Source organism: Rhinoraja longicauda, chromosome 13, assembly GCF_053455715.1.
Source record: "Rhinoraja longicauda isolate Sanriku21f chromosome 13, sRhiLon1.1, whole genome shotgun sequence".
Lineage (NCBI taxonomy): Eukaryota > Metazoa > Chordata > Chondrichthyes > Rajiformes > Arhynchobatidae > Rhinoraja > Rhinoraja longicauda.
Genome location: NC_135965.1, coordinates 5,826,743 through 5,887,486, shown reverse-complemented (window position 1 = coordinate 5,887,486; position 60,744 = coordinate 5,826,743). Strand labels below are relative to the sequence as shown.

The window sequence follows — 60,744 nt, the reverse complement described above, 5'->3', positions numbered from 1 at the left end:
CTCGTGTCAGAGCAAAGAGGAAAGTCTTTTTACTTTTAGCCGAGAGGTCAGAAAACAGGGCACAGATTAAAGTGAATATCCCAAATAAATTAATATATACTTAAAGATTGATGGAACACTTACTATGAAGTGGGATTAGGGTGAGTAGTTGTTTTTCAGACTGCACAGACACAATGGGGCAAATGGCTTTCTCTGTGTCATAAACCTTCTATGTTTATTTTTAATCAGTTTTCAGGATCCAGGCATTGCTGACAAGAACGGCTTCCATTGTTCATCCCTTATCGCCCACGAGCAGAGCAGGTGCCAGCGAGTGGCCTTCTTCAACCACTGCAGTTCTTCTGGTGAAGGTGTTGTTGAGTAGAGAGATCCAGGGTTTACACCAAAGGTTCTAGAGGAGCAAGATGCACCACTCGACCCTAAAAACCGTAGTACGTCATGGCGCCATTTTAGTAGGCAGAAACTTGCAGAAACATTTTAAAAGAAAAATAACAAAAATCTGCGAATTGATAGATGAGATATATTCTGCATTTTTATGGTATCATCACACATACTGTTCCCCCAAAACACTGATTACACTACGAGAGGCAGAGCGAACGGCGGGTTTTGCCTACTAAAATTGGAAGATGTTTCGCTCCTTTGCGTACTACACTTCAATATAGGCGATTTCAACAGAGTGGTTCATCTTGCTCCTCTAGTATCTTTGGTTTAGACCGAGAGGATATTGAAGAATAACAATGTATTTTCAAATCAGTTAGTTGTGAACCTGCAGGTGGTAATATTCTCATGCAACCCCTGCCTTTTCCTTAGTGGTGGAGGTTGTGGGTTTGAAAGGTGCTGTGAGATAGGCCTGAACAAGTCTCTGTGGTGCATCCTGCAGATGGTACACTCTGCAGATACTGTATACTGGTGGTGAGAGATGTATGTTTCCATGGAGCCAACCAAACAAGCTGTTTTGTTCCCAGATGGAGCCCAGCTTCCTGAGAGGTGGACTCATTTGGGCCCCTGCGGCAATTCCGACATGCTCCTGACTTCTGCCTTGGAGAAGGGTGGAGCAGCTTAGGGATTTCAGCAGTTCACAAGTTTTCAGAGTAGAATTAGGCCATTCGGCCCATCGAGTCCACTCCGCCATTCAATCATGGCTGATCTCTGCCTCCTAATCCTATTGTTCTGCCCTCTCCCCATCACCCTTGACACACATTCTAATTAAGAATCTGTCTATCTCTGCCTTAAAAATATCCACTGCCGGCCTCCATAGCCCTCTGTGGCAATGAGTTCCACAGATTAACTACCTTCTGACTAAAGAAGTCCCTTCTCATCTCCTTTCTAAAAGACCGCCCTTTAATTCTGAGGCTATGACCTCTGGTCCTAGACTCTCCCACCAGTGGAAACATCTTTTCCACATCCACTCTATCCATGCCTTTCATTATTCTGTAAGTTTCAATGAGGTCCCCTCTTCTAACCTTCTAAACTCCAGCGAGTACAGGCCCAGTGCTGTCAAACGCTGATTCATTCACTGCAAGAGTCTCAGTCCCTGACCTTCTCTCATAGCCGCAGTATTTATGTGCAAAAACAAACTGCTGGAGGAACTCAGCTGGACAGCCAGCATCTGTGGAGGAAAATGAATGGAAGGCCTTTCTGAAGATGGACACAAAGTGCTGGAGCAACTCAGCGGATCAGGCAGCATCTCTGGAGAAAAAGGATGGGTAACGTTTTGGGTCGGAACCCTTCTTTAGACTTACTCCAGCATTTTGCGTCTATCTTCAGTATAAACCAGTATCTGCAGTTCCTTTCTACACAGAAGACATTTCCGTGTAGAGAACACATCCAAGATGGACCATCTATTCAGAGCTTTGGCTGAGCATGGCCATTGTCCTTGTCCCTGGCACTCACAGCTTAGCTCCACGAATATTGAGGAAGGGGATATTTTTGCGTATTTAGTTGTTCAACACCATTCAAAACAAGATGTGATGCAAGGTCAATGAATCGTACAGCAGGTCCGTCAGACCACCAGGTCTGTGCTGACCATAAAGCATTCTTCTATATTCACTTTTCACTCATCTGATTGTGGAATTCATTGCCACAGAAGGCTATGGAGACCAAGTCATTGGATATATTTCATGTGCAGATTGACAGATTCTTTATTAGTACGGGTGTCCGAGGTTATGGGGAGAAGGCAGGAGAATGAGGTTGGGAGGGAGAGACAGATCAGCCACGATTGAATGGCAGAGCAGACTCAATGGGGTGAATGGCCTAATTCTGTTCCTGTAACATGAACTTTTACTTCCCCATTGACAACCCCCCCACCTCAGTAACAGATTCCACCATGTCTAACCAGATGCAATTTACAGCGGCCAATTGATCAATCACCCACACGTCTTTGGGATATGGATGGGAACAAGTGCACATGGAAGAAACTCAAACCAAAGCAATCACAGGGAGAACTTGCAAGCTCCACGCAGATAGCAGCACAGGCCAGGATTTAACCTGGGTTGCTGGAACAGTGAATCATCAGCACAACGGGCTCTGTACTGTTCCACCCTAGGATTACAGACCTTTGATCAGAATGCACTGAATGTGTAATGTTAAGCTTGTTTCCTTAATAACAAGCATACTTCCATTTACAAACATAATGCATGAAGCCATACTCTGTATATAGGTGTACATATGTACATATATCTTTCCATAATTAAGAGTCTGCAAACTCATGAACAACTACCGAGGGATCACCCTACTTTCTGTGCCCAGTAAAATTCTCAACCGGGTCATCCTCAACCGTCTTCAGGAAGCTGTAGACGAGAGGCTACGGGGCCAGCAAGCAGGATTCAGGAAGGATCGCTCATGCACAGACCACATAGCAACACTATGCATCATCATTGAACAGTCTATTGCATGGAACACATCCCTGTACATCAACTTCATTGACTTTGAGAAAGCGTTTGACAGCTTAGACAGGACAACGCTATGGCGTCTAATGGTCCACTATGGAATTCCCACCAAGATCATAAGCTTAATCAAGAACTCGTATGATGGAACCTCATGCAAACTTATGCATGCAGGCCAGCTCTCCCAGAGCTTTGGTGTCAAGACGGGGGTCGAGCAGGGATGTCTACTGTCACCATTCCTGTCCCTCCTGGCAATTGACTCGATCATGATGGAAACAACTGAAGGGAAAAGAAATGTAATCCAGTGGACAATGTGGGAACAGCTAGATGACCTTGACTTTGCAGACGACATAGCTCTCCTTTCACACACACAGATACAAATGCAGGAGAAGACGGACAGACTCTTACAAGCTGCAACAAAACTTGGTCTTACACCCAATACAGCAAAGACACAGGTGATGAAGATCCACTCCAAAACCAGCAACCATGTCCTCATGCACAGCACTGCCCTGGAGGAGGTAGAAACATTCACATACCTAGGCAGTGTGGTGGACACCACCGGAGGGGCAGATGCAGACATAAAAAACAGAATCAATAAGGCTAGGGTGTTGTTTAACATGCTCAGGAAGATCTGGAGCTCAAAATACATCTCAATCAACACCAAAATACACATCTTTAATTCAAATATGAAGCAGGTAATGCTGTATGGATCAGAGACATGGAAAACAACAAAACACACAACAAACAGGCTGCAAACATTCATTAACACCTGCCTCAGGAGAATACTAAACATCTGGAGGAGAGACAAAGTAAGCAATGCGGACCTGTGGAAAAGAACAAGCCAGGATCCCATTGACTTACAAATTCAAAGGAGAAAATGGAGTTGGATTGGACACACGCTCAGAAAACCTGCCACAAACATCACCCGGCAAGCCATGAAATGGAACCCCGAAGGAAAAGGGAAAATAGGTCGCCCCAGGAACAGCTGGAGAAGAGGGGTCCAGGCAGAAATGTCTGGGAGGGGGCTCAACTGGGGAGATCTCGAAAGAACCGCCAACAACCGAGTGAGGTGGAGGGCTTTGTCAATGGCCTATGCTCCCTAGAGGAGCCAAGGGCTTAAGAAGAAGAAGAGGATCAGGTCCAATGATTACGTTGTTGATTAGTTGTGGTGCATTGCATGTGGTTTTTACCACTTAGCATGAGTTGTGGCTTCTTTTTAATAATGGGTCTTGAATTTTCATAATCATAAGATCATAAGACAAATGAACAGAATTAGGCCATTCGACCCACCGAATCTGTTCCACCATTCAATTGTGGCTGATCTATTTTTCACTCTCAACCTCTTTCTCCTGTCTTCACCCTTTAACACTCTTTACTAATCAAGAGCCTATCAATCTCCACTTTTAAAATAACCAAAGACGTGTCTTCCACTGCCATCTGTGGCAATGAATGTCACCACCCTCTGGCTAAAGGAATCCCTCCTAATCTCCAATCTAAAGGATCATCCTTTTATTCTGAGCCTGTGCCCTCTGGTTCCAGACTCACCAACTACTGGAAATAGCCTCTCCATGTCCACACTCTCCAAGCCTTTCAAGAATCAGTAGGTTTCACTATTTTTGAGGTTGGAGATATTTCAGCCAGCCCAAGTCGCAATGCCGAATTTCCTCCCAAGAAGAATGCTGGTAAAAACATGGAGGAATTTCTTGAGTCAGTGGGTGGTGAATCTGTGGAATTCATTGCCACAGCAGACCGTGGAGGCCAAGTCAATGGATATTTTTAAGGCAAAGATAGATAGATTATTAGTACGGGTGTCAGGGGTTATGGAGAGAAGGCAAGAGAATGGGGCTGAGAGGTAGAGATAGATCAGCCAAGATTGAATGGTGGAATAGACTTGATGGGCCGAATGGCCTAATTCTGCTCCCATCATTTATGAACTTATGAGGCAATAATAAATCAATACCAAAACCATCTTCTCAGTGAATTTATAATAAGCAGTTGTTATCAAGAATTTATCCAGTCCTCCTTAGCAACCTTTATGGTTCCTTTCACCACATTTGTGCAAGTGATCTGTACCTCATACACGTCACTAGTTTTACAAAAATATTTCCTGCTGCGATTCCTAGTTTTGTTTATGATAAAAATAGAAAGAGTTAAAGAAACTATCAGGTAGAGAGAGAAATAAAGTTAGTGACGTGGGTTGATGACAGAATTCCCCATGGTTACGAACCCGAGAAGATTGTTCCTGTAGACTAGCCAATCACTGGGTCCTTTAAACCAAAGAAAGACCCCAATTTCTGGAGTAACTCAGCAGGTCAGGCAAGATCTCTGGAGAGAAGGAATGGGTGGCGTATCAGGTCAAGACCCTTCTTCAGATTACACACAGGGTTCTTCAATCTGAATTTAAGAGCAACCTCAACCTTTAATATTACATTTGTGCTAAGTATGCTCTGTCCTTTCCATTGAATAAGCCTCCCTCTCTAGAAGAAATTCAGCTCATTTTGCCTTGTAAATGTAAATTTCCTGCATGATCTCTCCAAGCAGTTAGATGTATCCATCTCAGGCTAGGCCCCAATGAATAGACAGACCCTCCTTTGACATTTCTGGGGAAATAAATTGTGAAGTTGCTCTCTGCATGTTTTTACTTCTATTGTTTGCCTAGATCATGTCAATCTATCAGCTAAAGGGGTTGGTTCTGTAATGCACATAAAACCAGCGTAACTATTTGTAGAAGAAGGAACTGCAGATGCTGGTTTAAACCGAAGGCAGACACAAAATGCTGGGGTATGATGAGTTGCTCCAGTTTTTTGCATCTATTGGGTTTTCTTATTGTACTGAGGTGCAAACCAGTCAGTGGAAAGACAATACATGATTACAATCGAACAATTAATCATTTTCAATTAATACTCTTGGAAATACTGTGGGAACATTCTGGCGTGGCAGAGCACATTTGCAACCTTGTGCAATTCGACGTTGTGAAGGAGCTTGCTGTTCTAATTGCTTGAGCAGATACACAAAGTCAGGGAGCTTCTCATTCCGGAGACAGACGCTAAAAAAGGCTGCAGTAACTCAGTAGTTGGTGCTGGATGAGCGAGTCAACAAGCTACACCAGGTGGCACAGCTGAGACCTGTGAGCACCCACTCGACAGATCAGCCGAGAACAGGTCAGACAAGTGTGTCGAATGTAAGCAAATCCCTGCCTCTCTGGCCCCTCTCTGCCCCCACGGTAATTCATGATGTGAAGCAGACCGGGGATCCCCTGGTGTATTACAGACTCCCTCCCCGCTTCATGTTGCAAACATGTATTCAAGAGAGAGTTAGATTTAGCTCTTAGGAATCAAGGGATGTGGGGAGAAAGCAGGAACAGTGAAAAGCTTTTTGGATGATCAGCCATGATCATATTGAATGGCGGTGCTGGCTCGAAGGGCCAAATGGCCTACTCCTGCACCTAGTTTCTGTTTTGGTTTCTGTAACTCAGCGGGACAGGCAGCATCTCTGGAGAGAAGGAATGGGTGACCTTTCAGATCGAGACCTTTCTTCAGACTGAGAGTCGGGGGAAAGGGAAACGAGAGACAAAGACGGTGATGTAGAGAGAGATTACCTCTTTGTTCCTAGGCACACAATACCAGGTTAGAACTGGGCTTGATAACTAGAAAGCCATCAGGATTTGCCAGTTTTGTAGAATCGCTGTGATGTTTCAATGATTTGAACACTAAACTGGGCTACGATTGTTTCCGGACACACCTGGTAACTTTGCTATAATCCTGCCTGGTGATTTTGGCAATTTGCCTGAAGAAAATATAGAATCCCAATGATATAGAATCCCAATATCATCAACCATGCACTCAGTACTTTACAATCGTTGATTTATCTTGCCATTCAACACTAGTTGCATTCACATTAATAAACGTGTTTCATGCCCCCTCCCAACTTTCCCTTTGAAACAACCGCCACATGCATCAGAACAAAATACAAAATGTTACCTTATTCCATGTAGCAAGACAAATAACTCAAAGCAGCAAGGCAAGCCTGTTTTAAATGTCTCTATGCTTTATGCTGTTTGAAACAAAAAGGACTCTATTCTATTTCAATGCTCGATGTGTGTTCTTTACGATTATTCACGTTGTAAAGATTATTTATTAACGTGCGTGGGCATGGTGCTTCAGTGTCATCCCAGTTCCTGTTGAACAATAAAACTCCATAAATTACATCAAGTAAGAATGTTCCCATATATTTTATACATTTGGAAGAAAATTTAGTTTCTGAAGATGATGGTAATGGGAGCTGACTTTGTCCATGACTTCTAACAATTAATATTTTCCTCTTTTAAGTTTTGAACAATTGATTATAGAGTTATACAGCACAGAGTTGGGCCTTTCATCCCACTATGTCTACACCAACCTCTTTACCCATCTACTCCAATCCCATTCCTTCACAATAGGATTGTATTCTTCTATTCCTTGTCTATTTAAATGTCTGCTAAATGCCATTTAAATTGGTAATTCTCCCATTTCATCTTGCAGCTTGTTCTAGATAACAACCATGTAAAAAAACTCATCCCTCAGGTTCTGTTTAAAACACCTTCCAGGTGAGACTGAAACAACAAGGTTTCAAGCCCTCCCTCCCAGGTATATTGTTGGCAAATGTATGGGCTATTGAGAACAAAGTGGGTGAATGTAAAACCAGACCTACCTTCTTTGGAGAACTGAGGGACTGCCGTGTATTCTGCCTTATAGAGGCAAGCTCAGCCCTGCCTTGCCCGACTGTGCCATTCAACCTGAAGGCTACCCACGACACCAGATGCTTGGCATGGCATCCTCATCAGGCAAGGTTATGGGTGGTGGGTCTGCTTTATAATTAACTCTGCCTGATGCTCGGATGTGCCAGTCCTGGCAAGTTTCTAGTTTAGTTTAGTTTGGAGATACAGGCCCTTTGGCCCACCAAGTCTGCATCGACCAGCGATCCCTGCTCATTACCACAATCCTACACACACGAGGGACAATTTTATATTTATACCAAGCCAATTAACTCTTTGGAGTGTGGGCGGAACCGAAGATCTCAGAGAAAACCCATGCAGGTCACGGGGAGCACGTACAAACTCCGTACAGACAGCACCCGTGGTCAGGATCGAACCCGGGTCTCTGGCCCTGCGAGGCAGTAGCTCTACCACTACGCCACCGTGCCGCCCCATTCCCCAGAACTGGAATATCTTACAGTGAAGTATCATCCTGACTGCCTGCTGTGGGAATTCACTTCAGCTATCCTGACTGTGGTGTACATCCCACCCCAGGCTGATCCTAACCTTGCACTTGCCAGAACTACACACTGTTCACAATAGCCTAGAAACAAAGCCCTTTGTTTGTAATAGCCGGGGACTTCACTCAGACCAGCCTCGAGAGCGTGCTCCAAAATGCTATCAGCACATCCCTTGCCCAACCAGAAGCCCAAAAACCCTCGACCAAAGCGACCCATAGAAACATAGTAAAATAGGTGCAGGAGGAGGCTATTCGACCATTCAAGCCAGCACTGCCATTCAATATGATCATGGCTGATCATCTAAAATCAGTACCCCATTCCTGCTTTTTCCCAATATCCCTTAATTCTTTCAGCCCTTAGAGCTAAATCTAACTCTCTCTTGAAAACATCCAGTGAATTGGCCTCCACTGCCTTCTGTGGCAGAGAATTCCACAGATTCACAACTCTCTGGGTGAAGATGTTTTTCCTCATCTCAGTCCTAAATGGCCTACTCCTTATTCTTAAACTGTGACCCCTGGTTCTTGACTTCCCCCAACATCGGGAACATTTTTCCTGCATCTAGCCTGTCCAATCCTTTAAGAATTTTATATGTTTCTGTAAGATCCCCTCTCATCCTTCTAAATTCCAGTGAATACAAGCCCCGTCGACCCATTCTTTCATCGTCACGTCACGCGATCCCGGGAAATAACCTGGTGAACCTACACTGCACTCCCTCAATACCAATAATGTCCTTCCTCAAATTAGGAGACCAAAATTGCACACAATACACCCAGTGATGTCTCACCAGGGCCCTGTACAACTGCAGAAGGACCTCTTTGCTCCTAAACTCAAATCCTCTCGGAATGAAGGCCAACATGCCATTGGCTTTCTTCACTGCCTGCTGTACCTGCATGCTTACTTTCAGTGGCTGATGTACAAGCAAAGCCAGGTCTCGTTGCACCTCCCCTTTTCCTGATCTGACACCATTCAGATAATAATCTGCCTCCCTGTTCTTGCCACCAAGGTGAATAACCTCACATTTATCCACATTATACTGCATCTGCCATGCACCTGCCCACTCACCCAACCCATCCAAATCACCCTGCAGCTTCATAGCATCCTCTTCGCAGCTCACACTGCCACCCAGCTTTGTGTCATCCGCAAACTTGGAGATGTTACATTTAATTCCTTCGTCTAAATTGTTAATATATATTGTAAATAACTGGGGTCCCAGCACTGAGCCTTGTGGTACCCCACTAATCACTGCCTGCCATTCTGAAAAGGACCCGTTTATTCTTACTTTTTGCTTCCTGTCTGCCAACCAGTTCTCTATCCATGTCAATACCATGTGCTCTAATTTTGCACACTAATCTCTTGTGTGGGACCTTGTCAAAGGCTTTTTGAAAGTCCAGATACACCATATCCACTGGCTCTCCCTTGTCCATTCTACTTGTTACATCCTCAAAAAATCCCAGAAGATTAGTCCAGCATGATTTCCCCTTCATAAATCCATGCTGACGTTGACCGATCCTGTCACTGCGTTCCAAATGTGCTGCTATAACATCTTTAATAAAGGACTCAAGCATCTTCCCCACCACTGATGTAAGGTTACATGGTCTATAATTCCCCATTTTCTCTCTCCCTCCTTTCTTAAAAAGTGGAGTTACATTAGCTAACCTCCAGTCCACAGGAACTGATCCAGAGTGTATGGAACATTGGAAAATGATCACCAATGCATCCATAATTTCTAGGGCCACCTCCTTGAGTACTCTGGGATGCAGACCATCAGGCACTGGGGATTTATCTGCCTTGAGTCCCAACAGTTTACCGAACACCATTTCCTGACTAAAGTGGATTCCCTTCAGTTCATCCCTCCCTCTAGATCCTCAGTCCCCCAGTATTTCTGGGAGATTGTGTCTTCCTTAGTGAAGACAGAACCAAAGTACTTGTTTAACTGTTCTGCCATTTCCTTGTTTCCCATCATAATTTCACCTGTCTCTGTTTGTAAGGGACCTACATTTGTCTTCACTAATCTTTTCCTTTTTACATATCTAAAGAAGCTTTTAGAGTCAGTTGTTATATTCCACCGGGCGGTGCCATACGATGGCAGTCTCGCCAACAATCTGCCTCATCCTTTTCTTCTTTTGTTGTTTTTAGTCTGTTGTTAAATGTATCTTTAGTTTGCATTATGTGGGGGATGCAAACGAAGATGCGACTTTTTCCGTATCGTATCTCCGTCCGCACTGCGGCCTAACATGGAGGAGCTGGCGGTCCCTTTGCTGGGGATTGACTTCGGGAGCTCCAACCGCGGGGGCCTGCGGACTTAACATCATGGAGCTCATGGACCCTTGGTTAGGGATCGACATCGGGAGCTCCAACTGCAGGAGCTTCGATCGCCCCGACGTGGGAGCTTCGATCGCCGGCTGCGGGAGCTTCAATCTGCGGATGGTACGACTCCCCCGACCGCGGGAGAAAAGGAGGGAAGAAGATAATAGGTTATTGCCTTCCATCACAGTGCGCTGTGGTGGATGGTTATGTTAAATTTTATGTAGTTGCGTGTATTGTTGCTTTTTTGGTATGACTATATGGCAAATCAAATTCTTTGTATGTTTTTACATACTTGGCTAATAAATTAATTACAATAACAATCATATTCCCCGCAAGCTTTCTGTCATCCTCTTTTTTCCCCTCGTAATTAACCCCTTTATCCAAATTTGAGGAAGGATGTTCTTGCTATGGAGGGCGTGCAGCGTAGGTTCACTAGGTTAATTCCCGGAATGGCGGGACTGTCGTATGTTGAAAGGCTGGAGCGATTGGGCTTGTATACACTGGAATTTAGAAGGATGAGGGGGGATCTTATTGAAACATATAAGATAATTAGGGGATTGGACACATTAGAGGCAGATAACATGTTCCCAATGTTGGGGGAGTCCAGAACAAGGGGCCACAGTTTGAGAATAAGGGGTAGGCCATTTAGAACGGAGATGAGGAAGAACTTTTTCAGTCAGAGAGTGGTGAAGGTGTGGAATTCTCTGCCTCAGAGGGCAGTGGAGGCCAGTTCGTTGGATGCTTTCAAGAGAGAGCTGGATAGAGCTCTTAAGGATAGCGGAGTGAGGGGGTATGGGGAGAAGGCAGGAACGGGGTACTGATTGAGAGTGATCAGCCATGATCGCATTGAATGGCGGTGCTGGCTCGAAGGGCTGAATGGCCTACTCCTGCACCTATTGTCTATTGTCTATTGTCCTCTGTTGAATTCTAAATTTCTCTCAGTCCTCCAATTTGCTGCTTCCTCTGGCCATTTTATTTGCCTCTTCCGTGGATTTAACACTATCCTCGATTTCCCTCATTAGCCACGGTTGAGCCGACTTCCCCGTTTTATTTTTTCGCCAGACAGGGATGAAGAATTTTTGGAGTTCATCCATGCGGTCTTTAAATATTTGCCATTGCAACTCCACCGTCAACCCTTTAAGTATAATTTGCCAGTCTATCCTAGCCAATCCCTGTCTCATACCTTCAAAGTCTCCTTTCTTTAAATTCAGGACCCTAGTCTCCGAATTAACCGTGTCACTTTTCATCCGAATGCAGAATTCCACCATATTATGGTGACTGTTGCCCAATGGGCTTTGTACAAGATCACTAACTAATCCTTCCTCATTACACAATACCTAGTCTAGGATGGCCTGCCCTCTAGTCGTTTCTTCTACTTATTGGTTTAAAAAACCATAGATAGACACAAAATGCTGGAGTAACTCAGCGGGTCAGGCAGCATCTCTGGAGAGAAGGAATGGGTGACGTTTCGGGTCGAGACACTTCTTCAGACTGATGTCAGGGGAGGGGGCGGGACAAAGATAGATTGTAGTCGGAGACAGTAAGACTAGTGGGAGAACTGGGAAGGGGGAGGGGCTGGAGAGAGAATGCAAGGGCTATTGGAAGTTGGAGAAGTCAATGTTCATACCTCATAAAACCATCCCGTATACATTCCAGGAAATCCTCCTCCTCAGCACTGCTACCAATTTGGTTGGCCCAATCTATATGTAGATTGAAGTCACCCATGATAACTGCTGTACCTTTTCTACACGCATCCCTAATTTCCTGCTTGATGCTATCCCCAACCTCCCTACTCCTGTTTGGTGGTCTGTATACAACTCCAACAAGCATTTTCTGCCCTTTGCTATTTCGCAGTTCTACCCATACCAATTCTACAGCATCCAAGCTAATGTCTCTCCTTTCTATTGCATTAATCTCCTCTTTAACCAGCAATGCCACCCCACCTCCTTTTCCTTTCTGTCTCTCCTTATTGAATATCGAATACCTCTGCGTGTTGAGCTCCCAGCCTTGGTCACCCTTGAACCATGTCTCCGTAATTCCAACTATATCATATTCCTTAACTACTAACTGCGCATTCAATTCATCCACCTTATTACGAATGTTCCTCGCATTAAGGCACAAACTTTCAGGATTGTTTTTCTTATCTCCCTTCTGCCTTCCTTTCCATCTCTAACTGTTGCACTCCTTTTTTTTTAGATTTTAGAGATACAGCGCGGAAACAGGCCCTTCGGCCCACCGAGTCCGCGCCGCCCAGCGATCCCCGCACATTAACACTATCCTACACACACTAGGGACAATCTTTACATTTACCCAGTCAATTAATCTACATACCTGTACGTCTTTGGAGTGTGGGAGGAAACCGAAGATCTCGGAGAAAACCCACGCTGGTCACGGGGAGAACGTACAAACTCCGTAAGGACGGCACCCGTAGTCAGGATCAAACCTGAGTCTCCGGCGCTGCATTCGCTGTAAGGCAGCAACTCTACCGCTGCGCCACCGTGCCGCCCTTGTAGCCTTGGAGTGGTGACCTGGCTGTAGGTCCTGACCAGGAAACTTTTGTCTTCCCGGATGGGCCGCAGGTCACCCAGCTGCTGCTCCAGTTCCCTAACTCGGTCCTTGAGCTGCACCTGGACACAATTGCCACGGGTGTGGTGGTCAGTGACACCAGCAGTGCCCCTGACTTCCCACGTCCTGCAGCACACGCACTGCAGTAATATTCCTGCCATCACGCCAATAAGTTTCAATGTTTAAATTAAACACATACCCAAATAAATGTAGTCTCAGCGCCGAAGACTGCTGAGCCAAAGACATACACTTTACCTGGCCAAGGTACTTCCCCCCCGACAGGCCGCTCCACCACACCTGCACTTAACTTTATCTAATCAAGACAACTATCCTCAACTAATTGGGATGTCTCAGCCAGTCCACTCCCTCGCTGTTCTGCCTGCTGCTCCTTGGTGCCTTCAAGGTAATCGCCCCGGGCCGTCTCGGCGCTCTTTTTAAACCTCCCGAACTTCACTCACCCCAGGAGAAAGCCTTCCTTCAGCCAATCCACTCCCTCGCTGGTCTGCCTGCTGCTGCCTGCGATCTTCAACGTAATTCACAATGATCACAATGATCAAAAATGTATAACATTATTTAACACCACATTATGCAAAGCACCACGGTTTGCCAAATCTGACACGGATACCCATAGATTGTGGCAAGACTTGTACAATCTACAAAGCAAAGGTGGGCAGTATCGGTGGAAACAATGGGTTCCTCCCTGATGAACTCAATGCACTCTACGCCCACTTTGGACAAAAGGTCAGTGGAGGAATGCCAACCATCCTGACAGATTCAGGGGCACCTACGGCAAAGGTTACATGGCAGATATGGGACCGGCTTTCCTGAGAGTGAATTCGGAGAACCCAACTAGTCCGGATAGAGTCCCCAACCTGTGTGAATCAGCTGGAAGAGGTGTTAGCAAGCATCTTTAACCTCCCACTACTCCATTCTGAGGCCCTCACCTGCTTCGCAGAGACCACTATCATCCCAGTGCCAAAGAAAAGTAATCTGGCGTGCCTTAACGACTCCCAAGCAGTGGCTTTGACATCCACCATCATGAGACACTTCGAGAGACTGGTGATGGCACACATGAACTCCAGCCTCCCAGCCAGCCTTTGCAGTTTGCTGAGCATTGCAACAAGTCCACCGTTCCAGCTACTGTCATGACTAGACACGCAGCCCTGATGGAGCCAGCAAACCCGCCCCGCTGGCCTCCCAGACACTCGCTTCCATCTATGGCCATTACATCAGTCAGGTATTCACAAGCTGAGGAGGACCTGTATGTGGTAGAATTGGTCTATATCCAAAGTACATGGGAGTGCCTAGAAATTCATCCCCAGTGAGTAGCAGTAATGTTGACATATAGAAGCATTGGTGCAATGTACTTCACAACTGAGGAATACACAAAAACAAAATATGGCCCACAGCCACAAACAAAGTCACCACATCCTCACTTGCATCATGGCTGCCTTTCATATTTTAGGTAGCACATACTCCAGTCATAAATAGTGTTGAACGGTGTGAAGGTTCAGGGTGGCAGAAAGTAGTATTGGTATTGGTTCTTTTTGTCATGTGTACTGAGATACAATGCATTCTCAGCCCCTGACTGTACACCTTATACACTCATGACTGTGCAGCCAAATACCAATCCAACTCAATTTACAAGTTCACGCATGACACGACCACAGTGGGCCAGATATCGAATAATGACCAGGCAGAGTGGAAAAAGAAGATTACGAAACAATAGACAATAGACAATAGATAATAGGTGCAGGAGGAGGCCATTCGGCCCATCGAGCCAGCACCGCCATTCAATGTGATCATGGCTGATCATTCTCAATCAGTACCCCGTTCCTGCCTTCTCCCCATACCCCCTTACTCCGCTATCCTTAAGAGCTCTATCCAGCTCTCTCTTGAATGTATTCAGAGAATTGGCCTCCACTGCCTTCTGAGGCAGAGAATTCCACAGATTCACAACTCTCTGACTGAAAAAGTTTTTCCTCGTCTCAGTTCTAAATGGCCTACCCCTTATTCTTAAACTGTGGCCCCTTGTTCTGGACTCCCCCAACATTGTCTTGCTGCAGGAAGCAAAGCAGAACACACACCCTAGTATTCATTGATGGCACCAGTGGTCAAAAGCTTCAAGTTCCTGGGAATAAATATGACCTGGAATATTTGTCCTGGACCAGCCACATTGAAGCTTTGACCAAGAAATCACACCAATGCCTCTACTTCCTTAGAAGGCTTAGGGAGTTTGTCATGTCCCCAACAAACCTCATCAACATCTACAGATGCGCGGTGAAAAGTATTTTATCGGGAATGCATCACCGTATGATTTGGGTTCAGTTCTATCCAAATTGCAGAGTTATGGACGTAGCCCAGATCATGATGCAAGCAAGCCTCCCTTCCATTGACTCCACCTACACTTCACGCTCCCTCGGCAAGACCACCAACATAATCAAGGACCGGTCTCACCCCAGTCACTCCCTCTTCTCCTGTCTCCCATCAACCTACAAACCTGTACGTCTTTGGAGCGCGGGAGGAAACCGGAGATCTCAGAGAAACCCACACGGTCACGGGAGAACACCTAAACGCAATCAGCACTGAAGAAAACAAACGTGGCAAAAAATTAAAAATTCATTCCTCATCCAATTAACTTGACCTACTTTCCAATTCTGTGATTTATTATCTTTAAACAATATTTCCATTATTTGCTGGAGACACAAGAGGCCGCAGATGCTGCAATCTTGAGCAAAAAAACAACTGCTAAAGTTGCTCAGCATATGTGAAGAGAAATGGACAGATGACATTTCAGGCTGTCATCCTTCTTCAAGTCTTGAGGAATGACCCTGAGCAGAAACGTTGTCTCTTCATATTTCTCCACAGATGCAGTCTGCCCCACTGAGTTCCTCCAACAGTTTTGTTTTTTCCATTACTCACTGTTGTAGGAAGGATGTCGACAAAATGGAGAGGGTACAGAGGAGATTTACTAGAATGTTGCCTGGGTTTCAGCACTTAAGCTACAGAGAGAGGTTGAACAGGTTGGGTCTTTATTCTTTGCAGCGTAGAAGGTTGAGGGGGGACTTGATAGAGGTTTTTTAAATTTTGAGAGGGATGGACAGAGTTGACGTGGGTAGGCTTTTCCCTTTGAGAGTGGGGAAGATTCCAACAAGGGGACATAGCTTCAGAATTGAGGGACAAAAGTTTAGGGGTAACATGAGGGGTAACTTCTTTACTCAGAGGGTGGTGGCTGTATGGAATGGGCTTGGAATGGTGGAGGCAGACTCGATTTTATTATTTAAGAGTAAATTGGATAGGTATATGGATAAGAGGGGATTAGAGGGTTATGGTCTGAGTGCAGGTAGATGAGACTAGGTCAGGGAGAGTGGTCGGCGTGGACTGGTAGGGCCGAACGGGCCTGTTTCCGTGCTGTAGTTGTTATATGGTTATATGGTTATATGGTTGTGTTTAATTTCTAAGCTGCTTTGTTTTCCGCACATGATCTACTTTCGAGTAACCACACTTAATCCTTATCATCAAAACCCGATTACTAATTAGCTTGATGGAAACTGAAACTGTTTGATTTAAACTGTGTGCATATCTATGTAAAGGTTCCCACCCCTGATAAGTTAGGGATCCGTGCGAGTCAACACAAAGAATGATTATGCTGCTGTTGATTATTTCACTGCTTCTGTGTAATCGATTCCCTGTGCCAAAACACAACAAAACAATGTGTCAGAATTAAGCCTGGCCTAAATTGCTCAAGAACACCACAATGCCAAATCTGTTTTTCGATATCTTTATTACTTGACCACAGAAACATAGAAAATAGGAGTAGCAGCAGGCCATGCTGCCTGTCCCGCTGAGTTACTCTTGAGTTTTGTGTCTATCCTCCGTGTAAACAAGCATCTGCAGTTCCTTCATTGGCCTTTCAAGCTCGCTCTGCCATTCAATGCAACTCTTTCCTCATATGCATTGATGCCTTATTATCTCAATGGTTATCTCCTCCTTAAATATTTTCGAGAGTAGCAAATTCCATATGTTTGCTATCCTCTCTGTAAAGTAATTCCTCCTCATCTCAGTTTTAAATGTCATGCCCTTTAACTTGAAACTGTGACCCCTGCCTCCAGACACCTCATCAGCAGAGATTTCCATCCAGTCAGTCCCCCCCTGTAAGAATGGTGTATGTATCCATTGAATCCTCTCTTATTCTTCTAAATTCGACTGATTGCAAACCTATTTAATGTGGTTACTCCTCGCACAGAGTCCTGCCATTCATTGAAGCAGTCTTTGCTATGAAGACCAACATATTTTTGCCATCTTAACTGTTTACCTCTCCTGCATGCTTGCTTTCAGTGACTGTTGTGCGAGAACAAGTTTATTTTGTGCATCGACACTTCTCAATCTAACACCATTTAAATAGTACGCTGCCTTTCTGTGCCTTCCCACCGAAATGGATAACTTCTCATTTATCCACAATACACTGCACCTGACACGTTTATGCCTGCTCATTCCATATCATTCGTCATGAAACCTCCTTGCATCCTCCACACAATTCACAAACCCACTAAGTTAACAAATTTCAAGATTGTTCCTTTATCCAAATCACTATGAATATCCACAACCCATTCTCTGACGTCTGTGACCGATATGCAGTTTCCTCTCTGTTAACCAACTTTCCATTGCAAGCTGAAGCATAGTCCTTGCCTGCATTACAATCGTTCATGTTTGGCTCGGTGCATCTTTCCATATCATGTTTATTCTATAGTTGTCTATATGTTATATTCAGCGTTGTTATAACATGGAACTTGAGTGAGAAGATGAATGGGAATAGGAGCAAGGAATCATGTCAACTTACATCTTATCGTGATGTTTGACTTTGAATTTCAAACTCTTTCAAACCTAAAATAAACATTTAGCAACTTAAAATTGGATCTCCTAAAAAAAAGATAATTTTGTGCAATTTTATTCGAAATAAATCCTATTGTTGCTTTCAGGCACTTTTTATCGTGCCAAAATAATTCTTAAAGCTACTTTTCTGTCATTTACAGCACCAATATTTAAAATTAATGTTTTCACCATAGTTATTTTGTGCCTAGTAGAGTGGATAAGGGAGAACCAGTCGATGTGTTATATCTGGACTTTCAGAAGGCCTTCGACAAGGTCCCACATAGGAGATTGGTGTACAAACTTAAAGCACACGGTATTGAGGGTTCAGTTTTGAGGTGGATAGAAAATTGGTTGGCGGACAGGAAGCAAAGAGTAGGAATAAACGGGTCCTTTTCGGAATGGCAGGCAGTGACTAGTGGGGTACCGCAAGGCACAGTGCTGGGACCCCAGTTATTTACAGTGTATATTAATGATTTGGACGAGGGAATTGAATGCAACATCTCTAAGTTTGCGGATGACACGAAGCTGGGTGGCAGTGTTAGCTGCGAGGAGGATGCTAGGAGGCTGCAGAGTGACTTGGATAGATTAGGCGAGTGGGCAAATGCATGGCAGATGCAATATAATGTGGATAAATATGAGGTTATCCACTTTGGCGGCAAGAACAGGAAAGCAGAGTATTACCTGAATGGTGACCGATTGGGAGAAGGGGAGATGCAACGTGACCTGGGTGTCATGGTGCACCAGTCATTGAAAGCAAGCATGCAGGTGCAGCAGGCAGTGAAGAAAGTGAATGGTATGTTGGCATTCATAGCAAGAGGATTTGAGTTTAGGAGCAGGGAGGTTCTGCTGCAGTTGTACAGGGCCTTGGTGAGACCGCACCTGGAGTATTGTGTGCAGTTTTGGTCTCCTAACCTGAGGAAAGACGTTCTTGCCTTAGAGGGAGTACAGAGAAGGTTCACCAGATTAATCCCTGGGATGGCGGGACTTGCATATGAGGAAAGACTGGATAGACTGGGCTTGTACTCGCTGGAATTTAGAAGACTGAGGGGGGATCTTATAGAAACATATAAAATTCTTAAGGGGTTGGAGAGGCTAGATGCGGGAAGATTGTTCCCGATGTTGGGGGAGTCCAGAACCAGAGGTCACAGCTTAAGGATAAGGGGGAAGTCTTTTAGGACCGAGATGAGAAAACATTTCTTCACACAGAGAGTGGTGAGTCTGTGGAATTCTCTGCCACAGAAGGTAGTTGAGGCCAGTTCATTGGCTATATTTAAGAGGGAGTTAGATGTGGCCCTTTTTGCTAAAGGGATCAGGGGGTATGGAGAGAAGGCAGGTACAGGCTACTGAGCTGGATGATCAGCCATGATCATATTGAATGGCGGTGCAGGCTTGAAGGGCCGAATGGCCTACTCCTGCACCTATTTTCTATGTTTTTATGTTTCTATGTGCCATTTAAACATTTTCACTGAGCTCAGACTGTACAAAGGCAAATAGCAATGAAATTATGCTTGGTAAACACACCATAGTAACATTAGCTGCCAAAGCTAATAACGTATGCATCAAATGTCAAAGAAGGAACTCAGAAATGAGATGACCTGTTAAAACAAAATTCAAATACAAAACTGAATAGTTTGTCAAAAATGTTCATTTTTAGTAATCTATTGCCAAATATATTTCAAATCGTGATGTTGATTCCTTCACTTATAAAGGCCACTTTGGTTTCAATATAATTTTCCCATGATATATGGTGGCTTGTGTAATCAAAATATTTTAAAATTACCACTTTACAAGCTTATGGCCACTTTGGAAAACAAGATTTGGAGGGGTTTTTTGGACCGAGGTGATGGCAGCATTATTCCACTGCCTCCCAACATTGCAGGCAGGGTGAATAACTCTTTCAGGATGCCTGGACATTGGGCCAAGCCATGTTAGTCCCAGCCTATTCTCCACATTAGCCTCCCACAGGATGGCAGAAGTCCCGCGATAACCAATGGAAGTGCAACTTCAGGTGAATGGTGTATGGAAATATCTCACTAGTGCCATTAACTGTGAACAAACAGTAATTCTGCCAAATGGAAGCTATAACAATCAAATTGCAGCTGTCCAAAGCTTGAAACAAAAACAGAAAATGCCGCGTACACTCAACGTAGTGGATAAAAGAGTGCGTGAGCCCGAGTTGGACTGAAGCAAAGACTGCTTCACGTTTCCCACTAACGGGCAGGCATAGCTTAGGTCCAGACAAATGTAACAGTCATTCTCAAGCCAATTCCATCAGTGCTTTATCCAGTACATTGGCAACAGTGGTGGTATTCCTTCCTGCACAGATACATTACTTACAAACTTCACCACTTTGCACACAATACACATGTCGAAGCTACAGGTTACACAGAGTTATAGAGTCATAGAGTCATACTGCATGGAAACAGGCCCTTCGGCCCAACGTTCCCATGCTGACCAACATACACCATCTACAAATGCTCACATTTGACCCATAACCCCCGGTACCTATCCTATCCACGTAAGTCTAAATGATTTTTAAACATTAACCTGCTCCAACCGATATACTCCTTGTTGGATAAAATTGCCATGGATTGAGGCAAATATCTGTAGTAGTGGCATAAAAAGTCAGAGCAGTTAGAAGATATCCTGGAGGAGCAATGGACATAAACAAATAAGCACCACTTGCACCATTCTAGAATTAACAAATCATTACATTTGGATGGAAGAAGCATTTGCTTAAACACATGCAAGACATTTCCCACTTCCATACCTTTCATACCTTCCAACAACTTTCACAAAGCCTTCGAATAAGGCAGCGTCCTAACATTCTTAGATAAACACAAAATGCTGGAATAACTCAACGGGTCAGACAGCATCTCTGGAGAGAAGGAATGGGTGACATTTCGGGTCTTCAGACAAGAGGGGTCTCAACCCGAAACGTCACCCATTCCTTCTCTCCAGAGATGCTGCCTGTCCCGCTGAGTTACTCCAGCACTTTGTGTCTATCTTTGCTGTAAGCCAGCATCTGCAGTTCCTTCCTACACATCCTAACATTCTTAATGTCCTAATAAGAAAAAAAATCCACATATTGAAGGATTCTTATGCATGAATCACAAGAGATCAGCAGGAAGGTTCTTTGCAAGTAGTTAAGCTAAATGACAATTTTGCTTTAATTGCAAAGTTGTTGTATATTAGAAATATGGAAGTTTTGTTGGAATTGTACGAGGTGTTGATGAAGCAACACCTGGAGTACTACACACAGTTTTTGTCCCTTTACCTAAGGAGAGATATTGGAGAAACAAGGGACTACAGGTGCTGGTTTACAAAAAAAAAGACACAGAGTGTCAGCAGATTAGGCAGAACACTATCAGTCAGCAGGTTGGGCAGCATTTCTACAGAACATGGAGAGCTGGTGTTTTGAGTCAGGACACTTCTTCTGAAGGATACTGCCGCATTAGAGGCAGTCCAAAAGAGAGTCTCCATGCTAAATTCTGAGGGGATTATCGGTCTGTGTTCTTTGGTGTTGAGAAGAGCGGGGGGTGATCTTACTGAAATATATAAGCATCCAAGGGGACAGGATGTGTTAAATGTTGAATGTTTTCCCTTGCTGGATAGTCTCAAATAAGGGTGCATAGTATCCAGATAAGGGGCCAGTCATGTGTGTACCAATTTCCTTTCGCAGAGGAGAGTGAATCTCTGAAATGTTCTACCCCAAAGAGTTGTGGAGGTGACCTCATTAAAAGTATTTAAAGTTAAAGTGGACACATTTTGGAAAGATCAGAGGATTGAGGGCCATGTGGAACTAGTACAGAGGTGAAGATGAGGCCTGGAGAAGATCACCTATGATCACACTGAAATTTGGACTAAGCCTGAGGACCCAGATGGCTGACCCAGATCCTGTGCCCATTTTTATTGGGAAGATAGACACAAAATGCTGGAGTAACTCAGCGGGTTAGGCAGTATCTCTGGAGAAAAGGAATGGGCGACATTCCAGGTCGAGATCCTTCTTCAGACTGAAGAAACGTCACCCATTCCTTCTCTCCAGAGATGCTGCCTGTCCCGCTGAGTTACTCCAGCATTTTGTGTCTACCTTCGGTGTAAACCAGCATCTGCAGTTCCTTCCGATGCACTCCCTATTTTTCTTGTGCTCTTATGTATTTCACGCAACTAGCCATGTTGTGTGAAATAATCAGTCACCCAAAGTCTTAATGACAAACTTCAGAGTTGAAAGTGAACATTTTTAAATGGTGGTTAAGTTTTTTTCTGTTTGAAACGCCAAAGAATAATTTTGAATGCTGAAATTATGTAAACAAAGTTATAAAATAAACTCCACATCCTTGTCCCCTGGACCAAATAGTACCCATGCATTTAAATGTGGTTGGTTCTGGCACGAGCTCAACAAATGGCCTTCCCAGCTCACGGGATCAACAAGCACAGTACAAAGTCAGTCACAAATAGAAAATGAAGATTGATTAATTTTAATCTTAGTTATGCTAAAGCAGACATCTTTGGACTCTAATATATGTTTACGAGAGAAGCAAATTTGTTTAACAAAAAACAATTAAATTAAAATATAATAAAGTAGTGGCAGACAAACAGTAACTGGAGTTCTATGATATGAGTTAATATATAACTTTTACAGCATGTAGGAGTGGAAAACCAGAGAAAATAATTGTCATGTCTCTCACGATATCAGCAACAAACATATGCAGACAGGGAGCAAATTGATGAATTTCTTGATCATCGACTGAAGTTAAAACTGCAAAAGATTCAATTTCTAGATTGAGATCTGCAATTTTGTGGTAAGTTAAATATTTGTTTCCATTTTTTTTTAAAATATCCATTAATAGAGACTATTTTCTGAAAGATTGCATCGTCTAACATAAGAATAACGTAACTGCAAGAATAAAGTTTATTAATTAATTAATCTTGGCTTTTTGAGTGGAATTTTAATCCCTGCAGCAATAGGCTGAAATGCAAGAAATCGTTGCAACAAAATATTATTAAATATTAAACCGCTGGGAATATAAATGAAATACAAAAAAACTGAAAATGATGGAAATATGGTCAGGGAGAATCTGTCGAGAGAGAAAAACAGTCCTTGTTTCAGGTCAAGATATTTCAACAGAAATTTTCAAGAGGTCATCAACCTGAAATGTTAACCATTTCTTTTTCCACGGCCTGATCTACTGAGTATTTCCAAAACGTTTTGATTTTATAGCTATCTAAAGATTTACAGGACACGGTTAACTAAGACAGAGGTTAAGGGGAGAAGGCAGGAAAATGGGGTTAGGAGGGAGAGATGAATGGCGGAGTAGATTTGATGGGCCGAATGGCCTAATTCTGCTCCTATCACTAATGAACTTATGAACTTATGATAATGTGTACAGCATCGGATAGAGCATTGCCATACAATGGCAATGGAGATGGATAGGGTACCTGTTTGAAACATGTTTTTCATTGACATCAGTATCACAGTTCTGCATGGTCAGGTTCTGACTGAATGACTGCTCAAAATGAGGTGCAGGAAGAGATATGGGAGCAATCGTAGATGATGCCTTTAGTCTGTCAACTTATCTTATGACATGAATATAATTTTGTTGGAGAACTGGGGTGCTAACTTCAGGTTTGTATTTTGGCTTATCCAACATGAGTATCTGTAAAACCTGGTGAGAAAGGAGGTTCTCTAAAGGAAGGAAATGACTTCCTGCAAGAGATCTCGAATTTCACAGGTGTTTCTCCAAACGTCTCGTATAAAGCTGTAACAATCTTCACAACTATTCTTGACGCCACCATTTTCACTCTCCAGTGACTGAACTGGCACCCTTATCTCCACAAAATCAATCAGCTGTCTTTTCAAACCCTTCAAATGGGAAGCAAGTTATTAATGAACTTGAGCAATTAAGACCGACTCCAAACTGGAAAGCTGATGCCCCAGAACATAATCATAAAAGAAACTCGAAAATCTGAGATCTATTGATTAGTTTTAGTTTAACAAGATTATAAGGATGGTCCAATGATTAATATGAATGAATACGTTTATAAAATTGATGCAGGCTAACTGAGAGATTGTTGTTTGGATAGCTGGCCAGAATTCTCCGCGATAACTGCTGCCAGTAAAAGTCTATTTCCACTTCGTCCCTCCATCCAAAACTTTGCTTTGCAAACATTGCAAGTCCTTCACTGCTTATCTCATGAAACTAACTATGGAGTTTGGACTTGATTCCACTGCAGTCCCTGTACCATTCCCCCTGCCCTCATTCAATGTTCCCCTCCATGGTAAGACACCATGGTGAAGAGAGTCAGCGTTAGGAAGCAAAGGTAACAGATAGGGTTTCCCATTGGCATGAGAGAGTCTCAGAAGGCTTGGCTTTCTCTACTGCCCTCTTCCTTCTTATCAACTTGTATGGGCCAATTTCTTAATAGACAATAGACAATAGGTGCAGGAGTAGGCCATTCGGCCCTTCGAGCCAGCACCGCCATTCAATGTGATCATGGCTGATCATTCTCAATCAGTACCATGTTCCTGCCTTCTCCCCGTACCCCCCGACTCTGCTATCCTTAAGAGCTCTATCCAGCTCTCTCTTGAATGCATTCAGAGATTTGGCCTCCAGTGCCTTCTGAGGCAGAGAATTCCACAGATTTACAACTCTCTGACTGAAAACGTTTTTCCTCATCTCCGTTCTAAATGGCCTACCCCTTATTCTTAAACTGTGGCCTGGACTCGCCCAACATTGGGAACATGTTTCCTGCCTCTAACGTGTCCAACCCCTTAATAATCTTATGTGTTTCGATAAGATCCCCTCTCATCCTTCTGACTTATTCAACAAAGTAATTGAACCTTAATCCTATTAATTCTATTAAGTCTTGCCCCTCTCACTTTAAGCCTATGTCCTCTAGTTCATGATTTCCCAACCCTAGCTGTGTGCATTCACCCTCATATTTTATGTACCTCTATAAGATCAACTCTCAACCTCCTGTGATCCAACGAATAATGTCTTGCAGGTCCAATCTCTCACTGGAGATCAGGCCCTTGAATCCTGACAACATCCTCATGAATCATCTCTACACTCTTCCTCACTCGTGTTCATCAATGAGTTCGCAGTTCCCATGTCTTTGCAAGGTTGAATAAATTTGGATCCTAGCTGTATTACCACTACTAATCCGATATTGTCAAATGATAAGACAATTATGTTTTGAACTTTTTCAAAGCCCAACTGGCAGCAGGTGAGACTTTGCAAAAGTCAAGAGACATCAGGCATTGGGAGTGTCGAGCTGGTGTGGGCTGATCATTTGGTTGCCATGACTACTGTTGGGTGTTGGACTGTGATTAATCGTCAGACAATTAATTCAGGAGATTGGTGGTTGGGAGAAGATTTCAAAAATTGTGGGTACATTATTGAGATGTCATTTAACGAGCACCATACAAAGAGACAAGATTTGAAAGGACATCAAGGAGACATGCTTATCTGGGCCTAAAGAAGTTTTTTAAAAAGCCAGCTGCAGTGTGGTGTCCATGTGGGTCATCCAGTCAGGCCATTGCATCCATCATGTTCTTTTGCTTCCTTCTCAACTTCCTCCTCCACCTTTTCCACTTAATTATTTCTACTACCACCTCCTCCCCCTCCTCTTGCTTCTTCCCATTCTTCATGCTCCTCCTCCTTCTGCAATTATGTGTGTCCCCCCTCTCAACAATTGCAAATAATTAATTGAGAATCCCTTTAAATGGCACAGTTGTGAAGGTTCTTACAGATCTGGCCTGATTTCCTGTGCATAGCTCATACTGTACATTATTCATGTATGTCAATGGCACGATGGTAAGGCAGATGAGAAATAAGCATTACACAACCATAAACACTGTAAATACATGTAGTAATGGAACAAGTGTCATTTGTACAAATGTACAAAATCACGAGAAGAATAGATCAGGTAAACACACGGTCTTTTGCCAAGAGTAGGATAATCGAGAACCAGAAGACATGGGCTTAAGGTGCAGGGGGAAAGATATAATGGGAACTGAGGGGTAACTTTTTTACACAAAGGGTGGTAGGTGTAAGGAAAGAGCTAACAGGGGAGGTAGTTGAGGCAGGTACTATCACTACATTTAAGAAACATTTAGACAGGTAGGGAAATGGATAGGGTTGGTTTAGAGGGACATGGGCCAAAAGAAGGCAGTCGGGACTAGTGTCGATGGGGCATGTTGGTCGGCTAGGGGAAGTTGGGCTGAAGGGCATGTTTTTAAGCTATATTTGACTCTATGATTCTATGACTCTATGACTAAGTAATGCATTTGGGGCATTAATAGTCCAGTTACCTGCACCTAAGGGGAAAGGACATGAATTAGAGGGAGAAGGCTAGATTTGCAGCTCCCAGTGCAAAGACACTACACAGTCACATCATTTCACAGGATCAAGGACACCTCTTGGAAAGAACTAAAAGTTAAGAAATTCAGGATCACTGCATCCTTCAGCTGGAGAGACAAGTAGATGAATAGGCAAGGAATAAAGGGATACAGATTATATGCAGACAGATGGCATTAGTTTAGATTGGCATCAGAGCCAGCAGGGAAATGGCGGGCCAAGGGGCCTATTCCTTTTCCATACTGTTTTTAATTCTCAAATACAGCCTTACTTAAAACTTGTTGATTTCTGAGATCAATTCTTCACAAAGAACATTTTTTTTCTCTACCTCCCACCTCATAAGGAGCCAAAAAAGATACAAATATCAGTTTTTTTGGATACATGTCGGAATTCAGATTTAGAAAATAAAGACCAAACATATAAAGAAATAGTTGATTCACCATTAAGGATAGTTATGTTTTTCCTTCTGGAACTACAAGTACATGCAACTTTAAACATAGCAAAGAACAACACAGGAACAGGCCCTTCGGCCCACAATGTCTGTGCCGAACATGATGCCAAACATGATAGATTAATCCGATTGTGCTGAACATGATAGATTAATCCGATCAGTCCGCACATGATCCATATCCCTCCATTCCCTACATATCTGCTTAAATGCAACTATAGTATCTGCCTCCACCACCGCCTATGGCAACACGTCCTAGGCACCCACCACCCTCTGTGTGAAAATCTTCTTTAAACTTTGCCCCATATTACCTTAAAGCTATGCCCTAGAGAATTTGACATTTCCACTCTGGGAAAAAGGTTCTGTCTGTCGAGCACATCTATGCCCCTCTGTGAGGAGTCCCCTCAACCTCCAACATTCCAGAGAAAACATTCCTCGTTTGTCCAACCTCTCCTTGTAACTGGTACTCGCTAATCCAAGCCTCCTCGGCACCTTCGTCAAATCCTTCACTACTTTTCCCCGCAATGAGGCGACCAGAACTGCATGCAATACTCCAAATGCAACTAAACCAGGTTTCACAGAGCAAGAAAATAAAAGACAAATATAATTTAAAGCAGAATTTAAAAACACTTTTGTTTTCTTTTGTTGGTATTTTTCCTTTCAGAATTTCACATTCCAAGTTCTGATTGTACTGCAATCCACAGACTGGCACAATGGCTACAGGTAAGCCAAAGAAGAGTTTAAGATAGCAGATAGATACAAAAAGCCGGAGTAACTCAGTGGGTCAGAAAAGGAATGGATGACGTCTCAGGTCAAAACCCTTCTTCAGACTGAGAGTCAGGGGAAAGGGAAGCGATGATATAGAGAGATATAGAACAAATGAATGAAAGATATGTAAAAAAGTAACGATGATAAGGGAAAACATCGATTGTTAGCTGTGGGCTAGGTGAAAATAAGTAACAGACAATGAGATTCAACAGGATGACTTTGAAACAAGTACAATGCCTTGGATTGGGGAAGGATGGAGAGAGAGGGGATACAAGGGTTACTTGAAGGTAGAGAAATCAATATTCATACCACTGGGTTGTAATTTTAAGATAAATATGTTTGTCACAAAATACTTTTATTTATTAACTGATGAACTTGTTTGGGACCCCATAACCGACCTATACACGTGAAGAAGCATTTCCTGAAATATTGCTGTAAAATGGTATTCCAGGACAATTAAGAAAAATTATCATAACTGCAGAAAGTTCATTAAACAGTTTTCTCTATGTACATAATCAGAATGAAAAATGTGTTTGGCTGTGAATAAAACTTGCTGTAATAACATCAACTATTATTTTAAACTATTAACATAATTAAGGTAAACAAATTGAGACTCATCAGAATGTCAGTGGTGGAGGACAACTCTTTGCACCCAATATCCAAAGTGATCATATCTCTGGACCTGTATCAGTTTCGATGGCCAACAAGACCATCGTTAACTACTATGGAGGTAATTCCTTTAAATATCATCACATGTGCCTGGTGTACAATTGGAATATTTCTATATTTTGGATAAATTATTCACAACACTTTTTTTGTATTTCCAGTTGACAATGCCAAGAAGCTTACAGGTAAGTACCAAAAATATCACATCAGAACCATAATTTATTAATATAGCTTAACTTATTAATTAGAATTGAGTTCCTTTCTGCGATTTTCCAAGTTACTTCCCACTATTGTGTTTTAAATGCTGCTTGATTAGCTCACAGTTACGATGTTTTATTTTACATTCTAAGTGCTATACCAATGCTGTCCTCCAATTGATAACTTTCCCCATTAATCTAGCTCCTTTCTGAACCCATCTATTTCATCTCGATAGGTCTTAGCCTTAGTATCCTGTTTGATTCTGAAGCTCAAAGACCCTGTGATCCATCACGTCAGCATTGACCCTGATATCAATCTATAATAATCCCATCTGTCTACACATAGTCAGTGTCTTCCTATTCCCTGTCTGTCCGTGTTTCTATTTAAATGTCTCTGAAATGTCGCTATTGTATCTGTTTCCACCATCTTTAGGCACCTGCTTAAAAAACGTCTCTCACCCACTTTAGATTTTAGATTCTTAGATTTAGAGATACAGCGCGGAAACAGGCCCTTCGGCCCACCGAGTCCGCGCCGCCCAGCGATCCCCGCACATTAACACTATCCTACACACACTAGGGACAATTTTTACATTTACCCAGTCAATTAACCTACATACCTGTACGTCTTTGGAGTGTGGGAGGAAACCGAAGATCTCGGAGGAAACCCACACAGGTCACTGGGAGAACGTACAAACTCCATACAGACAGCACCCGTAGTCAGGATCGAACCCGAGTCTCCAGCACTGCATTCACTGTAAGGCAGCAACTCTACCACTGCGCCCACTTCTTTTAAACTTTCCTCCTCTCACCTCAAACCTATGAGATCCAGTATTTGATATTTCCACTCTGGGACTATCTACCCTGCCAAGTTGAAGGAACTTCATCAAAACTGGGAAAGAGAGACAAATATCTTTTTATAAGTTGCAGGGCCAGTGATGTGGTGAATGGGTGGATAGCAAAAAATGAATTCTCTCTGAAAGATTGACACCAAGGTTGCTAAGCTGACTGTTATCTGATTGATATGGGATAAGGACATTTAAAGCAAGTAAGTACAAAGGGATTTCAAAGGTGTGAAATGTGAACCTGCAGAATATAGCAGCAGAACGCGTGGTTCTGATCCGAACAGAGACAGCAAGTTCCCAGAAGGTGTTGAACTTAACATTAATTGCAGAGGACTGCAACAAGATTAACTGCTTCTCCCCCAATGATGGGTCTTATTATAACCATGTTGGAGGTCACAATCAGAGAGGAACTAGTGAATAGATTTGATGGGCCAAATGGCCTAATTCTGCTTCTAGAACTTATGAACTTATCGACTTATGAAAAGGGTCTTTGATGTGAAATGTTAACTCTGTTTCCTTTTCCTCAGATGCTGTCTCTCCTGCTGAGTATTTCCAGAAAGTGTTTGCTTTTATTACAAACTTTGCCCATTTTTTTCAGGTTAACTCCATGTCGGCCTGTATGAAAGTGCCTGCCTCAACACTGTCCTCACTGCCTTTGTGCCTTCATTACCCAATAATTAATCTCCTGTGTAATGTTTCCCTCGTTTCTTCCCCACTCATGATCCTTTCTTAACCTGTCGTCAGTGGCACCAGCCTGTGTTCTATACCTTAGGTCCGAAGGTCAGAAGGTCAGAAGTGATAGGAGCGGAATTAGGCCATTTGGCCCATCAAGTCCACTCCGCCATTCAGTCATGGCTGATCTGTCCCTCCCCCCTAACGCCATTCTCCTGCCTTCTCCCCATAACCCCTGACACCCGTGCTAATCAAGAATCTCTGCCTTTAAAATCTCCATTGACTTGGCCTCCACAGCCTTCTGTGGCAAAGAATTCCACAGAATCACCACCCTCTGTCTAAAGAAATTCCTCCTCATCTCCTTCCGTTAATTCTGAGGCTATAACCTCTAGTCCGAGACCCTCCCACTAGTGGAAACATCCCCTGCACATTCAATCTATCCAAGCCTTTCACTATTCGGTAAGTTTCAATGAGGTCCCCCCACTTTCTTCCAAACCTTCTGTCCATTTGCCAGGTATCAACTTGGGTCTTCTTGACTTTGTAAAGTGCCTTATTCTCTCCTTTTTGATAGGAAATGATCTATCTCCACACGGCTTATGATGATTACTGTTTTTTTGTTATTGCAATTTTCATGTTGGGCAGTTTAACCAATTTAAGCCAGAGAGATACAGTGAAATTCATCTGAAAAGACTTTTCTTTTTACCTCATCTATTATCTTCCATTGTAGAAGCTGAATTGGATGTTCTCAGAGAAACCCACAAGAGAAAATCCAGAGATGAGTTACAGCACATGATAGAATATGGTGAAAAGGGGGGGAGCTCTGTCCTGCTGTGTCAGCGTTTTGTTCATGTCAGCCTCCTTGAGGTCTCCAAGGAAGACGAGAAGGGCAATGAAGATTCACAAAGGTTTATTGAGCTTCATCGCATTTTTGAACCACTACCTGACCAGCCCTTGGCCTGCAAAACCATTATTACAAGGGGAATAGCTGGGATTGGAAAATCAGTCCTTGTACAAAAGCTCATCTACGACTGGGCTACAGACGTTGCATTGCCTGACTATGATTTCATCTTCAAGTTTCCGTTCCATGAGCTGAGCTTATTGTCCACGGAGGAAACGAAGATCAGTCTACCTGAGCTTGTCCAACGGTACTACCCTCACATGGAAAGCTGCGGCAGCATTTTGGCAAATGAATCAATCCGACCCATGTTTATCTTCGACGGCCTGTCCGACGGCCAACTAGACATAGACTTTAACAAATCCATGGAGTGTCGGGATGTGAGCACACCTGTCACATTCTCCACTCTGCTCAACAATCTCATCAAAGGGAAACTTGTTCCATCGGCTACCGTTTGGATAACCACCCGGCCTGGAATTCGAAACAAAATTCCTTGCTTGCACATAACCAGGACGACTGAAATCGTAGGCTTCCAGGACCAGGAAAAGGAGAAATACTTCCGCACGCGGTGCAACGAGGATGACCTTGCAGAAAGAATGATACAGGTTGTAAAGAAGCAGAGAAGCTTCTTCGTCATGTGCTCGGTCCCCGCCTTCTGCTCCACTCTGTTTTCTGTCTTGAAAGCCGTGTTGAACTCAGGAGCGGATGAGGTACCCCAGACGCTAACAGAGGTTTACTCCAAATTTCTGGTTCATCTGATTATTTACCAGCAGGAGAAAATGGAGGTTGCAACAGGGAATGTCCGGGCTCAGACCCTGCAAGACAAGCAGGGCTCAATCTTTGCACTAGGGAAGCTGGCTTTTGAAAAGCGCTCCAAAGATGTTAGCCAGACATTCAGTGAGGAAGACTTCACACGCAACAATATTGACCTCACGTTCATCTGTGGCGGCTTTTGCAAAGAGATTAAAATGGACGAAGGGAACTCCACTTATGCCTTTGTCCATTTGGCATTTCAGGAATACTTTGCAGCGTTGTATGTTCTCCTTTCTTTTTATAATCACAAAGAGAATCCCTTTAGAAAAAGGCATAAGTTGCTTGAAAAGCCCAGTTATTCCCAGATATGTAAAGAAGCTTGTAAGAACGCATCTAAAGATAAGAAAGGATGCCAGGATTTTTTTCTTAGGTTCCTTTGTGGACTGGGGACGGGAAAAAATCACAAAATATTAAAGGGCCTTTTGGCGGATGACAAGCCCAAAGACGACTCCGAGAAAATCGTTATATTCTTGAAAAAGATCTTGCAGACAAATATTCCTCCCAAGCAAACCATCAATATTCTCCATTGCCTAAATGATTTAAATGACTCCTCTGCCTTCGAGGACACAAAAGCGGCCTTCAAGACTGGAACCTTTAAGTCGGGCATTCTCTCACCAGCCCAATGCTCAGCGTTAGCTTTTGCTTTGGAAATGTCAGAAGAGAACTACCAAGAATTGGATCTCTCACTGTACAGACTACCATCTATTGGCATACAGAGGCTTCTTCTCATTGCAAACTACTTCACTGGGATCAAGTGAGTATTTGCTTTAGTGCATTTTAGAACCTCATCTTCTAGATTCGGAAGAAATTACTGTACATGGATGATTTGTCATGCTGCGAGTTCAGATTCCAATTCACAGGAATAGCAGTTCGCATTGTGACTTCAATCGTTTCCTATCTGCTTTGATATGCAGTAAGTGTTACAGCATCTGTATAATCAAATAGGAGATAAAAGGAACCGCAGGTGCTGGTTTACACAACAACAAAAAACACAAAGTGCTGGAGTAATTCAGCCGGTCAGGCAACATCTCTGGAGTACATGGATAGGTGATGCTTCAGGCTGGAACCCTTCTGCAGACTGATTGTGGTAGGGGATGGGGGTGCGGGGAGAATCCAGGAAGAGAGGTGGGGGCAGGTCAAAGCCTAGAGAGTGATAGGCAGATACAGGTTAGGTGGGGTTTTGATAGGTACCGTATTATGGTTGGACAAAGGCCAAGGCGAAAGGATGAAAAATGTGAGATAAGGGGAGAATAGGTGCGAATTGTGAAGCCAGATGAAGGAACTTCAGTTGGGCCTGGTAGGGGAGAAATGGGTGCAAATCCAGGTGGGGCACAAGGAAGACATGGAGAAAGAAAAATAAATATGTAATCAAAGGATGTTGTTTGTAAGTTATTTCCCTAAAGTTGGAGAATCCAATGTTCATACTGGTATGTTGTACGTTACCCAAGTGGGATACAAGGTGCTGTTCCTCCAGTTTGCGTGTGGCCTTACTCTGGCAATGGAGGAAGCCCAGGACAGAATGGTCAGTATGGGAATGGGAAAGGGAGATAAAATGGTTATCAACTGGGAGATCCAGCAGCCCCTGACGAACAAGGCACGAGTGTTCGGCGAAACGGTCTCCAACTCCGCACTTGGTCTCACCCAGATCGGGAACACCGAATTGAGGAGGGGAGGTTAGAGGAGGTTCACGTGAACCTCTCTCACCTAGAAAGGACTGGTGGGTCTGGATGGATGTGAGGGAGGAGATATAGAGACAGGTGATACATCTCCCGTGGTTGCTGGGGAAGTACCTGAGAAGGGAGTGGTGCGGGTAGGAAGGAATGAGTGAGTCAAGGAGTTGCAGAGGGAGCGGCCTCTACAGAAGGGGGGAAGGGGTGGGGATGGGAAGACGTGACTGGTGGTGCAATCATGTTGAAGATGGCAGAATTGTCGGAGTGTGATTTGTCGGATGTGGAGGCTTTTGGGATGAAAAGTAAGGAGCAGGGCAACTGTTCCATCTGGATGGAGGGGAAGCAAAAGCAGAACCATGCGATGCAGAGGAGACATGGGTGAGGGATCCATCTCTTACACTTACACCACTTTAACTGAAGGAAGAGGTCATAAAATGGATAGCAAGAGGTCAGCTATTTAGGAACGTGATGAGAATACATTTCTTCAATAGGAGGTGGTAAATCTTTGGAATTATCTACCCAAGAGGGCTGTAAAGTCCCTGTCTCTTTCTCTTTTTCATGATAAAAATCTGTAAAGGCTTTAAAAAAAAAAGTAAATCAGGATCATGGGGTTAGTGTAGGAACATGGCAATGACCTTATACAATGGCAAAACATACACATGGGAGCAAATGGCCAACCCCTGTAACTATTAGTTAAGTTTTTTCTGTTCTCAAAGAGTTTGTGTGGAAAAGGTTTGAGGACTTGCTGCCGTTGCAGAAAGAGCCAAGAATATAGGTAAAGAAAAATGGATGTGCTGATGTAATGGAAACATTCCACGATCATGGAATGGCGTGACTGTTTTTGAATATGGCAACATAAAACAGATGTTGTTCAGTCTAGAGATACAGCGTGGAAATAGGCCCTTCAGCCCACCGAGTCCGCGCCGACCAGCGATCCCCATACATTACACTATCCTACACATACTAGGGACAATTTTTACAATTTTACCAAGACAATTAACCGCCAAACCTGTATGTCTTTGGAGTGTGAGAAGAAACACGAGAAAACCCACGCGGTCTTGGGGCAAACATACAAAACTCCTTACAGACAGCACCCATGGTCAGGATGGAACCCGGGTCTCTGGCACTGCCAGGCAGCAACTCTACCACTGTGCCACCCTTGTATTTACATAGACAATTTTTATTGAGATGCTTTCGGATAAACGGAACACCATTATGGCAACCTGTTTTATTTTACACCATTGCTGATTTTAATTGGAATCTGTTTATATTTAGCTTATCTGGAGCCAATATTCGAGATACGGGTCTGAAAATACTCTCTGAAGTAATGAAAAGGCCGGATTGCAAATTACAACATCTGAAGTAAGGAAGACCGCACTGAATGTGTAATGTTAAGCTTATTTCCTTAATAACAAACATGTTTCCATTTACAAACATAATGCATGAAGCCATACTCTGTATATAGGTGTACATATGTACATATATCTTTCTATAATTAAGAGTCTGCCAACTTATGAACAATGAAACCATAAGTTTCTGGAGTCAATGTTGTGACATGTTTCCTCACATTTCAAGTTAGTGCACTACTCAGATATCTCTCGTGCCTGAATGTTATTTCCCTTGTATTCCTAACCAGTGGTTTTTTTCTACACAAATTGGCGTCAGAACAGATCATTAATGTTAACATTCCTGTCAAGTGAATGAAAAATTAAATCATGACACATAGATACATAGATACATAGACAATGGGTTCAGGTGTAGGCCATTTGGCCCTTCGAGCCAGCACTGCCATTCAACGTGGTCATGGCTAATCATCCACAATCAGTACCCCGTTCCTGCCTTCTCCCCATATCCCTTGTTTCTGCTAGCCCTAAGAGCTTTATCTAACTCTCTCTTGAATGCATCCAGTGAATCGGCCTCCACTACTTTCTGAGGCAGAGAATTCCACAAAGTCACAACTCTCTGGATGAAAAAGTTTTTCCTCATCTCAGTTCTAAATGGCCTACCCCTTATTCTTAAACTCTGGCCCCTGGTTCCGGACTCCCCCAACATCGGGAATATGTTTCCTGCATCTAGCATGTCCAATCCCTTAATAATTGTATATGTTTCTATAAGATCCCCTCTCATCCTTCTAAATTCCAGTGTATACAAGCCCAGTCGCTCCATTCTTTCATCATGTGACAGTCCGCCATCCCGGGAATTAGCTTCGTGAACGTACCCTGCACTCCCTCAATAGCAAGAATATCCTTTCTCAAATTAGGATCTTTATCTTGTTAGAAGTGCCGGTACACCATAACAGAAAAAGATTGTTCCTAAATTATTTCTTGCTTATTTCTATCACACAGGTTAGGTGGAAACAATCTTACTTCTAAAAGTTGTGAGCAACTTGTTGAAGTTTTAAATGTGAACCAGAGCATAATATTCCTGGATTTGAGTGATAACAATATACAAGACAAAGGAGTTAGCTTTTTACATAAAGCACTATCAAAAGACGCCTGCGCACTGAAAATCCTGAGGTAAATTAATGCTTTTAGCCTCTATTTACTGTAAAAATAAGATGCTCACAAAAACCCATGCTGAACTTTACACTAAAATTCAGTATATTTCTCTTAAAATACAAGGTCATGCTTTGAAGTAGTGGTTAAGATCTAAAAAAATAATTGAAATATTTTCATTTTGCATCTATGATAATTTAGCAAAACTCAGAGAAATGTATTTGTTTTATTTATTTATTTATTTTTCCGGTCAATACAATACAATAGATTGACTATACAATTGTGACAATTAAATAGTACGAAATCATTATATCAAAAATAAAACAATATAATCACACATGATATTCTCTGACCGAAAAAAAAGGTGCAGGCAGAAGCCAAAACTTATTGTGCCTTTTAAGTATTACACCTTAATACTTAACAAAGCATTACCCTAACTAGCCAAAATAGCAGTGAAACAAAGCAATAAAACAAAATATAATAAAAAAAACACATCATAAGTCAGAAGCAGATAAACAAAACATAGAAAGAAACACAAATATAGTCAAGAACCATCATTTCTGTCACAAAATGCTGGAGTAACTCAGCAGGTCAGGCAGCATCTCAGGAGCGAAGGAATGGGTGACGTTTCGGGTCGAGACCCTTCTTCGATTTATACCAGCATCTGCAGTTATTTTCTTACTCTATCATTTCTGTCATGTCAATCATTTCTCAGTGCTGATCACATATTTTGTATCTTTCAAATATAATGTTTTTGAACATTTTCTTGAATTTACATATATTATTACACTCTTTTTATTCATTGTTGCAACTATTCCATAAATTGACCCCTTTAACAGTCACACATCTATTTTTCACATTTGTCCTTACCCTCTTTTTTTTCAAACATATAATTTCCCCTGCTCTCCCTCACTGAAAACAGACCTTGGATACAGTCAGGAAGTGTTCTTTCTTTTGCTCTAAACATCATTTGTAGAGTATTAAAGTCTACTAGGTCCATAAATTTTAGGGCATATGATTTCATAAATAATGGGTTGGTTGGGTCATTATAACCAGCCTTATTGACAACCCACCTATTTGCAGAACTGCTGAAAAATTGGAACCCAGTTTGTGATTGCATTAACAAAGGATTCACAATGATTCTCCAATGTTGGGTATTATGGAACAGATCACTACAGAAAGTGACCAGAAGCAACCCATTGTTTAAACTAAATGCCCTCCATGATAGTTATAACAGGAGGAACGTCCAAGGATAAACGCATTGAGTTGGATTTTGTGTTGTTAGGGACAGCACATTGGTGTCTGTCAGTAATTTAAATAATTATATGTGTAATTTGTCTTTTTTTGTTTGCAGGATCAGCGGGATGTACTGGCACCTCGGACATTTCAACATTTGTCTTTCTTTATTTGCAGGATCGGGGGTAATAAACTAACTTCCAGCTGCTCTAAGGATTTGACCTCCTTGATTACAGAAAGCAAGACTCTGGCAGAACTGGACTTGAGTAATAATAGGATAGGTGAGGAAGGACTGAAGCAACTATGTGAGACACTGAAGAATGAGGATTGTAAATTACAGAAGCTTGGGTATGTGACTACCATTGCTCTCAGTTTCTATTATAGATCCAATATCACAGAATGACAAATTATTACAATAGACAATAGGTGCAGGAGGAGGCCATTCGGTCCTTCGAGCCAGCACCACCATTCAATGTGATCATGGCTGATCATTCTCAATCAGTACCCTGTTCCTGCCTTCTCCCCATACCCCCTGACTCCGCTATCCTTAAGAGCTCTATTCAGCTCTCTCTTGAACAAGGCAGGAGGAGGCTAATCAGTCCATCGAGTCTGTGGCTGCTTTATGTAACATTAGTCCAGCTAGCACCTTTCCTTGCTCGATCCCCATAATCCAAAATAAATCTTTAATTCTGGTCATCCACCCAGCCACAATTCAATCCTATTCATTTCTGCCTGGTAGTGTGCATTCCAAATCACAAACATTTTCCACAATGCAAAGTTTTTTGACTCATATCACTATTGGTACTTTCACAAAACATTTTCATTCCACTAGCCCTGGTTCCTGACTATTCCAATCATGGCAATCATAGAAACATAGAAACATAGAAAATAGGTCCAGGAGTAGGTCATTTGACCCTTCGAGCCTGCACTGCCATTCAATATGATCATGGCTGATCATCCAGCTCAGTAACCTGTACCTGCCTTCTCTCCATACCCCCTGATCCCTTTAGCCACAAGGGCCACATCTAACTCCCTTTTAAATATAGCCAATGAACTGGCCTCAACTACCTTCTGTGGCAGAAGGTAGTTCATGACTCTGTCTGCACCCTGCACGGTTCTATTGAGGACTTGAGGTGCCCCTCATAATATTCTCATTCTTGTGTTCAAATCCTTTCATGGCCTAATTGTCCAATCTCTCTTTAAAACCCTCCAGGGTAATGGTTCTTTCCCACCTTGCCCTTCCACCTAGCACACACAAACATAGACACACAGACGCATTTTCAGATAATTAGGGGATTGGACACATTAGAGGCAGGAAACATGTTCCCAATGTTGGGGGAGTCCAGAACAAGGGGCCACAGTTTAAGAATAAGGGGTAGGCCATTTAGAACGGAGATGAGGAAGAACTTTTTCAGTCAGAGAGTGGTGAAGGTGTGGAATTCTCTGCCTCAGAAGGCAGTGGAGGCCAGTTCGTTGGATGCTTTCAAGAGAGAGCTGGATAAAGCTCTTAAGGATAGCGGAGTGAGGGGGTATGGGGAGAAGGCAGGAACGGGGTACTGATTGAGAGTGATCAGCCATGATCGCATTGAATGGCGGTGCTGGCTCGAAGGGCTGAATGGCCTACTCCTGCACCTATTGTCTATTGTCCTCTCCCACTACTCTGTCTGACTGTGAGTGCTGTGTATTGAAACAGTAAAGCAAGGTCATGCAGCTGCGAAATTGCTCGTCTATAGAGATAAGAAAGTTTCTTTCTTAATAACAACTCCTTATATGGGTGCGTGTGAAAGTAGGAAAAGTTTTGAATCCACTCTAGGTAAATTGATGCGTTTCCCCGAAAGCTTGTGACTTATATTAATGGTTTGGTTTCTGAGCATGTGACCTGTATTAATGATTTTGTTTTCTCTGTAACCATGGGAATTGTATTAGATTTGTAATTGGTCCTTGATTTCTTTTTGTCACACCTCTCTTTTTCTGTATAAAAAGTAAACAATGGTGGAGAAGTTGTTCTTCCCCTCCCCTGAGTTGAGATCTTTTCAGACACTAGTATTGTGTCTGGAGATCCTCATGGGAAGAACCCCATGGTGGAATAAATCTGATGTGCTCATCCAGTATTATGTGTGATTATTCAGACTGAAGGTAAAGAACTTGATTTAACAACTGCAGATGCTGGTTCAATTCGAAGATAGACACAAAATGCTGGAGTAACTCAGCGGGACAGGCAGCATCTCTGGAGAGAAGGAATGGGTGGCGTCTGCTTAAATGTAGGATAGCTTATGTCGTTGTTTGATATTTGAAAAGAAAAAGTTTTGAGTTCAGAGAAACAGATTAGAACTATACTCTCTCAAAAAAAGTTCTTATTTCCAGTCTAAAGATAAGCATTACCACAGCAATGACAGGAAATGTCAGAGTTGTCAGAGAAAACCACAGCCTGCGATATGCAGTGCAATTATTTTAATGTTAATGATCAAAGCAGTCCCTTGTTCTTATTGCATTTCGTTAATTCTGTTTGGTTTTTGAAGTATCTACTCACTTGTCTTTAACGTGCTAAACATACCCAGTCAGCATTAACACAACCTCCACTAAAATCAACCAGAATTTATAAAATACTTCAGAAAACCGCATATATGGAACCTTCATTAGTAATGTTCGGATATTGTTGCATAAAAATAAATCTTCTAAGTTCCTCCTTTGATCATTTTCTTTGAGACTCCTGCAAGTCAACAACTAATCGGATGGGTTTTCTCCATCATATCAAAGGAGACGTCTGTCGGATCTTCACTGAACTTTTCCTAATTTACTGCAAGTATTCCCAGATCCTTGCGGCTAAATCTAGAATGTTCTTGAATCCATTCCTTCCACAGTGTTAGCTTTCAAAACTGCCAGGCAGGTTCAAATTGGCTTCACTTTTGATTAATGAAAAATCAAATAACCTGTTAATAAGTAGCCAATCCACACGCATGAAAAACAAAAGAACTCTTCATCAAGTCCAATTGCAATATGTCATATTGAATTCAAATGAAATATTATCAAAGAAAACAGTTAAGATAAGAAAAATAGATTTCCAAGTCAAACAGAAGGAAACCATATGCTTGATATCATAAACAAAAGTGCCCTGTATGATTTACCTCAATCGACTGTAGTTTCTATTACTTGTGGTTATTAGATAAAGCAATATGTAGAATTAGATGACAAATAAAATAAAGGGAAGCAGAGTACAGCTTTGTTGGCAATACCTATATCTCAGAAATGAATGAAAACAATAAAATGCACACCAAGCTAATTTGTATTCTGTGTAGGTTAAATTCTATTTTTGCGTTTGACTTTGGAATAATGGGCACTTATGAGGATGACCCAGGAGCTGAAAATCTGTGCGAATTATTGAAAGACAAAAAATGCACATTACAAAGTCTGGGGTAAATGATTTTTGTACTTATTCACAATTGCCTGTTCACACAAAAATCCACTTGCCTATTTGTGCCTGTGCGTATGGATGTATTTGTGGAGTGTGTATGTAGCTGTAATTGTTTGTATATGACGCTCCACTTATGCACCCTGGCAATTCATAATTTTTCATTTAAAAAATCATTAAAATGTTCAGTTTTGACGTATTTTAAATTAAAATATTTTCCCCCTTATTCATTTGCTTCACGGTAAAGTAACAATAAGAAAGTATTCTGTTTTGCATCTAAAAGGTTGGCAAATAATTCATTCACGGTACAAAGCTGCGCAGGTCTCATCTCAGCTCTGAAAGTAAACCAAAGCCTGAAAGAACTGGATCTTAGCAGCAACAACTTAGAAATTAAAGGAATTCATTCATTGTGTGGGGTTCTGAGTGAAACACGCTGCCAAATTCATTCACTAAAGTAAGTACCTGAATCTAAATCATGTAGAGATTAAAATGATCTGAAACTCAGCACTGCGGTATCAAAGCTGAAGGAAATCGAACAATGAGCCAAGCTGCCCCTTCCAACTCTTTCCTTCTTTGATTCAATGCGAGAAAATCGCCCTCTTACTTTACAACTGGCAAGTGTTTGGAACCTTTCAGTCATCAGTCTGAAGAAGGGTCTCGACATGAAACGTCACCCATTCCTTCTGTCCAGAGATGCTGCCTGTCCCGCTGAGTTACTCCAGCATTTTGTGTCTACCCCCGAGGATGAATACTTGAAAATCAAAATTGGAGGAACTGGGCGGGCCAGGCTTTCTCCTGCAATTTGTGTTTTGCTCGAGATTTTAGCATCGGCAGTCTCTTGTGCCTCCAATTAAAAATCCAAACTGTTGATGTTGGAAATTCGAAACTAGAACAAGAAATCGGAAACTTTCAGCTGCTTCATCGAGGATTTCCTTCCATCAGAAAGTCAGGGAGGTAGATGTTCACTGCTGATGGTGAAACTGACTCCACGCCAACAAAGAGCAAAACCTGGACAATGTTCAGGCTTCAGCTGATAAAGATTTCCACCACAAAGTGCCAGGCAATGACTGACTCTGTAAAGGAGTGCTAATCATCTCTCATTTAAGTATAAAATTATTAGCGTTGGTGAATTTCCCATCTCCAGCAGACTCAGGTGTCACCAATTACCAGCCAGATTAATACAAAGGTCACCTAAGCCACTTAGAAACTCAGTATTCTCACAGACTCACAGTGTTTCCACCTTCCACAAAGCACAATCAGGAGAATGACACAATACAATCCACTCGTCTGGAGAAATATTCAACATCAGCACCAATCATCTCCCTGAGCATTCACTTCCTCTTGATCCAGTTTACAACAGCTGCACAATATCCACGAACATTCACCACTCTGGTAAAACATTCTTTTCATCCTGGAGTTCTTGAATATCCGCAGGATCCTAGTTTTGGAAAGATAATCATCTATTAGGTTCCCGGGTGTGATTGTGGCATGTTGGTCCCTCCAACTCCTGGCATTACAGAAAGGCTCATCTCTTCGAAGGCCAAACAACACCACCCCAGGGAAAGGTGCTTTAATAATCACGAACCCAAACTAGTTCCCACTCAACACCTCATCCCCAACCAACCTTCCTAGTAATTATCTGTTTAGTCCACCTGTTGGTGAGTTTGGTAAAAGGTCATGTTAAGTCAAAAGCAAGAGAGTCAAAGAACAATGAAGTTAATACTTGCTGCAGCACAACAGAATATGTAAACATAGTACACTGTAAACTATAATAATTGTGTATATATATACATATACACACATATACATACATATTTGTACACACAAATACATATACACACACGCACATATATATATATATGCATATATACATACACACACAAACAGAGACTGGTGAATCTGTGGAATTCTCTGCCACAGAAGGTAGTTGAGGCCAGTTGAGGCCACCTCTCTAACTCCAGGTCCATCATGTCGGCCGACTTGGGGCTACTCAGGGGTGACCCCGCTTTTGCGGTTGCAGCTCCTAGACTGTGGAACAGCATCCCTCTCCCCATTAGAACTGCCCCCTCCAGTACCTAATCAGATGTACAGCACTTTGGTCAACGTGGGTTGTTTTTAAATGTGCTATACAAATAAAATTGACTTGACTTGACTATATTTAAGAGGGAGTTAGATGTGGCCCTTGTGGCTAAAGGAATCAGGGGGTATGGAGAGAAGGCAGGTACAGGTTACTGAGCTGGATGATCAACCATGATCATATTGAATGGTGGTGCAGGCTCGAAGGGCCGAATGGCCTACTCCTGCACCTATTTTCTATGTTTCTATGTTTCTATGTTTCTATATACACACAAATACATACACACACGCATACATATATGCATACATACACACACCAGCATTCATATACACACATACATATACACACAAACACATACACATACAAATACACATATATACATACACATACATATACACATATATACATACACATATACACACACATACATATACACACATACATACAAACATGCATATTCACACACACACACATGCATATACACACACATAAATATATGCATACACCGCCCAGTTCCTCCACACAACATAGAATACATTCATAAGCACACGCATACATATATACACACACACATAAACACACACACATACACACGCGTAAATATACATACGCACACACACATATATATATATATGCATACACATATTTTTATATATTTTTAAATTTGTACATAAATATATATACATATATACATGCACACACATACATACACTTTAAAAAAAAACAATAATAGTGCAAAAAGACAAAACTGCTCCCAAGTCTTAAGAGCGTTGAATAGCCTTTAATAGCTAGTGGTTAATAGATGGCTGTGGGGAAGAAGCTGTTCCCAAACCTGGACTTTACAGTTTTCAGGCTCCTATTTCTTCTGCCCAATGGTAGTGGTGAAATGAGTGTGTGGCCAGGGTGGTGTGGGTCTCTGGTGATGCTGCCGCCTGCCTTTTTGAGGCAGCAACTCCTGTAAATCCCATCGATAGTGGGGAGGTCATGAGGAACTGTATCAGTCGTCCTTTGGACAGGAGACTAACAGGGACTTAAAATATGAGGAACAATGTTAAACAAACAGATATTTTATAAATCTTATTGCAAAGTTTAACAAATTGAACTTTCTAACTCTTGTACTTCCCACAGGGTGGTGAACACCAAATTAACAAATGCTTGCTGCGAGACACTTTGTTCTGTGTTCAAAACTAACCAAACGTTGACGGAGCTGGACCTGAGCATGAATGAACTGGGAAATGATGCGCTGGATAAGCTTTTCTCCAACAGTGGTGCTTCAGACTATAAATTACAGAAGTTGGGGTATGTAAACACAGATATTGATCAGCTTCATCAGTATGTACTATAAGTCAGCATCAAATATATAGAATCTTTTCCAATCAGAAAATTAAAGTAACGATACACATAGAATACAAGTATGATATAATATCTATGTTTATACCTGTTGCTATAATATATCACAGTGATGAAAAGAATAATAACACAGCCAGCAAGATATTATGCATTGTCATCATGCTCTGCGTGACACAACACCATTTTTTTAACATATTCTGGTCATTTAAAAGTTAGTTTCAGTATTGGTGATCATGAAGTCGGCAAATCGTTTTAAAAACCGGTGTTGTACATCAAAGTCCTTCAGAGAATAACTATTTCATCCTTAACCATTATTGCCTCAATGTGACTTCAAACCAACAACTGCTGTCAGCTCAGTTCACAGGCAATTAGAAATGGACAATAAATATTGACCCTGTCAATAGACACAAAAAGCTGGAGTAACTCAACGGGTCAGGCAGCATCTCTGGGGAAAAGGAATAGCTGACGTTTTGGGTCGAGACCCTTCTTCAGACAGAGTCATTTCGACAGGGAAATGAGAGATATAGACTATGATGCAGAGAGATATAGCACAAATGATTGAAAGATATGCACAAAAGTACCGATGGTAAAGCAATCAGGCCATTGTTAGCTGTGGCCAGGATGACCCTGTCAATGATACTCACACACCACAAATACAAGTTATTGCCAATAGCATGTTTCATATCAGCCATTTCCTAATCCAAATTCTAATTAGCTGATGAATTAAGGATTATTGTCAAGTCAAGTCAAGTCAATTTTATTTGTATAGCACATTTAAAAACAACCCACGTTGACCAAAGTGCTGTACATCAGTTCAGGTACTAAGAACGAACAGACAATGGCACACAAACATAACAGCACATACATAAACAGTTCACAGCGCCCCCTCAGAGGGCCTCAAACGCTAGGGAGTAGAAATAGGTTTTGAGCCTGGACTAAAAGGAATCGATGGAGGGGGCAGTTCTGATGGGGAGGGGGCAGTTCTGATGGGGAGGGGGCAGTTCTGATGGGGAGAGGGATGCTGTTCCACAGTCTAGGAACTGCAACCGCAAAAGCGCGGTTACAATGATCACAGAATACTGTACAACCAACAGATAGACACACAAAACTGGAGTAACTCTGCAGGACTTATCTCTGGTATAAACCAGCATTGGCAGTTCCTTCCTACACTCTACAACCAATAAATTTTTCAACTGATTCTGAAGCTTCCTCAGATACTTCATGAAACTGATGACTGTATTAGCCTTCCTATTTTTTAAGACATTGCACAATGCAAGTGTAAACCTATTGATGTTACTAATGGACTTGTTAATATGTTTAAGATGCCCTTGATTTCAGATTTTTAGACTAATTTAAATGATGAACGAAATGAGATTACTCCTTTTTTTTATAAATTGTCCATACAAACCATGGCCATTGCCTCACTGTACAATTCCAGCACCTCTGCCTCATTCTGCACTTTCTCTGTAGCTGCAACATTATATTCTCCTTTGCTCTTTTGCATTGCGTGATGACCTCATGTGTGGTATGACTTGTCTTAATAGTTTGCAAAGCAAAGTTTTTCACGGCATCTCAGCACAGGAGATAACAATACACCATGACCAATCACAACGTTGCTGGTCCTGAATCTGATGGCGTGGGACATCCAGTATCGGTACCTCCTGCTCAACTGTAGCAGCGAGAAGAGAGCATGGCCTGAACAGTGGAGATCCTTGATTATTGTTGCCACCTTCTTGATGCAACGCCTCGTGTAAATGCTTTCGACTAACGGTGGGGAGAGCTGTGCCTGTGATGGGGAGTGGTGGCCTGTGTCCACCACTCTCTGCTGCATTCTCTTGCATTCTCTTGTGCCATGTCCAAAGAGTTCAGGGTGAACTATGTCTCTGTGAAACAGACTACATAGCCGTCCCTCCTACCCTTCTGATAAAGCAGTGGTGCTCCAAGGTCTTCCAGTCATTGTGCATTGCTCAGGAGGATGTTTAAAGGAGATGTGCCAGCAAGTTATTTTTACACAGAGGGTGTTGGGTGCCTGGAATGCACTGCCTGGTGTGGTGGTGGAAACAGATACATGGTGGAATTTACGAGCCTTTTAGGTAAGCATGTGAATATACAGGGATGGAGAGATATGAATCACATTCAAACAAAGAAGATTAGTTTAACTTGGCATGATCACAGACATTGAGGACTGCAGGGCCTCTTTCTCCACTGTTCTATGTTCTCAAGAGTCAAGAGTGTTTTATTATCATACGTCCCAGACAGAACAACAACATTCGTACTTGATCTGTGCTCTATGTTGGGTGGATTGCATGCTCCGCACCTTAGTCTTACCTGAATGTTTCCCCGGTGGCCAAGATTTCTAGTACAATGCTGATCTTTCCAGATGCTGTGCATGGATTCCAGGTCCACTGAGTCACTGGTGTATTTAAGATCACTGGTGAGATCAGGTAAGATCACTGGTGTATTTAAATGGCTTAAAGGATTGTTCCTCCATCTGCAGATGCAGGTTTAAACTGCAGATAGACACAAAGTGCTGGAGTAACTCAGCGGGACAGGCAGCATCTCTGGACAGAAACGTCACCCATTCCTTCTCTCCAGAGAAGAGACTGTCCCGCTGAGTTACTCCAGCACTTTATTCCTTATACTGTAGTTCTTTTTGCAGATTTCAGCTTTATCGGATTAACGTGTGCATACGAGTGTCCTCCTGCATCCAGTTTGCAAAATATTGCCTCTTTTTGTTTTGTGAAAGCTCAATGTTTTGTCCACATTTCTATGTTTCCAGGCTATCAAAAATTGGACTCACAGATGCATCCTCCCAACACTTCAAATCAACATCAGCATCCCTCAAGGCACTGGTGCACCTTGATTTAAGTCACAATAAATTCACAGACAAATCTATTAAAGACTGGAAAGACTTCATTTTGGATTTTAAATCTCTTAAGACGTTAAGGTAAATTCTCACCCTGGTTTTAACAGATGTTAAAACTGAAAGTCTCTGTTGCCAAGTGTTTTTTGACCAAGGCAGATTTTTGGTGTTAAAATCCAGCAGTACGTTTAGTGCTCGTTTGGAGAAACATGTTCCTCTTTACTTTTGATATATTCTCTTTTTGGTCACATTGAACATCCAATAGTCAAAATAACAGATAGGCCGAATTCAACAGCACAAATGTCTGGGTCAGTGCAGCAATGAAGAGGGAATGTGCAAATGTGGAAAATGCTTTACATGGGCCAATCACATATTATTATGCCTCAAACAGTCTTCTTAACTTGGCTGTCTTGCAAAGTTGGTGCGTTTCTTCCTGCACTAAGAGGTTATATCAGGTGGCTATCATGGCAAAGTCCAATTCCATTCATTGAGTCTGTGCCGTAATGTTGATTGTCTTCTTCCTGTCTTTCCCAAATATTGCCTTCCATTTTTGATTCAACCAAACTACATTTCAATTGACATATTGGATTATCTGGAGACACCATTACACAACGTAGCATCTTTGGACATCTTTTCTTGCATGGTGGTTAGGAAATTGGAGGCAGCAGCAAAGATGTTTGTTCTCTGTCACATGCACTCAACGCACAATGCAAACGTTGATGCACTGAACTCCCCTTCTGAAGTTTGATTCCATTGAAGGTACTAAGCAATAAATAATATGTTTTCTGGCATTGTCCCTCAGATGATGAACAGAAATATTATTTTCACACTCAATAACATGAACACTCAGTATTATTTTAGATAGTACTAGACCAAGTGGACCCGTTGGGCCCAAACCACTCCTGCATTGGTGCAGCACCCTCTCTTACCCCCCTCCTTCCCTCCCACACCCTCCCTCCCCCCTCCCTCCACCCCCCTCCCCCTCCCCATCCCCCTCAACCACCCTTATCTTTATCCTCCTCCTCCCCCCCCCCTCCCTCCCTCCCTACGAGATAGATTTAAACTTTAAAATGGGAATAACTTTAAAAATATAGCACCGATTTCAATGAAACTTCTTCCATTAGCACCAAAGGGACGATGGTGAGTAAAGTGGGCCTAAAATTGTCGCACTATCATGTACCGTTTTGGCTGTAGTTTAGAAACAAACAAACAAACAAACAAGAGTTTTAGTATATAGATTTCACAGAATGTAAATTTCTACTTAAATATACAAGATTTTTCGTTAAAAAGCTGCTGATGGTAAAAGAAGTAATTGTTCTTTGACTACTTCTGTTCAACTTCTCCATATCTTTCATCAGCATGACTCATGTCATCACCAGTTTCTTACTCAGCCATATCAGTAGAATACCCCACCATCATCCTATTCGAAAATAGTTTAGTTTAGTTTAGTTTACAGAAACAGCACGGGAACAGGCCCTTCGGCCCACCGAGTCCACACCGACCAGCAATCTCCCCATACATCAACACTATCCTAAACACACTAGGGACAATTTACACTTATAGCAAGCCAATTAACCTATGAACCTGTGCGTGTGTAGGAGTGTAGGAGGAAACCAAAGATCTCAGGGAAAATCCACGTGGTCGCGGGGAGAACGTACAACCTCCATACAGACAGCACCTGTAGTCGGGATCGAACCCAGGGCTCTGGCGCTGCAAGCATTGTAAGACAGCAACTCTCCCACTCCACCACCGTGCCTCACGATATAGGAAATATATTAACCCAGCCCTCCCTCCTCAATGAGGATTGGCCTTGAGCAAGAAAGCCAATTTAATTTTTTTTTTCTTGAGTAAAAGTTCTGTGGGATCCAGCTGATCTCATTGGCCTCATAAATATCATTCATGGGGATTGCATACGTCCCTTACAAAGGGAACAAAGCTCTCACTGAAGGGAGTTTCTTCTTAAACCACATCAGCATTTTATTTTTCACTGTGTGAACGTCTGATGTTCCTCTGGAGAAATTATTGGAGTTACACAGAGCCTTCAGGGATTTGACTGTGAGCTACTAAAGTCAGATAAACTAAAGTAGATCTTTATGTATAGATATTTGTCATAGCTATTATTATTTTCTATTTCTTATAAAGGGTGGAGAAGAATCGTTTTTCCACAGATGGTTACAAAAAACTAAAAGGGCTGGAAAATGAAGAAAATGGTCTCCATGTAACAGTGTCCAAAATGGAAAAATATCAATAATGTTGTTAAAATGCTCTCTGCTCAATTTTGATGATCTATATTGTCTTGGAAATTAATGGAAAAATAAACTGTAAATTTGAAACCTGTTTAATATTTGCAATTGTTTCAGTGTGAAAAACCAGTTTGTTTTCAAGATAGTTTTGCTCAGCAATTTTATCAACATGGATTTCTCACAATGAATGATAACTGGTCTGGAAATCAAAGTTGTTTGTGTTTGGGTTTTTTTTGTTTATTTTTTGTGTGAGAGAGAGAGAGAGAGAGAGAGAGAGAGAGAGAGAGAGAGAGAGAGAGAGAGAGAGAGAGAGAGAGAGAGAGAGAGAGAGAGAGAGAGAGAGAGAGAGAGAGAGAGAGAGAGAGAGAGAGAGAGAGAGAGAGAGAGAGAGAGAGAGAGAGAGAGAGAGAGAGAGAGAGAGAGAGAGAGAGAGAGAGAGAGAGAGAGAGAGAGAGAGAGAGAGAGAAAAAAAAAAAAAGCTTGAACTGCAGATGCTGGTTTAAATCGAAAATAGACACAAAAAGCTGGAGTAACAGCAGGACAGGCAGCATCTCTGGAGAGAAGGAACGGATGACGTTTTGGGTCGAGACCCTTCTTCAGACTGAAAATGTACAAAATCATATGGAATAGCTAAGTGTAGATATAGTGCCTGTTTTTACTTAATTGATGTCAAAGTTGATCAGTGATTATTTTAACCTTTTATTCTTCAACAAATGTTTAATTTACAATGAAGTTGACAGATGATGACATACTCTAAATCTCATTTAAAATGCATTCAAATTATATGGATGTGGACATTCTTTATTTAATGCTCAGCATTGCTTTGGTTTTTACAAAGCCAAAAGCATTGGAACTATATCTTCATGTATAAGTATATATTTCAGCAAAGACCCAAATGATAGCTCCAGAATACTTCTTACTCATGAATACGAGTATTTTAAGTGTTAAAGATCGTGGTTTCCTGTGAACTGACTAACAGTTTTTTAGCAAGAGTAATGTAGACACAAAATGCTGGAGTAACTCAGCGTCTGAAGAAGGGTCTCGACCTGAAACGTCACCCATTACCTTCTCTCCTGAGATGCTGCCTGACCCGCTGAGTTACTCCAGCATTTTGTGTCTACCTTCAATTTGAACCAGCATCTGCAGTTATTTTCCCACACTTTTCGCAAGAGTCCATCTTTATGTCATTGAGTACTCTGAACTCTACAGTTAATCAAAACACTTTCATAAACAAAACAAACAAGCAATATTTTGTATGGGGATTAATCAATATCTAAACTTCACGAAATTACATAAAGGTGATTAAATGTAGCATTGGTAATCAACATATCACAAAAAACACTTCCTTAAAGGTTACTCCTGCCGTAATGAACACACAAAGGGTGGTGGGTGTATGGATCAAGCTGCCAGAGGATGTAGGTGAGGCCGGGACTATCCCATCTTTTAAGAAACAGTCAGACAGGTACATGGATTGGGCAGGTTTGGAGGGATATGGACCAAGCGCAAGCAGGTGGGACTAGTGTAGCTGGGACATGTTGGCCGGTGTGGGCACGTTGGGCCAAAGTGTCTATTTCCACATTGTATCACTCTATGACTCTGACAAATGACCCTATTTGATCTTTAACAAATTAACAAAATGTTTAACCCAAGAGACTACAGTCACTGGAAATAAACACAAAATGCTGAGGTAACTCAGCGGGACAGTCAGCATCTCTGGAGAGAAGGAATGGGTGAGGTTTCGGGTCAAGACACTTCTTCAGACTAGTCACTGGAAAGGGAAATGAGAGATAAAAACAGCGATGTAGAGAGATATTAAACAAATGAATGAAAGATGTGCAAAAAAGTAATGATAATAAGGGAAACAGGCCATTGTTAGCTTTCTGCTAGGTGAGAACGAGAAACTGGTGCGACTTGGGAGGGGGAGGGGCTCTTCAGTCACTGAAGATGTTGGAGTAACAATCAGCTGGAGGAACTCAACGCATCGATCAGCTAATGAAAATGAATGGTGGACACTTTGGGTTGAAACCCTGCTTCAGTTTCAGGTCCTGATGCAGGGTCTTGACCCAGAACGTTGACCCGACCCATTGAATTCCTCCAGCTGATTGTTTGCTGCTCATCATTCAGGTTCATTAAAACTTATCGCAAAGGGTTCCATAAATATATCAAGGAATAAACCATTCCGGACTCTGAAGCCAGTTTCACAGTATTGGAAATCAATGCTTCGGAGGAGATGCTTAACAACAAAATCCTACTTTGACTCAAACAATTACACTTTTGGTGTGAATGGTGGAGCTCAAAAGTAATGAATACATCGGCAATATTTTCTACTGTTAAATGTCATTGGAGGACAATGTCCATAGAAGTGTTGCATGTGATCAACATTCAACCTGCCTGTGCTGTGAAGGAAAATGCTGAAACAGTCAACAAATCAGGCAGCATCAGTGGAGAGAGAAGTGAATTCATGCTGCAACCCATCAACTAGAACATTTGAGAGTTTCCAGCAGTTTTTGTTTTTACTTCAGATTACCAGCATCTAGAGATTTTATTTTTGCTCACTGTTAAATTCGCTGCTGGTTCTGATAAAGGTTCTTCGCTCGGAATCAATGCCTCTCCTTCTCTCTACACAGATGCTCATGGAGTCATAGAGAACAGAAAGAGGCCTTTCAACCCAACATGTCCATGCTGACCTATCTACACTAATCCCATTTACTTGGTCCATAGAAGGCTACGTTTTGTGAATTCGAGTGTTTGTTCAAGCTTTCTAAATATTGTGGGAGTCCCTACCTCCAACAGTGGAGACAGTGAGTTCCAGATTACAACCGTCTGAGTGAGAAACCTCTTCCTCAGATGCCCTTTTACCCCTTGTCCAAGACCTATGCCCCCTGGAACACCTCTCCCTGGGGTGAAAGTTTCTATCTATCTACACATCTGATAATTCTGAACTCCACGATCAGGTCCATCCTCGGCCTCCTCTGCTCCAGGGGCATTGTCCAGCTGATCCAGTCTCTCCCCACAACGGAAACGCAACACCTGGTGAATAGAAACATAGAAAATAGGTGCAGGAGTAGGCTATTCGGCCCTTTGAGCCTGCACCGCCATTCAATATGATCATGGCTGATCATCCAGCTCAGTAACCTGTACCTGCCTTCTCTCCATACCCCCTGATCCCTTTAGCAAAAAGGGCCACATCTAACTCCCTCTTAAATATAGCCAATGAACTGGCCTTAACTACCTTCTGTGGCAGAGAATTCCACAGATTCACCACTCTGTGAAGAAATGTTTTCTCATCTCGGTCCTAAAAGATTTCCCCCTTATCCTTAAGCTGTGACCCCTGGATCTGGACTTCCCCAACATCGGGAACAATCTTCCCGCATCTAGCCTCTCCAACCCCTTAAGAATTTTATATGTTTCAATAAGATCCCCCCTCAGTCTTCTAAATTCCAGCAAGTATAAGCCCAGTCTATCCAATCTTTCTTCATATGAAAGTCCTGCCATCCCAGGGATCAATCTGGTGAACCTTCTCTGTACTCCCTCTAAGGCTAGAATGTCTTTCCTCAGATTAGGAGACCAAATCTGTACGCAATACTCCAGGTCGGTCACCAAGGCCCTGTACAACTGCATCAGAACCTCCCTGCTCCTATACTCAAATCCTCTTGCAATGAATGCTATGAATGAATCTTCTCTGCATGCTCATCGAGTATCCCACTTATCTTTATCCCATTTACCGACACTTGGAATGCAACCTCGATGCATTACCGATTCAAGTACTCCTCTAGATACTTAACAGTTGCGAGTGTCTTGGTCTCCACTATCTCCGCAGGCAACATATTCCAAACTCCAACTATCCTGTGAGTAAAAATATTCTTCTGTATATCCCACCACCACCACCCCCTCAAGCCTCTTATTCCTCATCTTGAACCTCAACTTCCTAATTGTGGACACCTTTGCTATGAGAAAAAATATTACTGTCAACCTTTTCTCAGGTTCTTATACTTTTGTACATTCCTATCTGTCCCGTCCCCCCCGTACAAGGTTTAAAGTGAGAGGAGAAAGATTTAGAGGGGATCTAAGTGGAAAGATCTTCACACTGAGGGTATTTGGAACAGGCTAATAGAGGAGGTGGTAGAAGTGGACAACCACCATGTTTTAAAAACATTTGGACAGGGACTCAGTGTGCAGCGGTAGATCTGCTACCTCACAGCGCCAGAGACCCAGATTCAATCCTCTATTAGTGTACAGATACTTGATAAAGGGAAGAACGTGAATGTCGTTTAGTGCAAGATAAAGCCAGTAGAGTCTGTCCAAGGGTCTCATTAGAGGTTAGGCCTTCAGGTGCTAGGAGTCGGAGAATGGACAGATCTGAGAAGAGATTACGACTAGGTTAGTTAAAAGATGCAGTAGGAGTTAAGATGTAAACGAGTAGAGCGATTATAATGCATGATTGCAGATCCACTTTGTGACTAGTACACAAAGGGTCGCCTGGGTTGGGCGCCATCTTGAATCCTCCTTTCAAAGTCGGTGACATCATGTCCACTGTCACAGGATCAGTATATTTGAACTGCTCCTTTGGCTCCTGATCCAATTGTCAAATGATGCAGTTTCTTCCTGCTCATTCACTTCTGCCAAAACCACTCAGTAGGTCTCTCCTTTGTCTTTCATTGACTTTCTTCTTTCCATGTAAAGTTATCCCAGTTATCCTAGAGCCTGTTTGGAATAAAGTTCTCATAACACTTCTATTATCGTGCTGAATTCAGGTCCCAAACCGAAAACCATGATTTCTACCAACAAGGGAGCTGGTACATAGAACATGACAACCTGCAAGTTGCCCTCCAGGTCACACACGATCCAGATTTGGAAATATATCACCAGTGCTTCATTGTTGAAATGTGTATGAAGGAACTGCAGATGCTGGTTTAAATCGAAGACAGTGAGGATCAGTCTGAAGGGTCTCGACCCAAAACGTCACCCATTCCTTCTCTCCAGAGATGCTGCCTGTCCCGCTGAGTTACTCCAGCATTTTGTGTCTATCTTCATTGTTGAAAAGTCTATACCCTGCAATTCTGCACCAAATAGCACTTGGGGCACCTTTCCTTAAAGAACTGCAGCAGTTCAGGAAACTAACTAATTTAGGTTGAGGTTTAGGTTTATTATTGCCACGTGTACTGAGCAGCAGTGAAAAGCTTTGTTCAGCATGCTGTCCAAACAGGTCAGAGAAAACGTGCATAAATACAACCAAGTCAAACTCAAGTAGAGTAGATAGAGCAAAGGAGAAGATACAGAGCACCACATATAGCTGTCAGCATTGTAGCGCATCAGTTCTACAGACAAGTCCAATATCTATAATCAGGTTGAGGTGAATCTGCCAGTACCCTAGCATGTGGAAGGACTGCTCAGAAGTCTGATGATAGAGGGGAAGAAGCTGTCCCTGTGTCCAATGGTGCACATTTTTAAGCTTCGGTACCTTTTGCCAGTCAGGAGCAGGGAGAAGAAGGAATGTCAGGGCTGGAACAAGTCTTTGGTTATGTTGGCTGCTTTTCCGAGGCAGTGTGAAGTGTGGATGGAGTCAATGGTGCGAAGCCTGGTCAGTGTCATGGACTGGGCGACATTCACAACTCCGAAAATCCTAGTGGGCTTGACAGAGCTGCTCCCAAACCATGAAGCAACCTGGCAGTGTGCTTTCAATAGTACATCGACAGAAGTTATAATTACCACAAGAACTCGGGTACCCAAGAAATTAAGAAACATTGTGATTAGAACAAGGTTTTTTTTAAATTTCTGGAGGCTGTCACTTCTTTATCCTTGTACCTCACCATCTTTATACTAAAACTCTCGTTTGTTATCGTGTTTGTGACTGAACTTCAGCCAAAACGATACACGATAGAGCAACATAGGCCCTCTTTGCTCACCATTGTCACTTTAGTGATAATGCGAGTAGTTTTATTGAAATCGGTGTTATATTTTTTAAGTTATTCACATTTTTAACTGTAAAAGGAAGAGAGGGGGAGGGGAGGAGGGAGGGAGGGAGGAAGGGGGGAGTGGGGGAGAAGGAAGAGGGGAGGGGGGGTTGAGGAGAGATGGGAGGGGGGGAGGACAGGGTGCTGCACCAATGCGGGAGAGGTTTGGGCCCGTCGGGTCCACTTGGTCTACTTTCTTTCTAAAAGGAGGACAATGACATCGGCCCTGCAAATGACCATCATCACAGTTACTTCCACTAAAAGACACTCATTCTAGCTGAATGTAGAAGATCGACTAGTTAGACAGTCGGCAAAAACTCAGTCAAATATTCAGGAAATGTATACATTTTGACGAAGAATTAATAAATATTAATTCATCGGTTGGAGAAATTAAGACCAGGAGTGGTGTACTGTCTTGTTGATGGTTATTCATGTGCTGACAAATTCTTGGAAGTTGTCAGGTCTCATTGAGTAAGCAGTAAAATTATTCAATAAAACCTAATTAAAAAAAACCATATAAAACTTATAAAGGGAGCATTGACTCCTAACTGATGCATTGTAAACAACATACCTGATAAATCTTATCATACTGACATTTGTTCAAGTGAACTTTGGAATAATAGGCAACAGGTGCAAGAGTAGGCCATTCGGCCCTTCGAGCCAGCATTGCCATTCAATGTGATCATGGCTGATCATCATTTCACTATTTGCAGATGAAATGTAGTAAAAAACAGACAATCATATCATATATCATATATATACAGCCGGAAACAGGCCTTTTCGGCCCTCCAAGTCCGTGCCGCCCAGTGATCCCCGTACATTAACACTATCCTACACCCACTAGGGACAATTTTTTTTAACATTTACCCAGCCAATTAACCTACATACCTGTACGTCTTTGGAGTGTGGGAGGAAATCGAAGATCTCGGAGAAAACCCACGCAGGTCACGGGGAGAACGTACAAACTCCTTACAGTGCAGCACCCGTAGTCAGGATCGAACCTGAGTCTCCGGCGCTGCATTCGCTGTAAAGCAGCAACTCTACCGCTGTGCTACCGTGCCGCCAATATTAATAGGGTTTAACAGAATTAAATGGACGGACGCATGGAAAATGAAATTTAAATCGAAAAAGTGCAAAATAATATATATTTTATCGGAAGAGAAAGAATTTCAGTTATGAAGTAAAGAATATAATGATTACGGGAGCCAAGAAATGTTTGAATGGTGGTCAGATAGGTGGAGAAGAAGATTCAGGAGCAAAATATTTTAACTGCAAGACAAGCACTTGGAGTTGTCGACCATTGATCGAGAGATATCAGCTCAAACCCTACCATGGCAGTTGGGAAAATAAAAACTCACAGGGGCAATTTATAATGTTTTGAAGAATTGATAGCTTTAGTAATGTAACCAGAAATCATTGGATTGTTGTAAGGACCAAAGAGGTCCATTCAAGCCCTTCAGGTACTCTGTCAAATACTCCATATAGTCGCAATGTGGTTCTCTCTTAACAGTCTTCCTCAATTCAGAGCTAAAATACATTCTGCTTTTGACATCAATGTCCTGTAAAAGGAAGAGAGAAAATAAAAGGTTCTTAAAAAAAATCAAATGTTATTATATTGTAGAGCATGACAGGAGGGAGAATAAATTAAATACAACAGGGTGTAAATCAGTTACAGATAAGTGGTGAAGAAATGACAGGGTTTAATCCAGACTTGGGTGAGGAATTGCATTTTAGGAGATCAAATATAATGGCAAAGCATGCAGTTAATGGCAGGGCCTTTAGCAACATTAAGCAACATGAGCAATTTTGATGTCCAAAGCCTTAGCTCCCTGAAAATATCAACACAAGAGTGAAAGAAGGCAGAATGGGACACGCTTGTTTTCATTGATCAAGGCATCACATTATAAGAGTCAGGGAGTCATGCTGCAGCTTTATGAAATTTTGGTGAGGTTCACATTTGGAAAAATGCGAGCAGTTCTCATCACCCCATCACAGGAAGGATGTGGAGAGGGTGCAAAATAGCTCTACCAGGATGCTACCTGGATCAGAGACAGAGGGGAGAGTTAGAGTCAGAGATAGAGGTGTGTAAAACAGGAGAGGCATACAGTGCATTCAGAAAATATTCAGACCCCTTCACTTTTTCCACATTTTACTATGCTACAGCATTATTTTAAAATGGATTAAATTCTTTTTTGTTCTCATCAATCTACACACAATACCCCACAATAAAAAAGCGAAAACAGGCGTTTAGAAATTTTTGCAAAGTAATTAAAAAGAAATAACAGAAATATCACATTTACATAAGTATTCAGACCCTTTACTCAGTACTTTGTTGAGGCACCTTTGGCAGCGATTACAGCCTCACGTCTTCTTGGGTATGACGCTACAAGCTTGGCACACCTGTATTTGGGTAATTTCTCCCATTCTCTGCAGATCCTCTCAAGCTCTGTCAGGTTGGATGGGGAGCGTCGATGCACAACTATTATCAGGTCCCTCCAGAGATGTGTGATCGGGTTCAAGTCCGGGCTCTGGCTGGGCCACTCAAGGACATTCACAGACTTGTCACAAAGCCACTCCTGCATTGTCTTGGCTGTGTGCTTAGGGTCATTCTCCAGTTGGAAGGTGAACCTCCGCCCCAGTCTGAGGTCCAGAACGCTCTGGAGCAGGTTTTCATCAAGGTTCTCTCTGGACTTTGCTCCGTTCAGCTTTCCCTTGATCCTGACTAGTCTCCCAGTTCCTGCCGCTGAAAAACATCCCCACAGCATGATGCTGCCACCACCATGCTTCACCGTAGGTGTGGTATTGGCCAGGTGATGAGCGGTGCCGCTTGGCATTCAGGCCAAAGAGTTCAATCTTGGTTTCATCAGACCAGAGAATCTTGTTTCTCATGGTCTGAGAGTCCTTTAGGTGCCTTTTGGCAAACTCCAAGTGGGCTGTCATGTGCCTTTTACTGAGGAGTGGCTTCCGTCTGGCCAGTCTACCATAAAGGCCTGATTGGTGGAGTGCTGCAGATATAGTTGTCCTTCTGGAAGGTTCTGCCATCTTCACAGAGGAACTCTGGAGCTCTGTCAGAGTGACCATCGGGTTCTTGGTCACCTCCCTGACCAAGGCCCTTCTCCCCCGATTGCTCAATTTGACCGGGCGGCTAGCTCTGTGAAGAGTCCTGGTGGTTCCAAAGTTTTTCCATGTAAGAATGAAGTAGGCCACTGTGCTCTTCGGGACCTGCAATGCTCCACAAATTATTTTATACCCTTCCCCAGATCTGTGTCTCGACACAATCCTGTCTTTGAGGTCCACAGACAATTATTTTGGCTTCATGGCTTAGTTTTCGCTCTGACATGCACTGTCAACTGTGGGACCTTATATAGACAGGTGTGTGCCTTTCCAAATCATGTCCAATCAATTTAATTTACCACTGATGGTCTCCAATCAAGTTGTAGAAACATCTCAAGGACAATCAATTGAAGCAGGATGAACCTACGCTCAATTTTGACTGTCTTTGCAAAGGGTCTGAATACTTATGTAAATGTGATATTTCAGTTACTTCTTTTTAATTACTTTGCAAAAATTTCTAAACACCTGTTTTCGCTTTTTTATTCTGGGGTATTGTGTGTAGATTGATGGTAAAAAAAAAAGAATTTAATCCATTTTAAAATAATGCTGTAATGTAGCAAAATGTGGTGAAAGTGAAGGGGTCTGAATACTTTCTGAATGCACTGTAGCCAGTCATAATCTTTATCCCCGGGTAGAAATGTCAAAAACTAGAGGGCATTGCTCTAAGATGACAGAGGGCAAAGTTTAAAGGGGGTGAGCAGGGCACGTTTTTTTTACACATAGAGCGATGATGCCTGGAACTCGCTACCAGTGGTAGTGGTGGAAACAGATACGATAGTGGCATCTAAGAGACTTTTAGAGAGGCACATGAGCATGCAGGAGTGAAAGGAGTATGGATCACATGCGAGCAGAGGTGGGATGTGCTTTACGTCCTCGTCGTCCACCCTGGGTAGTTCTACGGAACGGGCAAAATTTGCCGCAAAGCGTCAACTACGGTCCTCTGAAGCACCAATTGCCACTTTTGATTGTTGTAGTTGATATACGAAAGAAGAAGGCATGCAAGCAGAAGGGATTAGTCCATCCTGCCATCATGGGCCGTGGGGCCTGTTCCTGTGCTGTGCTATTCTGTGTACTATGTCCAATCTGCACGGTGGCACAGCGGCAGAGTTGATGCCTTACAGCGTTTGCAGCGTCAGAGACCCGGGTTCAATCCCGACTACGGGTGCTGTCTGTACGGAGTTTGTACATTCTTCCCCGTGACCTCCGTGGGTTTTCTCTGAGATCTTCGGTTTCCTCCCACACTCCAAAGACGTACAGGTTGCTAGGTTACTTGGCTTGGTAAATGTAAAAGTTATCCCTAGAGTGTGTAGGATAGTGTTAATAATAGTGTTAATATTGCGGAGATCGCTGGTCGGCACAGATCCTGTGGGCCGAATGGCCTGTTTCCGCACTGTATCTCTAAACTAAACTAAACTAACACTGGGTAAGTATCTGGATGACAAGTCAGTTCATATTTGTGCAACAACTCACAATCTTGCTGAAGAGATTTAGCAGAATGGCACTGAATCTTTTCCTTAATCGACCCCACATTTCGCTATCTGATCTGATTTCTCAGTCCTTTTATTCATTCAACACTTTACCATTTACCGACTTGTTTAACTTAAATTCCTGTCACTGAAATATATTGTTTTGCTCTTCCTGAACCCTTGTATAGTTCTCCATGGTCTGCACAATATTTTGGAGTTTCACTTCATCTGCAGATAGTGTTTGTATGCCAGAGTCCAGATCAATAAATGACAAAACAAATTAAATTTATCTGTGTGTATACGACGTGTCCATGTACTTCAGTTTTATTGAATCATTTTACTGCTTTCACATTGATAATCCGTGTTATTTTATGATTTCATCTTATATGGGCGGCACAGGTTGCCAGCTGGTAAAGCTCCAATCTTACATCTACAGTGTTCCAGGATCAATCCATTTGGAGTTTTTATGGTCTCCCCGTGACCATTTCTAGATGCTCCTGTTTCCTACCATATCCTGAAGACATGCAGGTTGGTAGGTTAATTGGGAAGGCCCGGCGATCTCAGGCTTCACCCAGCAGTTCACCCTCACCTTGAGAGAAGGCACTGCCGGTCTCAGGTTGACCCTGGTGATCTCAGGTTGATCCTGGTGATCTCAGGTTGACCCTGGTGATCTCAGATATATCCTGGTGATCTCAGGATCAACCTGAGATCACCAGGGTCAACCTGAGACCACCAGGGTAAACCTGAGACCCGGCAGTGCCTTCTCTCAAGGCGAGAGTGAACTCCAGGGTGAAGCCTGAGATCGCCACACCTTCTCCTTTGAAGACCAGAACTGATCTGCCAGGTCAAGCCCAAGATCGCCATGGCCACTGCACATCCACCCTGGCGAGGGACAGCGCCCCCATGTGGTCCTGGACTTGCCTACCACTGCAAATAAAATATATCATGTGAGTTCCCCCTATGACAAGTGTCTGTGTGGTCACTGCAGAACTCGGTATCATCCCCAACAACACGAGGGAAATAAATTTGTTACTCTGGCAAAGCGTAGAACAAAAGTAAATAAGGCATGAAAAAGAGTGCAGATTAATTTGCATTAATTAAGAAAGTGAATGATTGCCTCGTTTATTAAACAACGTCATCCTTAACCTGAAGCTTTGATTGTTTCTGCTTCCACAGATGCTGCTTGATCTGCTGAGTTTATACGGCATTTTCTGTTTTTGCTTCTTAACAGTTATAGGTTTTCAACTGGAGAACCATGTTAAATTCTTGGCACCACATTCTCATAAACATGTCAACCGCATGGTGAAGTTTTTTTTAATGTGTTCAG

At 42.5% G+C, this 60,744-nt stretch overlaps 1 protein-coding gene across 1 annotated transcript; it reads left to right on the top strand.

Moving 5' to 3' along the window:
• Positions 1 to 22,567: 22,567 nt before the first annotated feature.
• On the top strand, positions 22,568 to 48,891 carry LOC144599351 (NACHT, LRR and PYD domains-containing protein 3-like). The gene is made up of 13 exons (XM_078410143.1): positions 22,568 to 22,681; positions 27,352 to 27,410; positions 28,054 to 28,185; positions 28,283 to 28,306; positions 30,560 to 32,294; positions 34,486 to 34,572; positions 35,556 to 35,726; positions 37,119 to 37,289; positions 40,238 to 40,354; positions 40,634 to 40,804; positions 43,556 to 43,726; positions 46,557 to 46,724; positions 48,783 to 48,891. Exons 2-13 carry the CDS (start codon positions 27,401 to 27,403, stop codon positions 48,889 to 48,891), a joined length of 3,066 nt encoding a protein of 1,021 aa, XP_078266269.1. The 5' UTR covers positions 22,568 to 22,681; positions 27,352 to 27,400.
• The last annotated feature ends 11,853 nt before the right edge of the window (positions 48,892 to 60,744 follow it).

Excerpts from the sequence above, each read along its gene's own strand:
- LOC144599351 (XM_078410143.1), top strand. Across the intron at positions 40,355-40,633 it reads TGCACATTACAAAGTCTGGG|GTTGGCAAATAATTCATTCA; the intron begins GTAAATGATTTT and ends TGCATCTAAAAG. Across the intron at positions 43,727-46,556 it reads TATAAATTACAGAAGTTGGG|GCTATCAAAAATTGGACTCA; the intron begins GTATGTAAACAC and ends CTATGTTTCCAG.